Below are 70,899 nucleotides of genomic sequence, written 5' to 3'. Positions count from 1 at the left end.
ATCACCATCAACGATTTTAGATTTTCTTGCAGATTGTTGATGCAGATATTGAATAGCACTGGTCTGAGAACCAATCCCTGGATGGGATCCTCTCCCCAGAAACACCCCTGCTGGGTGATATTTGCCTTTTTGAGATCTATCCATTAGCCAGTTCTTAGTTTATTTAATGTGGGCTACACTGATTGTGTAAAGTGCAGATTTTAATCAACAGTCCAGAGGCACTAAGACAATGTCTTACAGAGTCTAAACATATCATGTCAGCACAGTTACCTTGCCTATGACCAAAATCAGGCTAATTGGCCTCTAGTTACCCAGGTCATCCCATCTACTCTTTTTAAATACTGACACAACATTCGCTTTTTTCCAGTCATGAAACTTCCCTGGTGTTCCAAGATTTCTTGGAATCAACATTATTTCTTCAGACAGGTCACTTCTTGTAATACTCTTGGTGCAAGTTACCCAGTCCTGCTGAATTAAAAAATGTTTTTTTTTTTTCATTAGTTGCTGTTTAAATCCTCTCCAGCTAGCAGTGGAATAGCAGGTATGTCATTATCACTGTAAAAGATGAGTACATCTTCCTGCTTCTCTCCAAATTCAGAACAGCAACAGTTGTTGAAGATTTCTGCCTTTTCTGAATCCAGACTGACAGCTTGATGGCCCTCTGCAGCGTTAGGCCTGTCCCCTAGGGGTGAGAGCTGGGTTTGGCTGATATATTCAAAGAGCGTCCCAGGTTGTGGTGGTGTTCAGCTCTGAGTTGAGCTGAGTGTACGTGGCCGCAGGCAGGCACTGGAAACACACATTAGTCAGCGTCACTTGTCGTGGACCGAGAAAGTCTAGTGCCCAGAGAACCCCCAAAGAGAATGGGGAAGGGGAAGAAGAGGGGGCTGGTGTTTTACTTTGGGTCAGTTTGTGTTAGTTACTTTCCCGTCCCTCAAGGCACCATCCATGGCCTGGGTACTGGCCTTCACCGGCGCTGCTGAGAGCTGGAGAGAGGGGCTCTATGCCAGCAAGAGCTCACCTCCAGCCTTCCTGGATACGGGGTGACACCTCCTGCTCCTGGCTCTGGGCTGAGCTGAGAGCAGTTCCAGTCACCCAGCACCACCCTGAGTGGACAGGGCAGTGCCAGCGGTTTCAGCTCTCCACTCCTGCATGTCTCTCTGTTGCTCTGGGGCTTGGCGGGGGCTGACCAGGTGGTGGCTCTGGCAGGAAGCCGGCTGCTGTTTCCCTTTCCAGGAGAAGGGTCGGCAGCAAGACTGGTTTGTGCTGGCCCCACGTCAGTGACTGGAATGAGGAGGTGCCCCACGTGGTCACTGTGTGGCTCGGCTGCAGCACAGGGAAGGGCCCAATGGCTCTAATGCCAGCTGGGGGGTGCTGAATAACATCCAGTGAATCCACAAACCGCAACACCCCACCCAGCCAGGGTGCAGGGGCTGGCGGTCTGAGGCCTGAATCAGTAACTGCAGGACCGCTGGGCTCTGATTGGCTGAGACAATTTCACCCAGCAAGTGACTCATGACATCCATCCTGTCCCTAGAGCTAACAAACGGGACCTGGGGAAGTTCCTGCCCCAGGGGTCAGGTGCTGTAACATCCTGCTGTCCCGAGGCTTTACCTGAAAACCTTCAGCTCCCCAAAGCATTTCCTCAGGGCTCTGGCTCTGAACGCAGCTGCTCTATGTTCTTTGGTCAAGACTTTCAACAGGGCCTCAGTTTTGGGGTCCTCAGCTGGAGCCCCCATACAGGGGCAACAGTGCTGAGCGGTAAGCCCCTGAGAATCAGGCTGTGTTGACATGACTCAGGACACCTCAACTGCTAGCAGAGCACCTCACCCTCCCTGATTGAACTAACCTCGTTATCTCCATACTGATTTATACCTGCCTCTGGAGATTTCCATTACTTGCATCTGAAGAAGTGAGGTTCTTACCCACGAAAGCTTATGCTCCCAATAACTTCTGTTAGTCTTAAAGGTCCCACAGGACCCTCTGTTGATTTTTACAGATTCAGACTAACACGGTGTCAAGGCTGTATCCCCACTTTGAACTTTAGGGTACAAGTGTGGGGGCCTGCATGAAGACTTCTAAGCTTAACTACCAGCTTAGATCTGGTCCGCTGCCACCATTCCCACAAGCTAATTCCCTTCCCTGGGAAGCTTTGAGAAACCTTTCACCAATTCCCTGGTGAATACAGATCCAAACCCCTTGGATCTTAAAACAAGGAGAAATTGACCCTTCCCCCCTCCTTCCTTTCACCAACTCCTGGTGAATACAGATCCAACTCCCTTGGATCTAAAAACAAGGAGAAATTGACCCTTCCCTCCTCCTTCCTTTCACCAACTCCTGGTGAATACAGATCCAACTCCCTTGGATCTAAAAACAAGGAAAAATCAATCAGGTTCTTAAAAAGAAGGCTTTTAATTAAAGAAAAAGGTAAAAATCCTCTCTGTAAAATCAGTATGGAAAATAACTTTACAGGGTAATCAAACTTAAAGAGCTTAGAGGACCGCCCTCTAGTCTCAGGTTCAAAGTACAGCAAACAAAGATAAACACTCTAGTAAAAGGTACATTTACAAGTTGAGAAAACAAAGTAAAACTAAGACGCCTTGCCTGGCTTTTTACTTACAAGTTTGAAATATGAGAGACTTGTTTAGAAAGATGGGGAGAACCTGGATTGATGTCTGGTCCCTCTCAGTCCCAAGAGCGAACAACCCCCAAACAAAGAGCACAAACAAAAGCCTTCCCCCCCCCCCCCAGATTTGAAAGTATCTTGTCCCCTTATTGGTCCTTTAGGTCAGGTGTCAGCCAGGTTACCTGAGCTTCTTAACCCTTTACAGGTAAAAGGATTTTGGAGTCTCTGGCCAGGAGGGATTTTATAGTACTGTACACAGGAGAGCTGTTACCCTTCCCTTTATAGTTATGACACACGGCTACCCCTCTGATACATGACTCAGGTTGAACACCCAAGTCCCATCACTTTGCCATCCTCACCCTTCTGTCCTTCCACACATGCTTTGCGTTTCCTGTGTTCAGATGCACATTGTTTGGGTGCTCCCCAGCTACCAAGTGGCTCAGATCCCCCTATACCCTTCCCTGCCCTGTCCTCTTCTTGTTTGTTTGTCTTTGGATTTATACACCTAGTAGAAAAAGTGCTTTTCCTAAGTCCTTGTGCTTTAATGGTTATTTAAAACCACAACTAAACATAAAGGCAGAAGCCAGCAACAGCCTTGCCCTGCAGAGCAGTAAAAGGCCGAGCCATACTGGGCTCTGTCGGGCTGCAGGGAGAGTCAGAGGAGCCTGGTTACCCCAGAGAGCAGTGAGCTCCACCGCCCCCTGCCCAGAGGCAATGAGCCGGCACTTTGTTATCTCAGCTTATTGTAGGCTGGGTCAGTTGCTCACTCAGGGCTGGGTCCTGAGGCACCAGAACTGCTAGATTACAAGGGAAATTGCAAGTCTGGCAGCAACTGTCACCTCTTAATGGGGCAATAAAATGGTGACACCCAAACGGTTTGTGCAGGAGAGCTCAGTGCCTGGCCCTTCGGTCCGTATTCCTAGCAGTGTGGGGTGGGTGCTGAGCAGGACGGGGAGAGGCTGGCCCCCTGTGGGATGCTCTAGAGGAGATGTGGGGCACTGGGGGGGCAGGAGCTGGTGCCCGTCACAGGTCTGTGGGTGCTGCCTGAGAGGGATGGCTGAAGACATCTCAGTGCAATGCCCCTGCCCCCTGCCCCATCTTGGTGGTGGGACAGCAGGACCTACTGGTCAGTCGTACCTGGTGCTGGGCAGCAGCATACCTGACCCCGGAGCCTGGCCAGAAAGAGATCAACCTTCAGAGCTCCCAGTGCCATGTGGCAGGGTCCTGGCCTATCTGGATAATTCAATCAGCTCCCGACCTCTGGGTCTCTTTGGCTGTTCCCATCACTAACCAGGGCACCTCGGTCTCTTTAGTGGCTCCCAGAGGTGCTATATAGTGAATCAATCCCTTGGGGTTACGAGCGATGAGGGTGGGTGACATTTGCCCTGTTACACAACATGGGGGGCCAGGGAAATCTGAGTGCCGAACAGCCGGCAAATGAACCACAGCTCCACGCAGAGCCAGAGCCTGAGCAAGTGTTTGGGGAGGAAAAGGTTTTCGGTAGAATCCCTGGGGCACCAGGATGTTACAGCACCTGATCCCTGGGACGGGAACTTTCCTATGTCCTGTTTGTTACTGGTAGGCACCGCATTGATGCCATGAACCACCCTGCTAGGTGCAATCGTCTCAGCCAGTCAGAGCCCAGATATACTTATCTCTTCCAGACACTTAGTCTACATGCCGCTTCGCCAGCACGGTCTGTAACAGGCAGCCCAGGCTCATCACTCTGTTCGCACCACAAGGGCTGACTGGTGCCATCACTGTATGGTTTGGGTTATCCCCCCACCCCCATTCCCCACCTCCCGTCATTTTCAGCAAATACAGGTTTTTAAGGTCAGGCTTGACAAAGCCCTGGCTGGGATGATTTAGTTGGGGTTGGTCCTGCTTTGAGCAGGGGGTGGGACTAGATGGCCTCCTGAGGTCCCTTCCAACCCTGATATTCTGTGATTCTACAAGTGAATTGGAGTGCGGAAGAGACTCCAATTTACAGGTCAGGGCTTGAGACTGATTCCTCCTGGAGGAGCTTTTTCTGCACTCAGGGCTGGGGGCTCAGGGTACGTGTGGGAGATGGGATGAGATTTTCACCAAGGCCTTTCTTTCTAGAACCAGCCCCTCTCCTGAAAACCCCAAATGTGACACAGTGTGAATTTTTCATAACATTTTGTATGAATACTGTGTGTGCCTCAGTTTCTCCTACATGCAGAATGGTTACATGTTGGGGGCGAGTTTGTTTACTCTTTGCAGAGCTCCACATGTGACCAATGACTGGCTGTCTGGGGCTTGGGCCCCACGCCCATGGCAAGCCTGAGAAAACAACAGTCACTCTAATTGCCTGGACTTTTGGTACCTAGCAACTAACAACCATGGACGGCCGCCCCCTCTGCAGGAAGCCAGCCTGGTGTGACCAGCTGGAGAACAAAGGACTAAGGAGGGGCCAAGTGGCATTGCAGTGTGTACACCTCCACTGTTTTGCCATCAAAAGCTGCCTATTGCCCCCAAACTCTGCAGTGTAGACAAGGCCCTAGTGCTTGAGTGGTGGGCCTAGCTCATATGCTCAGGGTAGGGAACAAATTTTTCCCCAGATCAGATAGGCTTGGACCTTGGGGCTTTTTTGCCTTCCTCTGCAGTGTGGGGTGCAGGTCACTTGCTAGGATCATCTGGGCATATGTCACTTAACCAGTTCCCTGCCATTGCAGGGCCTTGAGTATTTGGGCACGTGGGTTCCTCCTGTTCTCTCCCTGTGACACACAATATGTTAATTTCCCAAGGGCTGTTCTCTTTTGGGCTAGTTCTGCGAGGGAGTACATGATCCTTCTGGCCTAAAACTCTATGACTCTATAACCTGCGTTGGGCCCAGCTCCTCCACTCCAAGACCCCCCACCCATCCATAGCATCCCACAGGGATCCAGCCTCTCCCGGTCCTGCTCAGCACCCACCCCCCACTGCTAGGAATACGGACCGAAGGGCCAGGCACTGAGCTCTCCTGCACAAACCGTTTGGGTGTCACCATTTTATTGCCCCATTAAGAGGTGACAGTTGCTGCCACAATTGCAATTTCCTTTGTAATCTAGCAGTTCTGGTGCATCAGGACCCAGCCCTCAGTGAGCAACTTACCCAGGCTACAATGAGCTGAGATAACAAAGTGCCGGCTCATTGCCTCTGGGCAGGGGGCGGAGGAGCTCGCTGCTCTCTGGGGTAACCAGGTTCCTCTGACTCTCCCTGCATCCCGACAGAGCTCAGTATGGATTGGCCTTTGCATTAGTTTGGCCAGCTGCTGCTGTGCAGGGCAAGGCCACTACTGGCTTCTGCCTTAATGTTTAGTTGTGGTTTTAAATAACCATTAAAGCACAAGGATTTAGGAAAAGCACCTTTTCTACTAGGCGTATAAATCCAAAGACAAACAGACAAGAAAAGGACACTGCAGGGCAGGGGTACAGAGTGATCTGAGCCACTTGGTACTTGGGGCATAATCAAGCAACGTGCATCTTAACACAGGAAACGCAAAGCGTGTGTGGAGGGACAGAAGGTCGAGGATGGAAAAGTGACGGGACTTGCGGTGTCCGACCTGAGTCATGTCCACATAGCCTGATTCTTGGGGGCTGACTGCTGAGCACTCCTGCTCTTTTATGGAGTCTCCAGCTGAGGCCCCCAAAACTGAGGCCCTGTTGAAAGTCTTGACCAAAGAACATAGAGCAGCTGCGTTCAGAGCCAGAGCCCTGAGGAAATGCTTTGGGGAGCTGAAGGCTTTCAGCTACAACCTTGGGGCAGCAGGATGTTACACACCTGACCCCTGTGGCAGGAACTTCCCCACGTCCTGTTTGTTAGCTCTAGGGACAGGATGGATGTCATGAGTCACCTGCTGGGTGAAATTGTCTCAGCCAATCAGAGCCCAGTGGTCCTGCAGTTACTGATTCAGGCCTCAGTCCACCAGCCCCTGGTGGGGTGTTGCGGTTTGTGGATTCACTGGACATCATTCAGCGCCCCCCCCCCCCCGGCTGGCATTAGAGCCATCAGGCCCTTCCCTGTGCTGCAGCTGAGACCCTCAGTGACCACGTGGGGCACCTCCTAATTCCAGTCACTGACATGGAGCCAGGTACAAACGAGTCTTGCTGCCGACCCTTCTCCTGGAAAGGGAAACAGCAGCCGGCTTCCTGCCAGAGCCGCCACCTGGGTCAGCTCCCGCCAAGCCCCAGACAGACAGAGAGACGTGCAGGAGTTGGGAGCTGAAACCGCTGGCACTGCCCCGCCCACTCAGGGTGGTGCTGGGTGACTGGAACTGCTCTCAGCTCAGCCCAGAGCCAGGAGCAGGAGGTGTCACCCCTGTGTCCAGGAAGGCTGGAGGTGAGCTCTTGCTGGCATAGAGCCCCTCTCTCCAGCTCTCAGCAGCAACGGTGAAGGCCGGTACCTAGGCCATGGATGGTGCCTTGAGGGAGAGGAAAGTAACTAACACAAACTGACCCAAAGTAAAACGCCACTGAGGCCTTTAGATATAATTATATTGTAATTAGTTACTACCCAGTACTGTCCATTCATGTTATAGGTTACCCTTACTGCTGGTTGTCACCCTCTGGTTAGCTTCACTGGGCAGGAAAGAGAAGTGGCCAGCTTCTCTGTTCCATTGGTTGCATGGCTCTGCGACACACCAGTAGTTGACATAGATCCAGTTGTTTCTTATGGATGCTGTCTTCCAGATAACCTACTGAATGGACAGTAACCAATTTATCCAATAGTGCTGTGTCAGGATGTAGTATTGGTACCCAGACACTGAACAAGATCGTTTTGAATAACATGTGCCTTAGTTAGGATGCAGTGTCAGTGACCCAAATTATGACTGGTACTAACAGGCAATTTGTTTACCCAATTTGTAGTTACTATGTAACTTTTTGTTTGTTTACCACTTTGTTTTTAACTTGTCTTCACGTTGTTTGCTGCCATTTGTTTGTTAATTTTTACCTGTGTGTTGGTTAAAGAGTTTAGCAAGGTTATGCACATTGTAAATGTTGTACAGCAATAATACAATACAGCAATAAGACAACAGTACAACAATAATACAGTAGCACAGCAATAATACAGTTGTTTTTACACAGTAACCAAGTTGAAATTAAATGACGGCTTATCCTGGTCCAGCTAGTGGTTTTTAGCTGATTGTTAACTTATTTGTCCATATATGGTAGATAGAGGTGTATTTGACCAGGGTTGCCTCTTCTACTTCCCCTGTTTTTTCCATTACCTGTCCGGCCAGTATGGTGGCGTGCTGTTTAGGCCATCTCAGTGCCATAGACAGTAGTTGCACAATTATTGCTTTTTTACTTTTATTATTATTTTTTAGAGCCTTGGTTTCTACCATCGCTCTACATATGCCAGTCCATGTTTCCCCACTTTTTAAAAATTCATATGGACCCCCCATATTGGCAATCCAGCGGGTCCGTGAGTTATCAAACTCTGTGGGGATATAAAGGGAGGGGATCAGGGGGTTCCCTAGCTCGAGGTTTTCTGCCATGTTAGATCACGGTTCCTACAGCGGACAGCTCGCTTACTCACCAGATCAGAGGTCAGGGTCACCAGTGTTGTCAAACGCTCCCGGTGTGGTGCTCTGCTGTGTTCAATGTTTATATCAATCAGCTGCGTGCGTGTGTGTGTGTGCTCCCTCTGTGTGCTGCCCCAGCTCTGCGCAGAGCGCTGGCACAGCAGATCCCAAGAGAACCCCCAATAACCACAGACTCTAGCAAGGTACGAAGGAACCCGAGCCAGGTTTATTGTCAAACGAAGCACAGTAATAGTTCCCTCTAGACTTTACTCTACAGGACGTACTATGAATATGTGCCCCCTGGGAATGGACCGTGCTCAGTCAGTGGCGGGACTTTCCACTGCCCCCTCAGCTGGACAAAGACATCCACTCATGGATGCATTCTTATACACAGGTACAAACAAGTTACACATCACTCCTGACGTATTGAGGTGCAACCCCTCTGCGTAGCAAGGTACAACCCCTCTACATAGTAAGGTGCCGCCTCTCACCTTGTACATGTTGGTTCGAACAAAACAACTCTATCCATCATATTCCCCTGTTGGCCCTGTCTTTAGGATGGCGCAGTTTGTTCCTTGTTGTGTATGGCATGTACAAGTATGTGAATGTTCTGATATCTGGTGTCCAGTACCTTTTAGGTATGTCTCTTTTTGCAGCATCAGCCCTTTCCTTGCCAGCTTCTGTGAGCAGGGCCTGCCTCTGGCTCACAGCTTAACTTTGCTTTATGTTAGCAAAGTCTTGACCATTACTTTAGTTCAGGCCTCAGGCCTCATACTGGGCCTCTGATAAGGTTTATGTTTCAGGGCCTCATCTTACTACACCACTGAGCCCTCTGACATATCAATCTGGGCTCTGTCACAGACTGTGAGGCTGTGACAAGCTGGAATCCTCTCCAGGTCCTACATTTACACAGCCATCCACAGACAGGGACACACCCAGCTGATTTACATGAATGCTTTTGCCAGCCACTCATGAACCAACTATAGGGAGGATCCAGCCAATCACCCCAGCTCTCCAGCCTGGGACCCTAGAGCTGTACCATCTTTCCCTGGTCAGAAGCCTTACCAGTTAAGTTTATTACCCAGTCCACTCCTCCCTGAATGTGGAGAAGACAAAGCACCAGCCCCTGTTCCTGAGCTACAGGCTGGGGACCAACTGGCTAAGCGGCAGTTCTGCAGAAAAGGACCTAGGGGTCACAGTGGATGAGAAGCTGGATATGAGTCAGCAGTGTGCCCTTGTTGCCAAGAAGGCCAACGGCATATTGGGCTGTATTAGTAGGAGCGTTGCCAGCAGATTCAGGGAAGTGATTATTCCCCTCTATTCGGCACTGGTGCGGCCCCACCTGGAGTGTTGTGTCCAGTTTTGGTCCCCCCACTACAGAAAGGATGTGGACAAATAGGGGAGAGTCCAGCGGAGGACAACGAAAATGATTAGGAGGATGGGGCACATGACTTATGAGGAGAGACTGAGGGAACTGGGATTATTTAGTCTGCAGAAGAGAAGAGTGAGGGGGGATTTGATTGCAGCCTTCAACTACCTGAAGGGGGGTTCCAAAGAGGATAGAGCTCGGCTCTTCTCAATGATGGCAAATGACAGAACAAGAAGCAAGGGTCTCAAGTTGCAGTGGGGGCGGTCTAGGTTGGATATTAGGAAACATTATTTCACTAGGAGGGTGGTGAAGCACTGGAATGGGTTACCTAGGGAGGTGGTGAAATCTCCATCCTTAGAAGTTTTTAAGGCTCGCTTGGCCTTGAAAGCCCTGGCTGGGGTGATTTAATTGATGTTGGTCCTGCTTTGAGCAGGGGATTGGACTAGATGACCTCCTGAGGTCTCTTCCAATCCTAATATTCTATGATTCTATGATATTTCCCTTTGAATTTCAAACACATTGTTTTAGGTGAAAACAGATTTATTAACTACAGAACGATATATTTTAAGTGATTATAAGAAATAAGTGTACAGATCAAAGTAAATTACCTATGGCTTTGTCAACACTGGACTTTCGTCAGTAAAACTTTTGTCATTCAGGGGTGTGAAAATAACACACACACACAGACCCCCGAATGACAAAAGTTTTACCGACAAAAAGCGCCTGTGTGAACAGCGCTTTGTTGGAGGGAGAGCTCTCCTGCTAATAAACAATGGCTACACTGCACACCTTTTAACAGCAAGGCTGTAGCGGCACAGCCGTGTTACTAAAAGGTGCATAGTGTAGACATAGCCTAAGAAACAAAACAAAAACCCAATCTAAGTTCTATAAACTAGACAGGATGTGAATCAAGCAGTGTCTCACCCTGATGGTACTAACAGTTCACTAATCTTGCATACATGGGCTGGGGTTCCCTCTTTCCCATGTGGGACCATCTCTCCAGTCCAAGTCCTTTGTTTTCCACATGTCTTTTCAGATGTTGAGTTGTGGAGGAAATGAGGCCAGGTCTTGATGCCACTTCTACCTTTTTATAGCTTCTTCCATGTGGAGGGAACTTCATTGTCCCAAACGAAGCCCATAGCACAGTTAGTGGAAAAGTACAGGCACAAGATGGAGTCCGGTATCACATGATACCATGATGCCAGCAAGTTAAAGAAGTATGGATTCGATGAATGGACTATAAGGTGGATAGAAAGCTGGCTAGATCGTCGGGCTCAACGGGTAGTGATCAACGGCTCCATGTCTAGTTGGCAGCCGGTTTCAAGTGGATTGCCCCAGGGGTCGGTCCTGGGGCCGGTTTTGTTCAATATCTTCATTAATGATCTGGAGGATGGCGTGGACTGCACTCTTAGCAAGTTTGAAGATGACACTAAACTGGGAGGAGTGGTAAATACACTGGAGGGTAGGGACAGGATACAGAGGGACCTAGACAAATTAGAGGATTGGGCCAAAAGAAACCTGATGAGGTTCAACAAGGACAAATGCAGAGTCCTGCACTTAGGACGGAAGAATCCCATGCACTGTTACAGACTAGGGACCGAATGGCTAGGAAGCAGTTCTGCAGAAAAGGACCTAGGGGTTATAGTGGACGAGAAGCTGGATATGAGTCAACAGTGTGCCTTTGTTGCCAAGAAGGCTAACTACATTCTGGGCTGTATAAGTAGGGGCATTGCCAGCAGATCGAGGGACGTGATCGTTCCCCTCTATTCGACATTGGTGAGGCCTCATCTGGAGTACTGTGTCCAGTTTTGGGCCCCACACTACAAGAAGGATGTGGAGAAATTGGAAAGAGTCCAGCGGAGAGCAACAAAAATGATTAGGGGGCTGGAGCACATGACTTATGAGGAGAGGCTGAGGGAACTGGGATTGTTTAGTCTGCAGAAGAGAAGAATGAGGGGGGATTTGATAGCTGCTTTCAACTACCTGAAAGGGGGTTCCAAAGAGGATGGATCTAGACTTTTCTCAGTGGTACCAGATGATAGAACAAGGAGTAATGGTCTCAAGTTGCAGTTGGGGAGGTTTAGGTTGGATATTAGGAAACACTTTTTCACTAGGAGGGTGGTGAAGCACTAGAATGGGTTACCTAGGGAGGTGGTAGAATCTCCTTCCTTAGAGGTTTTTAAGGTCAGGCTTGACAAAGCCCTGGCTGGGATGATTTAGTTGGGAATTGGTCCTGCTTTGAGCAGGGGGTTGGACTAGATGACCTCCTGAGGTCCCTTCCAACCCTGATATTCTATGATTCTATGATGTAGTCACGTGCTCTTGCATGCTTCAGCAAGCAATAGCAACCATTATCCATTGTGACAAAGTTCCTCCTCTATCTTGGTGGGTCCTGCGCTTATTGGTGGATTTTCTTGCCTCAGAGATTCACCATGTGGGTTGGGGAACAGTCCAGAGACCTTCCCCTCTGGAAGAACCCACAGTCCAGGTCAATTGGGACATTTGGGGAGAACCTGGGCCCGCCCTCTACTCCGGGCTCCAGCCCAGGGACCTGTGGACTGCAGCTGTCTATAGTGCCTCCTGTAACAACTGCATGACACCTACAACTCCCTGGGCTACTTCCCCATGGCCTCCTCCAAACACCTTCCTTATTCTCACCACAGGACCTTCCTCCTGGTGTCTGATAACGCTTGTGCTCCTCAGTCCTCCAGCAGCACACCCTCTCACTCTCAGCTCCTTGCACCTCTTGCTCCCAGCTCCTCACACTCGCACCACAAACTGAAGTGAGCTCCTTTTTAAAACCCAGGTGCCCTGATTAGCCTGCCTTAATTGATTCTAGCAGCTTCTTCTTAATTGGCTTCAGGTGTCCTAATTAGCCTGCCTGCCTTAACTGGTTCTAGCAGGTTCCTGATTACTCTAGTGCAGCCCCTGCTCTGGTCACTCAGGGAACAGAAACCCTGTCTGACCTGGGACTAATAGATCACTCTCCTGTAGCCCTCTGGCCTGGAGGGAGGGAGGGAGGAAGGGGGCTGCTCCTCCTCTTTCTCTGCTACCTGCTTCCTGGCTGGCTGGCTACTAGACCCACCCACACCCTTGGTTGCTGCTGCTCCAGCTAAAGCCCCTTGGGGGGGGCCTGCTGGCCCACTCCCCAGAGGAGGGAAGGGAGAGACCCCAGCCATTGCTCCTGCTGCTGGGGATGCCACCACCACCTCCACCTGAGAAGGGTCCTTCCTGCTGGCCACCAGACTGCCGCCTGGAGCTGCTGCGTTTGCTGCTGGGGAGCTGCTGGAGCCCTGAGGAGAAGAAGAGGACCATCTGCCAGTGGGGGAGCGCGTAGGAATTCTACAGACCACCGTGGAGGGGGCCCTCCCGGACTGAGTAACTTTTGAACTGTGCTCTTGTGGTAGGGATCTAGACTGTGTTTGTGGGGACACAGGGGGTGTGGCGTGGAGCCTGCCCCCTGGTCCATCTGTGTCCCCCCCCCCGATCCCCACCACCACCATCATCGTTGCCCCCTCCACCACCCCCACCGGCTACTCATCATCTGCCTCGAGCTCCTGCCTCTGGGACTCAGCTGCTCACCTAGGCTTGCCACGCCCTGTTGCCACCATTGGGCCTGATACAGCAGCCAGCCTAAACTGCCTTTCCTTTTTGTTACAAGCGCACGTGGGTGCACGTGCCTCCCCTCCTTTGGACTGACCCTCTCCCCCCTGTAGCAAGCCCCCAGCTTTACCCCTGCTGCCTACCCATTTGCCCCTTGCAGACTTTTGCCCCTCCCCCTTGCCCCAGCCCCTCGCTAGCTCCAGTTTGTTTGCCTGCCCCGCCCTTTCCCTCTGCAGCCTTTGTTTGACCCGCCCCAGCCTCTGAAGCTAGCTCCGTGGTTCCTCTGCCCCATTTCCCGCCTGGTTGCTCCCTTCCCCCTGCGGTCCCCTTGCCCTGATTAGCCCCTCCCCTCGTGCACCCATGTCCCCTCCTATGCGCTTGTACCCCTCCCCGTTTTAGTTTGATTCTTTCTCACTGCACCCCCCAATGCTGTTATATCCTCCCTTCCTTGGTGCAACAAGAGGAGCCGGAAACCTTCCCTGAGTCGGTGACTGACCCCTAGCCCTTGATAGCCCCCCCATCCACCCCCTCCTTTTTTTTTTTTTTTTTGGCGCCCTCCTCCCCTGCCTACAGCCTAGCGGGGAGGAGTGGTCAACCTGCTTCCCCCTTCCCTACCCCCCCTCCAGTGTTTGCTCTCCCCCCGTCCTCATTATGGCAGGGGACGAGGAGAGTGAGACCCCTCGGGCAGACCCTGCTGCCCCTCCTCCACCCGCCCCACCATCGTCCCCCCTGGCCTCTACCTCAACCGCCGCTGCCGAGCCACCTACTACCACCCCTGCTGGAGCACCGGCAGCGGTGGGTAACGAGGTGACCTCCGCTGCTGCCACGTCCCTCGCCTCCTCTGACTCTGGGGGAGTCCCTCCAACCGGCAGGAAGGGCCAGGGCACAAAGAAGGGTAAAGGCCCCGCTAAAAAAGCCAGGCCCTCCATGGAAGGGGGTGCCCCCACTGCCACGGCCCTACAACCGGCCACGGTGTCCCTCCCTGCTGTTCCCTCCACCAGCTCTGTGGGTGTCCCTCCCCCGGCCCCCAGGGCATACGCCCAGGTGGCGGCGGCCCCCCCGCCTGCCGCTACGTCATCTCCCCCATCCACCGCCTCTGCTACCATCTATAGCGGCCGAGGCCCCTTCCCCACCTTGACCAGGAAGCACGGCGTCCGTTGCCTCCTGGTACCCGCCTCGCCCCACGTGGAGACCTACGTGCGGGCGTTGGCGAGGGTGGTGGGGCCCACGGCCATTGTGGTGGCCTCCAAGATGTACGGAAAGGTCGTCTTCTTCCTAGCATCGGAGGCCGCCACCCAGGAGGCAGTGGAGAAGGGCCTGGCGGTGGGGGGCGTGTACGTCCCCCTGGAGCCGCTAGAAGACCTGCGCGCCCGACTGGTCCTGACTTCTGTCCCTCCCTTCCTTCCAAATGCCGCCCTGTTACCCGCCCTCTCTACCCTGGGGAGGCCGATCTCTGTGTTCAGCCCTCTCCCATTGGGCTGCAAAGACCCCGCCCTCCGTCACGTCCTCTCGTTCCGCCGGCAGGTACAGTTACAACTGCCGCCGGCGGCACGTGACGGTGAGGCGCTCGAGGGGTCCTTTTTGGTCCCCTACCAGGGGTCCCGCTACCGGGTACATTATTCAACGGGGGAGGCCCGGTGCTACCTCTGCCGGGCGATGGGACACGTCCGGAGGGACTGCCCCATGGCCCGGCACGGAGGGACATCCGAGACCCCCGAGCCCTGGCAGGGCGCCGGCCCCGTCATCGCCGGCGCCCCTAGCTGCCCGGCGCCCGAAGCCGCCCCTCCTCCTTTCCGGCCCACCAAAGTTCCCGCTCGGGCCCAAGGGGTATCTCCCCCAGTGCGCCTAGACAAGCGGGAGGGCCCCGCCTCTGCCTCCTGCGATCTGGCAGGGCCTGTAGAGGAGGGTGAGGTAGGGATACCGCCGGGCATAGAAGAGGGCATGCCCCAGGGAGAATCCTCCCTCCTACATGTTACCCCACCATTACCTCCCCGAGTCCCTAAGCTTTTGTCCTTGCTCCCTGACCCAACACCTGTTAGCCAGCCCCCAGATGATGCCATGGAGGGCTGGTCCTTAGTACAGCGGAAGCGGGGCAAGCGGAAGGCTCGAGCTCCGCTCCTCCCATCTGATGCGGTAGCCCCCTGGAAGACCAGGAAGGGGGGCACCGATGCTGAGCCTTCCGCTTTGCCCCCGGGTGGGTTTTGTCCACCATTACCGGCTAGGGAAGACGTGGCAGCATCGGAGGAAAGCACTACCCCTCCTCCGGTGTCCCTTCCTATGGAAGCCCCTGATGGAGCCCCTCTCGCCCCCTTACAATCTGAAGCCCCTGTATGCACCAAGGCGAGCGTCTCTTCGGGTGCAGACGGGGAGAGCCCTGGGGTGGTGGAAGGTGATCTCCCCTCCATTTATGAGGAGATCGAGGCCCTGGGTCTGACCCCGGTTACCCAGGGGGAGGACGACCCTCTGCCAGCGGGCCTCGATCTGAGCGACCTCGCCTCAGCCCCCCTTTCCCCATGTTCCGTCCCCTTACCCACTGCTTCCGCTCCCGCCTCCGAGGAGCCCCTGGACTCTTCCACCAACCCGGCTGCAGATGGCACCCCGCTAGCGGTCGCCGAGCCTCTTGAGGCGACGGCCAGTGCCATGCAACCGGGACCTGAGTCACAAGGGGACTCCCTCATGGCTGAGGGGCAGCCGACCTCCTTCCCGGGTGGGGGCCCCATTGTTGTTTCTCCACCTACAGATGCCGTGGCCTTACCATCTGCCTTGGAGCACGAGCCTGGCATCGCGGAGGGCCCACCTCCCTCCCCGCAAATCCCTGAGCCCATTTGCGGGGTGTTACCCCCCCCCCCACCCAGTGGCCTGGCTGCTGGGACCCCCGATCCCAATATCACCCCTTCCCCTGTCCCTATTCCTGATTCCAGCCCTACCCTTGACACCGCCCCTGTCCCTGTCCCCTCCACTTCCCGTGATGCTTTTTCCGCCCCTGGGGCTGTCTCCTTCCTTATCCCAGAGGATGACCCCCAAGGAGCGGCCTTTGTTTTTCCCTGTCCCGACCCACCAGGGGCTGCTAGTTTCCCTCCGCCGCCCCCCAGTGAGCCAGGATCTGAGGCAGGCCACGTGGCGTCGGCCCATCGGACGCCACGTCGAGGGTCTGCCCCCTGTTTGCCCGTCTCGGTGGGCCACGGGGCTGTGACAGGGGCCCCACTGGGGAAAAGCCTTAGATCAGTAACCCCACCCCCCCATACGCTGAGAGAGGAGCTACGGGAGTTCCTTGAGGACGTCCGTGGCTCCCGCAACAAGGTACAGCTTGCACTCCAGCGATGGGGGGATTTTCATCAGATCCTCCGGGCCGTGAGGGCCCTCATGGGGGAGGGTAAGAGGACCGGGAGGCAGGCCGCTGCGGCCTACCAACGGGTCCGCCTCTTCCGTGACTGCTTAATCGCCCACGGGGTAGGTCACGGATTGTTGCGCGGCCCAATGGAGGCAGTGAGCATCTCTGCCGGCGAGGATCCCCCCCAGCCCTCCTCATGGCACCGATCATCTTTGCAACATTAAACACCCGGGGCTGTAGGATGGGTCTCCGCAGGAGCCAGGTGCTCTCCTTTCTTCGGGAGGGGGGGTACTCTGTGATTTTCCTGCAGGAGACCCATACGGATCCGGCCGCTGAAGCTAGCTGGCGGCTGGAGTGGGGGGACAGGGTCTATTTTAGCCACCTCACAGTTCGTACGGCTGGAGTGGCGACCCTGTTCTCCCCCGACCTACGGCCCGAGGTGCTGGGGGTCGCCGAGGCTGTGCCAGGCCGCCTGCTACACCTCGGGGTCCGCATAGAGGGGCTTGTGGTTAATCTCGTCAACGTTTACGCCCCGACATTGGCCCGGAGAGGTTGTGTTTTTATCAGCAGGCGTCCGCCTTCCTCGGCACCTTGGATCCTCGCGAGTGCCTGGTCCTGGGCGGGGACTTTAACGCCACCCTTGAGGAACGGGACCGCTCGGGTACCGAGCAGCACCCGGCCGCCGCGAATGTCCTCCGGGAGATCGTCGAACATCACTCCCTGGTGGACATCTGGTGCGACCACCACCCGGATGACGTTTCTACATTCACTTTTGTCCGGGTGGAGGTCCATCGGTCGTACCACTCCCGGTTGGACCGCATCTATATGTCACGCTTCCATCTTTCCCGGGCCCACTCCTCCAGCGTCCGGCCGGCCCCTTTTTCAGATCACCATCTAGCCACCGTGACAGCCTCTCTTTGCGCGGAGAGGCCGGGGCCGGCCTATTGGCATTTTAATAATAGCTTGTTGGAGGATGTGGGCTTTGTGGCGTCCTTCCGGGAGTTCTGGCTGGCCTGGCGAGGGCAGCGGTGTGCCTTTCCCTCGGCGCGGCGGTGGTGGGACCTGGGGAAGGTGCGCGCCCGGCTCTTCTGCCGTGACTACACCCGGGGCGCCAGCCGACGGAGGGATGCGACGATAGGGCAGTTGGAACGGGAGGTCTGAGAGCTGGAGAGGTGTCTGGCTGCCAGCCCCGGTGATCCATCCCTCTGCGGAGCGTGCCGGGAGAAGCGGGAAGAGCTCCGGACCCTCGAGGACCATCGGGCCCGAGGTGCCTTTGTTCGATCCCGCATCCGCCTCCTTCGGGAGATGGATCGCGGCTCCCGCTTCTTCTACGCCCTGGAGAAAAAGAGGGGGGCCAAGAAGCACGTCACCTGCCTTTTAGCAGAGGACGGCACCCCCCTCACGGATCCGGCGGAAATGTGCGGGAGGGCCAGGGCCTTCTACGCAGGCCTTTTCTCCCCGGATCCGACCGATCCTAACGCTTGCAAAATGCTCTGGGATGAACTCCCGACGGTCAGCGCGGGCGACCGAGACCGGCTGGAGCTACCTCTCACTCTGGCCGAGTTCTCGGAAGCCCTCCGTCGCATGCCCACCAATAAATCTCCAGGCATGGACGGGCTGACCGTGGAGTTCTACCGTGTGTTTTGGGATGTCCTCGGCCCAGACCTTGTCACCGTCTGGGCCGAGTCCTTGCAGGGCGGGGTCCTCCCTCTTTCGTGCAGGCGAGCCGTGCTCACCTTATTGCCGAAGAAGGGGGACCTCCGCGATTTACGGAATTGGCGTCCCATCTCGCTCCTCAGCACGGACTATAAAATCGTAGCGAAGGCCATCTCGCTGCGGCTAGGGTCCGTGCTGGCAGACGTGATCCACCCAGACCAGACCTACACCGTCCCGGGCCGCACCATCTTCGACAACTTGTATCTGGTCCGGGACCTCTTGGAACTCGGGTGTAGGGATGGTCTGTCGTTCGCCCTCCTGTCCCTGGATCAGGAGAAGGCGTTTGACAGGGTGGACCACGGGTATCTCCTGGGCACTCTGCGAGCGTTTGGCTTCGGGCCCCAGTTTGTGGGTTTTCTCCAGGTGCTGTACGCCTCCGCAGAGTGTTTGGTCAGGCTCAACTGGACCCTGACCGAACCGGTCAGCTTCGGGCGAGGAGTACGTCAAGGGTGCCCCCTCTCGGGCCAGCTGTATGCTCTGGCGATCGAGCCCTTCCTCTGTCTCCTCCGTAGGAGGTTGGCAGGGTTGGTGCTGCGGGAGCTGGAGCTGCGGCTGGTCCTGTCGGCGTACGCCGACGACTTGCTCCTCGTGGTCCAGGACCCGGGCGACTTGGTGCGGGTGGAGGCTTGCCAGACCATCTATTCGGCGGCCTCCTCCGCCCGGGTCAACTGGGTCAAGAGCTCTGGCCTGGTGGTTGGGGACGGGTGGCAGGCGAGCTCCCTCCCACCCGCGCTTCAGGCCATCCGGTGGAGCGCGGGTCCGCTGCTCTATCTCGGCGTTTACCTTTCTGCCACGCATCCGTCTCCGCCGGAGAACTGGCTAGGTTTAGAGGGCAGGGTGTCGGAGCGGCTCCGGAAATGGACAGAACTGCTCCGGTGTCTCTCCCTTCGAGGGAGAGCACTGGTGCTCAATCAACTAGTCCTGTCCATGCTCTAGTACCGGCTCAACACCCTGGTCCCGGCCCCGGGCTTCCTGACTAACCTCCGGACGTTGATTCTGGTGTTCTTTTGGTCAGGACTGCACTGGGTCTCTGTGGGGGTTCTCCATCTACCCCTGGAGGAGGGAGGGCAGGGCCTGAAGTGTCTGCACGCTCAGGTCCACGTCTTCCGCCTCCAGGCCCTGCAGAGGCTCCTTTATGGTGCAGGTAGTCCGGCATGGAGCGTATTGGCGCACGCCTTCCTGCGCCGCTTCCGAGGGCTCCGATATGACCGGCAGCTCCTTTGTCTCCATCCGAGAGGTCTTCCGCGAGGCCTCTCCGAGCTGCCGGTCTTCTACCAGGACCTCCACCGGACCTGGAAACTGTTTTCAGTGACCAGGTCCGTGGCGGCCACCGTGGGGGCAGATCTCCTCGCGGAGCCCCTGCTACACAACCCCCAGCTTCGTGTGCAGGTGGTGGAGTCCCCCATGGTGCGCCAGAGGTTGGTCCTAGCAGAAGTCACCAAAGTCGGAGACCTCCTGGACTACGACCGAGGAGACTGGCTGGATCCCCTGACGCTCGCTCAGCGCATGGGGCTCTCCAGACCTCGTACTCCCCGGCGCGTACTTCAGGAGGTGAGGGCCGCTTTGCCGCCCGCTGCTCGGGACTATCTCGACCGGGTCCTGCGAGAGGGCACGCCCCTCCCACCCTCCACTCCGAGCCCTCCAGACTTTTTCATCGGGCCCTTGCCCCGTGGACCCAACCAGCCCCCTCCCCGTCCATTCGCCATGAGCCGGCTGCACCATTTGCAGCCGGTTCTGTTCCGGACCGCGCCAAGGAAACATCTATACACGCTCGTGCTACATGTTCTTCATGTCCTCACCCTCGCGTCCCGCCCCGATACAAAGTGGCGAGACCTTCTGCCACCTCTGGAGGGTGAGGAGCCCCGGTGGGCCAGCCTTTATTCTGCTCTGATCCCGAAGCCCACCGGGGACATCAGTTGGCGGCTCCTTCACGGAGCCGTGAGCACGGGCGTGTACTTGGCGCGGTTTACCCCTATCCCAGACACCTGCCCCTTTTGCGGCGTGAGGGAGACCCTGGCGCATGTTTACCTAGAGTGCGCCAGGCTGCAGCCCCTATTCCGGCTCCTCACAGATATTTTGTTAAGATTTTGGTTGCACTTTTCTCCACACCTTTTTATTTATGCACTCCCTATCCGTCGCCCCACAAAGTTGCGGGACCTCCTGGTCAACCTCCTTCTGGCCTTAGCAAAACTGGCCATCTATAAAACCAGAGTGAGGAGGTTGGCCGATGGAGTTTCCTGTGACTGTGGGGCGTATTTCAGGTCCTCCGTTCTTTCACGTATCCGGGCAGAGTTCCTCTGGGCGACGTCCACTGGCTCCCTTGACGCCTTCGAGGAGCAGTGGGCGCTGTCCGGGGTTCTCTGCTCGGTGTCCCCGTCTGGTTCGCTTCGTTTGACCCTTTGACCTCACTCCTGTCCCTGTTCTTTTATTAGTTGTCCCCCGTAATTTTTTGGTCTCCAGGTCCTGTGGACCCCCCCTTAAGCTGGGGGGGATCCTTTAGCAGTGGGCGGGCTTCGCCCGCCCACTTCCTGGATCCCAATAGGTCTGGTCACTCAGGGAACAGAAACCCTGTCTGACCTGGGACTAATAGATCACTCTCCTGTAGCCCTCTGGTCTGGAGGGAAGGAGGAAGGTAGGGGGCTGCTCCTCCTCTTTCTCTACTACCTGCTTGCTGGCTGACTGCTAGACCCACCCACACCCTTGGTTGCTGCTGCTCCAGCTACACCCCTTGGGGGGGGCCTGCTGGCCCACTCCCCAGAGGAGGGGAGGGAGAGACCCCAGCCATTGCTCCTGCTGCTGGGGATGCCACCACCACCTCCACCTGAGAAGGGTCCTTCCTGCTGGCCACCAGACTGCCGCCTGGAGCTGCTGCGTTTGCTGCTGGGAGCTGCTGGAGCCCTGAGGAAAAGAAGAGGACCATCTGCCAGTGGGGGAGCGCGTAGGAATTCTACAGACCACCGTGGAGGGGGCCCTCCCGGACTGAGTAACTTTTGAACTGTGCTTTTGTGGTGGGGATCTAGACTGTGTTTGTGGGGACACAGGGGGTGTGGCGTGCAGCCTGCCCCCTGGTCCATCTGTGTGTCCCCCCGATCCCCACCACCACCATCATCGTTGCCCCCTCCACCACCCCCACTGGCTACTCACCATCTGCCTCGAGCTCCTGCCTCTGGGACTCAGCTGCTCACCTAGGCTTGCCACGCCCTGTTGCCACCATTGGGCCTGATACAGCAGCCAGCGTACAAGGACTTTCTTTTTGTTACAAGCGCACGTGGGTGCACGTACCCCCCCCTTTTGGACTGACCCCCTCCCCCCTGCAGCAAGCCCCCAGCTTTGCCCCTGCTGCCTACCCATTTGCCCCTTGCTGCCTTTTGCCCCTCTCCCTTGCCCCAGCCCCTCACTAGCTCCAGTTTGTTTGCCTGCCCCGCCCTTTCCCTCTGCAGCCTTTGTTTGTTTGACCTGCCCCAGCCTCTGACGCTAGCCCCGTGGTTCCTCTGCCCCATTCCCAGCCTGGTTGTTCCCTTCTCCCTGCGTCCCCTTGCCCTGATTAGCCCCTCCCCTCGTGTGCCCATGTCCCCTCCCATGCGCTTGTACCCCTCCCCGTTTTAGTTTGATTCTGTCTCACTGCACCCCCCAATGCTGTTATATCCTCCCTTCCTCGGTGACTGACCCCTAGCCCTTGATAGCCCCCCCATCCACCACCCCCCCTTTTTTTTTTTTGGCGCCCTCCTCCCCTGCCTACAGCCTAGCAGGGAGGAGTGGTCGACCTGCTTCCCCCTTCCCTACCCCCCCTCCAGTGTTTGCTCTCCCCCCATCCTCATTATGGCAGGGGACGAGGAGAGTGAGACCCCTCGGGCAGACCCTGCTGCCCCTCCTCCACCCGCCCCACCATCGTCCCCCCTAGCCTCTACCTCAACCGCTGCTGCCGAGCCACCTACTACCACCCCTGCTGGAGCACCGGCAGCGGTGGGTAACGAGGTGACCTCTGCTGCTGCCACGTCCCTCGCCCCCTCTGACTCTGGGGGAGTCCCTCCAACCGGCAGGAAGGGCCAGGGCACAAAGAAGGGTAAAGGCCCCGCTAAAAAAGCCAGGCCCTCCATGGCAGGGGGTGCCCCCACTGCCGCGACCCTGCAACCGGCCACGGCATCCCTCCCTGTTGTTCCCTCCACCAGCTCTGTGGGTGTCCCTCCCCCGGCCCCCAGGGCATACGCCCAGGTGGCGGCGGCCCCCCCGCCTGCCGCTACGTCATCTCCCCCATCCACCGCCTCTGCTACCATCTATAGCGGCTGGGGCCCCTTCCCCACCTTGACCAGGAAGCATGGCGTCCGTTGCCTCCTGGTACCCGCTTCGCCCCACGTGGAGACCTACGTGCGGGCGTTGGCGAGGGTGGTGGGGCCCACGGCCATTGTGGCGGCCTCCAAGATGTACGGAAAGGTCGTCTTCTTCCTAGCATCGGAGGCCGCCGCCCAGGAGGCAGTGGAGAAGGGCCTGGCGGTGGGGGGCTTGTACGTCCCCCTGGAGCCGCTAGAAGACCTGGGCGCCCGACTGGTCCTGACTTCTGTCCCTCCCTTCCTTCCAAATGCCGCCCTGTTACCTGCCCTCTCTACCCTGGGGAGGCCGATCTCTGTGGTCAGCCCTCTCCCACTGGGCTGCAAAGACCCCGCCCTCCGTCACGTCCTCTCGTTCCGCCGGCAGGTACAGTTACAACTGCAGCCGGCGGCACGTGATGGTGAGGTGCTCGAGGGGTCCTTCTTGGTCCCCTACCAGGGGGCCCGCTACCGGGTGCATTATTCAATGGGGGAGGCCCGGTGCTACCTCTGCCGGGCGATGGGGCATGTCCGGAGGGACTGCCCCTTGGCCCGGCACGGAGGGGCATCCGGGACCCCCGAGCCCCGGCAGGGCGCCGGCCCCGTCATCGCCGGCGCCCCTGGCTGCCCAGCGCCCGAAGCCGCCCCTCCTCCTTTCCGGCCGAACAACGCTCCCGCTCGGGCCCAAGGGGTATCTCCCCTAGTGTGCCCAGACGAGCAGGAGGGCCCCGCCTCTGCCGCCTGCGATGTGGCGGGGCCTGTGGAGGAGGGTGAGGTAGGGATATCGCCGGGCATAGAAGAGGGCATGCCCCAGGGAGAATCCTCCCTCCTACATGCTACCCCACCATTGCCTCCCCGAGTCCCTAAGCCTTCGCCCTTGCTCCCTGACCCGACTTCTGTTAGCCAGCCCCCGGATGATGCCATGGAGGGCTGGTCCTTAGTACAGGGGGAGCGGGGCAAGCGGAAGGCTCGAGCTCCGCTCCTTCCATCTGATGCGGTAGCCCCCCGGAAGACCAGGAAGGGGGGCACCGATGCTGAGCCTTCCGCTTTGCCCCCGGGTGGGCAATCGTGTTTCTCCCAAGCTGGAAATATCAGGCCCTGACACTGGGGCCCGAGCATTTGCCCATGACTACCAGGTAGTTTATTGCATTTATTTCATTTTCTGCTGTTTTAATTTTAACAATTACATGGGTTACATTTATATTTTCATCTGGGACCACTTTTGTTTTTTCTATTACCTCCAGCTCTGAACTTAACTCCTCTTCTGACTCCGAGGGATTAGTTGTCACGTCACTATCTGTTTCTACTTCGGATTCCCATTTCCCATGAATATTTACGCTCTCCTCCTCCAGGAACCAAAAATAGGCATCCATCTCATCTAAGACTGACCGGGATGGTTTCCCTTCCATCGTTTTAGCTGTGAGGAGTGAAACCATTTCAGTATCAGAGGGGTAGCCATGTTAGTCTGAATCTGTAAAAAGCAACAGAGGGTCCTGTGGCACCTTTAAGACGAACAGAAGTATTGGGAGCATAAGCTTTCGTGGGTAAGAACCTCACTTCTTCAGATGCAAGTAATGGAAATCTCCAGAGGCAGGTATAAATCAGTATGGAGATAACGAGGTTAGTTCAATCAGGGAGGGTGAGGTGCTCTGCTAGCAGTTGAGGTGTGAACACCAAGGGAGGAGAAACTGCTTCTGTAGTTGGATAGCCATTCACAGTCTTTGTTTAATCCTGATCTGATGGTGTCAAATTTGCAAATGAACTGGAGCTCAGCAGTTTCTCTTTTGGAGTCTGGTCCTGAAGTTTTTTTGCTGTAAGATGGCTACCTTTACATCTGCTATTGTGTGTCCAGGGGGGTGGAAGTGTTCTCCTACAGGTTTTTGTATATTGCCATGCTTGTATTCCATCTGTGTGTGGGATGTTTGTGTAGAGAGCCTCTACATCCATGGTGGCTAGGATGGTGTTTTCTGGGAGGTCACGAATGCATTGTAGTTTTCTCAGGAAATCTGTGGTGTCATGGAGATAGCTGGGAGTGCTGGTGGCGTAGGGTCTGAGTAGGGAGTCCACATATCCACACAGTCCTTCAGTGAGAGTGCCAATGTCCGAGATGATGGGGCGTCCAGGATTTCCAGGTTTGTGGATCTTGGGTAGTAGATAGATTAACCCCGGTTGGGGCTCTAAGGGTATGTTGATTTGTTCCTGTGTTAGTGTAGGGAGTGTCCTGAGTAGATGGGGCAGTTTCTTAGTGTATTCCTCAGTGGGATCTGAGGAAAGTGGCCTGTAGAATTTGGTATTGGAGAGTTGTCTGGTAGCCTCCTTCTGGTAGTCAGACCTGTTCATGATGACGACAGCACTCCTTTATCAGCCTCTTTGATGATAATGTCAGGGTGGTTTCTGAGGCTGTGGATGGCATTGCGTTCTGCACGACTTAGGTTATGAGGCAAGCGATGTTGTTTTTCCACAATTTCTGCCTGTGCACGTCTGCAGAAGCATTCTATGTATAGGTCCAGACTGTCATTTCGACCCTCAGGAGGAGTCCATGTGGAGTTTTTCTTCCTGTGTTGTTGGTGGGAGGGTATCTGTGTATCAGTGCGCTGTTCAGTGTTATCTTGAAAGTATTCTTTGAGTCGGAGGCGGCAAAAGTAGGCTTCCAGATCACCGCAGAACTGTATCATGTTCGTGGGGGTGCTGGGGCAAAAAGAGAGTCCCCGAGATAGGACAGACTCTTCTGCTGGGTTGAGTGTGTAGCTGGATAAATTGACAATATTGCTGGGTGGGTTAGGGGTACCCCTGTTGTGGCCCCATGTGGCAGGTAGGATTTTAGACAGCTTACGGTCCTTTTTCCTTTGTAGAGAGGTGAAGTGTGTAATGTAGATCTCCTGTCTTATTTTAGTAAAGTCCATTTGTGTGGAGGGTTGGTTATTTATGAAAGTCTCCAGGTTGGAGAGCTCTTTCTTGATGTTTTTCTGTTTGCTGTATAGGATGCTGATCAGGTGGTTCCTCAGTTTCTTTGATAGTGTATGGCATAATCTCTCACTGTGGTCTGTGCAGTATGTAGATAGCAATGGATTTTTCACCTTCAGTCCATTTGGTATGATGTCCATCCGTTTGCATTTGGAAAGGAAGATGATATCTGTCTGTATTAGTGCAAGAGCTAACTTTGATTCTATTAGGAGTCTAATTACAGGCTGCTGAGCTGAATTCACTTTGGGCCAATAGTGCACCAGCACTGGGGCTCCTTTACTACTAGCTGAAATTACTAAGAGCTGAAATCACAAAACAGCTAAAGTTACTAAGAGCTGAGATCACTGAGGCTGTGTTAACTAGTGGGGGAGCCTGAAGCTATATTGCTAAGTGGCTGGTGGAGCAGTTTGCGGGGACGGCTGGAGGAGCAGCTAGCAGAGCGGAGCCTTGCGGGGATGGTTGGAGTGGAGCAGAGCGGAGCAGCTGGTAGATCACAGCAGTTCGTTGGACGGCAGGAGCGGCTCACAGGACAGCTGGCGGAGTGGAGTGGAGCGGCTCGTGGTGAAGGCTGCGGCGGAACCCCACAGAGAGGCGGCCGGTCGGCCTCGGATCACATAAGGTGCCCCTTAACACTCTGTGCACTCCCCCCCTTTGAACTCTGGGGCTGCACTGACCAGGGACAGAGACTTTGGAGGTTGTTGGACTTTTAGGACTTTGGGTGATTTTCGGTTGCTGGTTTCAAGAACCAACGGGAAAGGACACGGCCCAATTTGCTGGGGTGGGTCTTCACTCATGGTTTGGTCTATGAACTCTAGTTGTGGTGTTTTCCCAATTTAATGCTATGTCATTTACCTCATGTTATTAAACATTTTCAGCTACACCGAGACTCTGTGCTTGCGAGAGGGGAAGTATTGCCTCTTCGAGGTGCCCAGGGGTGTGTGTAAGATTTTCCCAGGTCACTGGGTGGGGGCTCGAGCTGGTTTTGTGTTATGCTGTTGGGAGGGGACCCCTATGTACTGAACCCAGCCCTTGCTGCTATCAACTCGGCCTGGCAGAAGGGTTACATTAGTTTAAAAAAAAGCCTCATCCACCTCTTCGTCATGGTTAGGTGGCCTGTAGTAGACTCCTAGCATGACATCACCCTTGTTTTACCCCTTTTAGCCTAACCCAGAGACTCTCAACACTTCTGTCTCCTATGTCCATCTCCACCTCAGTCCAAGTGTGTACATTTTTTATATATAAGGCAACACCTCCTCCCTTTTTCCCCTGTCTATCCTTCCTGAGCAAGCTGTACCCATCCACACCAATATTCCAATCATGTGTATTATCCTACCAAGTTTCGGTGATGCCAACAATGTCATAGTTGTATTTATTTATTAGGACTTCCAGTTCTTCCTGCTTATTACCCATACTTCTCGCATTTGCATATAGGCATCTAAGATACTGGTTTGATCTTGCCTCCCAGTTTTGTCCTGACCCTCCTTTCTCTCTGCCATTATTGCCCACGCTCCCTCCTATTTACGACCCATCTCCCAGGTCTCCATGTTCCCCACTTACCTGTGGGCTTTGCTCACCTGTCCCCATTGAACCTAGTTTAAAGCCCTCCTCACTAGGTTAGCCAGTCTGTGTCCAAATAGTCGAAAGGTGAACGCCATCTCTGCCTAGCAGTCCTACCTGGAATAGCATCCCATGGTCGAGGAAGCCAAAGCCCTCCTGGTGACACCATCTTCGCAGCCAGGCATTCACCTCCATGATGCACCTGTCTCTGCCTGGGCCCCTACCTTTGACAGGAAGGATCAAAGAGAATACCACCTGCGCTCCAAACTCCTTCACCCGTACTCCCAGAGCCCTGTAGTCACTCTTGATCTGCTCAGTGTCACACCTCGCAGTATCATTTGTGCCCACATGGATGAGTAGCATGGGGTGGTAGTCAGAGGCCTGGATAATCCTCGACAATGCCTCCGTAACATTTCGGATACGGGCTCCCGGCAGGCAGCATACCTCCTGAGATGAAATGTCAGGGCAACAGATGGGCACCTCCGTCCCCCTCAGAAGAGAGTCTCCGACCACCACTACCCTACGTTTCCTATTCGCAGTGGTGGCAGCAGACCTCCCAGCCTTAGGGGTACGAGGCTTCTCCTCCTTTACTGTAGGGGGTGATGCCTTCTCTCCTGTATCAAGAAGAGCATAACGGTTACCTATTACCATGGCAGGAGGGTTCGGAGCAGGGGTGGAGCACTGCCTGCTGCCAGAAGTAACCTGCTGCCAGTGTCCACCCTGAGCCATCTCCTCCTCCACCAGTGGTGTATCAGCAGTCCTGTGTACTGGGACAGCTACCTCTGCTGTCTCCACATGGATACTGTCCAGGAACTGCTCGTGGATTCGGATGCTCCTCAACCTAGCCACCTCCTCCTGTAGCTCTCCCACCTGCTGCCTGAGAGATTCCACCAGCAGGCACCTTTCACATTGGATGGTCCCCCCAGCCTGGATATCAGTATGTGGAAATTGCAAGTTACAGTCCCTGCAAAACCATACCAGGATCTGGGTAGAAGCATCCATGCTCAGGCGCTCTGTCTGGCTACAGGCGCAGGTGGAGGAGACAGAAGCAGTGCTGGCACAGGTGTTGCGGGTCTTCCTAAGCATCGTAAGCCTCTCTTTGTCAAACTCTCTCTCAAACTCCCCTGTCTGCAGCCCCCTGTCTGCTTCGGAGACAGAGGTGGTGAGCTGGAGGCAGAGCCGGGCAGTTTGAGCTGGCCAGCCCAGAGCCGGGAGCTGGGGCAGCGCAGACCAGCCACGCCAGCAGGGAGCCAAGGCCAACTTACAGCGGGGAGCTATGGGGCCAGAGCCGGAATAGCGGACACTGGCCGTGCCACAAGTAACACTGGAGCTGAGCGTGGTGAGTGGCTGGGGACAGTGAAGGGGGCCCTGGGCAGCGAGGGCCCAGCGTGGGGAGACGTCACCACATAAGAGGCCCTTGCAGGCTGGACTCAGAGGGGGTGTCTTGACCCCAACAGACGGGCTGATGCTGGTGAAAAGGCTCCTGCCCCCTGGAACCTGAGGGCATGTGGCCACCGCCAGACCAGGTGTCTGACCCCTGCTATCACCGCAGCGCAGCCAGGGCTGGGAGGGAGAACTGGGATGGGTGAGGAACAGACTGTGAACTTTTCTTATGTCCTGCAGATGGCTGTGTGCATAGGCACTGGAATTAGGGGTGCGGGGGGTGCTGCCGCACCCCCGGCTTGAAGTGGCTCCCATTATATACAGGGTTTACAGTTTGGTTCCATGGCTCTCAGCACCCTCACTGTAAAAATTGTTCCAGCTCCCCTGGCTGTGTGTGGAGTCCCCCTGCCCACACCGTGGGGTCCTGGTTCCTTTAACCTTTTCCATTGTCCCCTTATTTTTCTTACAGTTTCTATTCAATAAATTGTGTTTGGATGGAAATTAATACAGTGACTGGGGGGTCAGAGAAGCAGCTGGTGAGGAGAGAGCCCCCGGAAATGGGGACAACTTTGCCACTGTCCTGAGTGACTACAACAAGATTTGGGGGTTAACTTCCCAGGAATCTTGGGCCCAGCCTTGTTGGGGTTGCGAGAACTCGGCTGCATGGGAGAGTGGAAGGGGAGTCTGCTCTTAAAAATCTTCCATGATGGAGATTCCACAACCTCACTGGACAATGTATTCCAGTGCTTAACCACCCTGGCAGTTAGGAAGTTTTTCTTAATGTTCAACCTAAACCTCCTGTGACACTCTGTGCCTGGGGGGAACAACCTGAACTCCCATGTTCATCTTTATGATATGATTGTGTCGTATCCAATGCAAAGTTTGTCATGTCGGGTGTCTTCGGAAGGCTCATGGTGCACTGAGCATTGTTGTTATAGTGATGTTATAGGTTGTAATTTCATGTATATAGTTAAGAGGCTGAAAATGTGTCCTCATGGCTTAAAACAAGCCCAGGCAAAACTCTCCAGGAGAAGAGGGACAGTTCACACCTCATCAGGGCATGTATGGGACAAACCCAGCCCAGCCTCACAGGAACAAAGGACACTGGCCTAGGCAGCAACAAAGGATCTGTTGGACTCTCTCTTGAGTGAGTCACCCCCCTTCCCTTGGTCAGTTTGGGACGGCAATGAGGCAATGCTCACCTGACTCTGAAGGGAGGGTGGGGGCAAAACCAAGAGGGAAGAAAGAACATGATAAAAGGGAGAGATGTTTGTCATGTTCTTCCTCTCTCTTCCACCTCCATCTACAGACATCATCACCGAGTGACTGAAGCGCTGATCAAAGGGGAGAGCCTGGCTGAAGGGCAACCAGGCAGCCTGTGGTGAGAAGCATCTACGTTTGTAAGGGCACTGAAAGTGTTAAGATCAGCTTAGAATGCGTTTTGCTTTTATTTCATTTGGCCAAATCTGACTTGTTGCGCTTTGACTTATAATCACTTAAAATCTATCTTTGTAGTTAATAAATCTGTTGGTTTGTTCTACCTGAAGCAGCATGTTTGGTTTGAAGCATGTCAGAGACTCCCCTTGGGATAACAAGCCTGGTACATATCAATTTCTTTGTTAAATTGACGAACTCATACAAGCTTGCAGCATCCAGCGGGCATAACTGGACACTGCAAGACGGAGGTTCCTAGGGTTGTGTCTGGGACCAGAGATATTGGCTAGTGTCATTTGGTTGCACAATCAAAGGAGCAGCTTACATGGCAGAGGCTGTGCGTGAACAGCCCAGGAGTGGGGTTTCTCACAGCAGAGCAGGGTCAGGCTGGCTCCCAGAGTCAAGGATTGGAGTGACCTAGCAGATCACTGGTCCAGACAACACCAGTGGAGCATCACACCCTCCCTGGGCGCTCATCCCTCCTGTCCTCATCTCAGCGCTTCCAGAGCAGGATCTGTCTAGCCTGCCTGCAATGCACCGGCTCATCTTGCAGAGCAGGATACAAAACAATAAAGACTGAGCCAGGACTCCTGGGTTCCAGTCCCAGCTCTGCTGGAGGGATCCTGTGTGACCCAGTGAACATCCCTTCTCCTCTTCCCTGTTACATTTATCTCTGTCCCTGACTGATGGGGTGTTCTCTGCCCCCAGCCTTCATACAGCCTTTCTCAGAGCGTCCCCTTATTGTGCTGGCCTCAGGCCTCTCCTCCAGAAAAAGGGGCTCTCCTGATTCAATAAGAACATAAGATAAGTTCTGTTCAATAAGTTCGGTTCTGATCAATATCTTAATTAATGATTTAGATCATGGCATAAAGAGGGGATGTGCCTCAGTTTCCCCTTCCATAAAACAGATCATTTTTACTATGGCCTCTCTGTTGTGATAGGCTTTCAGCCTGTTCACATGCACAAGCTGTGGGACAGCATCATCAAGGGGCTTTTTAACTTGATACGTGTCCTCATTTGCCACTTCTATTTCCTCGAAGGGACCCTCACAAGAGTTTTGGATTTTATACTTTTTCGCAGGGCTTAATACCATTACCAAATCCCCTATTTCAAAAGTGCTCTTACAATTATTTTCATCATACCAGGCCTTTTGCCTGGATTGACTGTCTTGGAGATTGGTTTGAACGAGTTCCATCATGTCTTTTAACTCTTTTCTAAATCTCTGAACATATTCAGTTACCGGTTCTTCTTTTACCTCAGTATTTCCCTCCCAGGAATCTTTAATGAGATCGAGGGGGCTCCTCACTTTTCTTCCATACAAAAGATTAAATGGGGAAAAACCTGTGGATTCTTGGGGTACTTCCCTGTAAGTACACAACAGAAATGGTAATAACTCATCCCAATTTTTGCCCCTCTTCTTAGTATACATCCCTAGCATGGATTTTAGAGTCACATTAAACCTTTCCACTAAACCATTGGCCTGTGGGTGATATGGGCAGTTTTAAGTTGTTTTGTCCCACACAACTTCCACAGTTCATTGAAAATTTGTGACATGAAATTTGACCCTCAATCAGATAAAATTTCTTTAGGGAAACCCACTCTGCTGACTGTAGTGAGAAGGGCCCTCGCCACAGTCTCAACTTCAATATTAGACAGAGCAGCTGCCTCAGGATACCTGGTGGCAGAATCTACCACCACTAAGATATACCTGTTCCCTGTCCGGGTAGGACGCTGCATAGGGCCCACGATGTCCATCGCTACCCTTAGGAATGCCTCCTGTATCACAGGCAAGGGACGGAGAGGAACTTTTGGGGGCCCTACAGGCCTTTTCCTCGCCTGGCAAAATACACAACACCTGCAATAATCTTTTATGTCATTTTGTATTCCTGGCCAGTAGAAATTCTTCTTCAGCCTGCCATAGGTTCTTTGTACCCCCAAGTGATCAGCAAAGGGACTATCATGCACTAGCTGCATTAAGTCCCCACGACATTGGCTAGGTACAACCAACTGTTTAAAGGGCTGCCCAGGGCTTTTGGTTTTTTCCCACAGGAGCCTCCCTATATAACTTCCCACCCTCTTCACAAAACTTCTCCCCATTCTCCCTCCCTGGGGTTCCCTCTAGGACATACTTCCTTATGCTTTCTAGAGTGGGGTCAGTCTTTAGCTCAGCTGCAAAATTCTGGCAGCTAGCAACTGGGACAGCGACCTCAGTCCCAGACAACATTTCCCCTGCCCTTGGCCCTGAGGGCATGCTGTCCTCCTTGGGCATAGGGAGCACGTCCCAGCCCCTCCCCTATCTGAGAGCGGAATGCTGCTTTCTGACCCAAGGAAATTGATATGCACCAGGGCTTCAACCCCTCCCTTGGTAGTCCAACAGACCCTTTGTTCTTGCCTAGGCCAGTGTCCTTTGTTCCTGTGAGGCTGGGCTGGGTTTGAGTCATAGAATATCAGGGTTGGAAGGGACCTCAGGAGGTCATCTAGTCCAACCCCCTGCTCAAAGCAGGACCAATCCCCAGACAGATTTTTGCCCCAGATCCCTAAATGGCCCCCTCGAGGATTGAACTCACAACCCTGGGTTTAGCAGGCCAATGCTCAAACCACTGAGCTATCCCTCCCCATTTGTCCCATACATGCCCTGATGAGGTGTGAACTGCCCCTCTGCTCTTGGAGAGTTTTTGACTAGGCTTGCTTTAAGCCATGAGGACACATTTTCAGCCTCATAAATATATACATGAAATTACAACCCATAACATCACTGTAACAACAATGCTCAGGGCATCATGAGCCTTCCGAAGACACCCGACATGACAAACTTTGCATTGGACACCACACAATCATTTTATAAGGATGGACATGGGGGTGTAGGGTGTTCTCATGAGGTACAGAATGTCACAGAGGGGCAGAGGGGAGCGGGATGAACAGGCCGTGTCTCAGGGGTACTGATCCCCCATGTCTTTACCAGAAGGCCAGGGCCCTCCTTATTCCTCATTTGTTCCCTTTCCTCCCCTGTGAAGCGCTGGCTCTGGGGTGCTGAGGCTGGGGCCTGGTGACACATGGAACTGTCCATGCCAGAGTCAGGAACACGAGAAAGGAGACATGCACTGAGCTGAATGCTGGAGGGAAAGTTTATTATCACGTCACTGTGCTGAGATTGCTGAGAATAGCAGAACGTGGGTGTGACAGGGAGAGAAGGGGGCAGAGCAGAGCGGGAGTGACACAGCGTAACACAGCGATGCTTTACAGAAGGGACTTTGCAGCCGGGGACACAGGATCTGGTCTCCCAGGAGAGCGGGACGGACCCGATTCACTCACAGCCCAGGTGTTGGGAGACCCCAGGTGCAGGCGACCTGCCTCCCTTAGGCTTTGCGCTTACAAATGAAAGAGAATTTGGTGTCACAGGGATAATCGTGCCATTTCGGAAAACCTAGAAAGAAAAACAGAAATGACCCCTGTGGTTGGGCAGGCTGGGCCATACAGGACCCCTGCCCCACCCCATTCTCTGCCCTCAGAGAAGATCCCAGCTCCTGTGCAAGGGACCCAAGGAAGAGGAGGGTGGGATAGAGACCTAAGCGCCCCAGCTTAGGCGTAGTTTGGCTTCTAAGTTTGTGGAGGGAGGGAGCTCCTGTCAGGCCAATGTCCCTGTGCATGGGGGAGCGGGGAAGGATTTCTTGCCTGCCCACAGTGGCACCATTTCAGATTTTCGGGGGACGGGCAACTTTAACTGAAAATGCTAGGGTTTTTTGTTTTGTTTTTTTGGCAGATAACTTAGAAATTGTCTGACAGGAGCATTGTATCTAAATCCTATATCAAGAAAGAAAATGTAATAAACATTAGACCCACTCAGCTCTAATACTAACACATTCTGACCTCTTGTGGCAAGTTAGGTTTAAGATTGTAATGTCTATTCTTACTCAGATACTCTTCCTACTGTCCAAAGGGACCATTGTGATCATCTAGTCTGACCTCCTGCACACCGCAGGCCACAGATCTTCACCCACCCACTCCTGTAATAGACCTCTAACCTCTGGGTGAGTTACTGAAGTGCTCAAATCATGGTTTAATGACTTCAAGTTACAGAGAATTCACCATTTACACTAGTTTAAACCTGCCGGTGACCCGTGCCCCATGCTGCAGAAGAACGTGAAAACCCCCACAGTCTCTACCAATCTGACCCAGGGGAAAATTCCTTCCTGACCCCAAATATGGTGATCAGTTAGACCCTGAGCATGTGGGCAGGACCTACCAGGCAAACACCTGGGAAAGAATTCTCTGTAGTAATGCAGAGCCCTTCGCTTCTAGTGTCCTGTCTCTGGCCGTTGGGGATTTTTGCTACAGGCAGCCACTGTTCGGCCACACACCATTGCAGGCAGTCCTGTCACACCATCCCCTCCATAAACTTATCAAGCTCAGTCTAGAAGCCAGTTAGGTTTTTTCCCCCCACTGCTCCTCTTGGAGGCTGCTCCAAAACTTCACTCCTCTGATGGTTAGAAACCTTCACTTAATTTCAAGCCTAAACTTGTTGATGACCAGTTTATATCCATTTGTTCTTGGGTCCACACTGGTGCTTAACTTAAATAACTCCTCTCCCTCCCTGGTATTTATCCCTGTGATGTGTTTATAGAGAGCGCTCGTCTCTCCCCTCAGCCTTCTTTTGGTTAGGCTAAACAAGCCGAGCTCTTTGAATCTCCTCCCATAAGGAAGGTTTTCCATTCCTCAGATCATAGGCGCTGACTTGTTTTTGCCGGTGGGTGCTTTTCAAGAGGTTTGTATGTTTGGGGGGGGGGGAATCACTCTGCCAGTTTTGGGAGGCTATTTTCAGCATACTTATACATTTCTTTCATATTCTAGTTATTGAATCTGCCTATCATTGGTATCTTTACTATTTTAATAATGATAAAATTGTTATGAATGACATAATTACATTATCATGAATTTCAGTATACTAAAATCAGTGCAATCACCTACAAGCTGTGTTCACTAACGACCCAGTTTAAAGACATTAGTCTTTAATGTCCAGTTTACAAGATCATCCAGATCTTCTTATATGATATTCCAGTCCTCCTCCGTATTGGCAATACCCCCAACATTGTGTTATCGACAAATGTTATTAGCACACTCCCATTTTTTGTGCCAAAGTCAGTAATAAAAACATTAAAATACATTTTAAAAATGTTAAATAAGATTGGTACCAGGACCAATCCCTAAGGAACTTCTCTAATAACCTCCCTCCAGCCTGACAGTTCACCTTTCAGAATGACCCACTGTAGGCTCCCCTTTCACCAGTTCCTTATCCACCTTTCCGTTCTCAGATTAATCCCCATCTTCTCCAATTTAACTGATAATTTCTCGTGTGGAACTGTATCCACTAACTGCCTAACTGACATCGAGGTAGATTAGATCTATTATATTTCCTTTGCCTAAAAAATCAGTTATCTTCTCAAAGAAAGATATTAGTAACATTGTTACCACCCCTTGAATACAGCAATTGAAACCATTGTAGAAAAACCTACAGTTATTCTCTATCATTTAGGCTACTGACTTTCTCAGTTCACCAAGCTTGGAACAGATCATTTAACTTTAGGAAACATCCTAACAGCCCTTTCTTATCTTAATCCCCTGTGAATCCCCCTGTTTAGGACCAAAATTCTGACTCCCTGCCTCAGGGGCACAAGCTGGGAGCAGCAGAACTGTCTCCTCCACACACTCACTCTGCCTGCTCCTCCCAAAACTCCACCCATGAACCCCAGATTGGGGCAGCCCCATCCTGCAAAGAGAGGCCGAGGCTCAGTGTGAAAAGGGAGACGCCTGGTCCATGTGCTACTGCTCCTACCTCCCCCACCCCACGTGCCCCCCACCCCAGCCAGAGGGCCGAGGAGAGAGCGAGAGCCCTGCCCCAGGACTGGGGGCACCCGCTCAGGAACTGGGCTGCTGCCTTCCTCCCTGCTGAGTGAGCTGCCCACAGCCAGGCCCCCTCCATGCCCTGCCCACCTGGGTCTGGCTACACCCATGGGAACATCTGTCCCAGGCAGGGCTCAGCCGCCATGCAGAGGGGATGTATCCCTGCCCCAGGAGTCAGTGTCACCGGCCTGCTGTGCTTGGAGCAGCACGTTCCTCCCTCAGACCCCGTTACCCCTCTGCTCTGGGGGTGTCTGTGCCCGTGCCCGGGGGCTGCCCGGCAGTAGTATTCCTGCTTAGTCAGCCCAGAGAGCACCCAGGGAAGGACAGTCCTGGGGCTGGGCTGGGTGGGCTCTGCCCCTCAGCAGCACCCCAGGGCCAGCAGGGAGCTCCGCGGGGCGTATAGGCCAGTCTCAGTGCCCCGTTCCCTTGGGTGAGGGTTTCTGCTGCTGTTTGACTCTATCCCCGTCCAGTGACTGCAGCCCTGGCTGTGCCCATCTGCCGGCATCAGGCCTGACGGACACTGAGCCTGTAACTCAAGACTGTATCATGATGCACATGTACCAGGGGCTCCGTTAAGGTTACATGGGCAGAATAACCTGGCACTTCCTCAACGTGGGGACCTTCATTTCCCTTTAACATAGTTGTTGGGTGAAATTTGCAAATAGTTTATAAAATTAACAAATAATTAATGTTTTAGTTAAAGGTTAATTGACTACTACGAGCCCAGTGGGTAATTGGTGGCTTGTTACTGTTGCGTGTCACTGTCTAACACACCTGGCTAGGGCTGGATCAGGCTGGTCCCAGTGATAAATGTAGGGTTGCCAACTTTCTAATCGCACAAAACTGAACACCCCTTCCCCACCCCATCCCCAAGGTCCAACCCTGCCCCTGCCCCACCCCTTCTCTTAGTCCCTACCCTGTCGCCTGCTCTCCCCCACCCTCATTCAATTTCATGGGGCTGGGGCAGGGGGTTGGGGTGCAGGAGGGGGTGAGGTCTCCATCTGGGGGTGCGGGCTCTGGGGTAGGGCCAGAAATGTGGGGTTCAGTGTACAGCAGGGGGCTCTGGGCAGGGGAGTGGAGTGAGGGAGGGGGTGAAAGCTCTGGCTGGGTGTGTGAGCTCTGGGGTGGGGCCGAGGATGAGGGGTTTGGGGTGCAGGAGGGGGCTCTGGGCTGGGGCCACGGGATTCAGAGTGTGGGAGGGCTCAGGGCTGGGGCAGGGGGTTGGGTGCAGGAGGGGATGCAGGGTGTGGGCTCTGAGAGGGAGTTTGGGTGCAGGACGGGGTTCTGATCTGGGGCAGGGGGTTGGGGTGCGGGAGCAGGTCCAGGGTGCGGGCTCCGGGTGGGTGGCACTTACCTCAGGCGGCTCCAGGTTGGCAGTGCAGCGGGGCTAAGTCAGGCTCCCTCCTGCCCTGCCCTGGCTCCACACGGCTCCCGGAAGCAGCCGGCATGCCCGGCCCCTAGGTGGAGGTGTGGCCAGGTGGCTCTGCGTGGTGTGCGATGCCCACGCCCACAGGCACTGCACCTGCAGCTCCCATTGGCTGGGGTTCCCAGCAATGGGAGCTGCAGAGCTGGCTCTGGGGGTGGGGGAAGCATGTGGAGCTTCCCTAATCGCAGCTGTGCCTAGGAGCTGGACATGCCGGCCGGTTCTGGGAGCCGCGCAGAGCCAGGGAGCCTGCCTTAGCCCCGCTGCACTGCCAACCAGACTTATAATGGCCCAGGGTCACCAGGGTCACTTTCGACCTGCTGTTCCAGTCGAAAACCGGATGCCTGGCAACCCAAGATAAATGGAATTGGTCTGAGAGCCCCGGCCCTGCCCCTTGCTCCCCACAGCCACTGGCACTGCAGGCCCCACACAGATACAGCCCCCAATGATCAGGGCCAGGCAGGGGATTTGTTGTGAATTTCGCCCCTCTCCTGTTCACAGCCTGTCTGCAAAGCGACCCCTCGTTATCCACCAACACTGGCTAGTCGCTGTTGCTGGCTGGGCCGTTCAGAACTTCTTTCCCTCCCTGCTGGTACCGTGAATGCCGAATCACTTACACCGCCTCCTGCGGGTTCTGCTCCCTGGCTGGAACTTTTCCTAACGATCCCCTCCCAGGGCCAGTTTCAACGGGATCAGTCATTCCTGTTCATTGTGTGAACGTTCCGTGACTGGGCAACACTTTCACAAGCAGCCGGCGTGTGTGTGAATGTTCTGAGCTACACGACCCCGCGCGTGGCCAAATGCAGCTCCCGCCCCCACATCATTGGGTGGATCAGTGTTTGCACAGTTCAGATGCTCGACACAATGGTGCAGTGGAGTAGGGGTGCAACTGTAAGCAGAGTCAGGATGAGCTCTACCCTGACATCTGGTGGTGAATTATGGCAAGTGTGGAAAAGAACTCCAGGGGCTGATCTTGTTTGCATAGGCACACCCACTCACCTGGCATGAGACAACAGCAACTGAAAGGGGTTACTTTGGCTGGTGTGGGAGCCCCAGTTTCTCTGTTATTGGGGCAGGAAGAATGAAGTTTTGTTACCCTGATTCTGTGACTTAAGGCCAGTGGAACTGTTGTATGACAGAAGGATTCACCATTACCTAGGTAGCATTTGCTTGACAAGGGGCATGGGTTACAAAACCTAGTGAATGGAGAGAGGATGGGGACAGGGATTTGCTCCTGATGGTATGGGCCCGTTTGAGGGCTCAAAACACCAATAGTATCTCTGTCCCTCTCTACTGTTGAATGTCAGAGCTAACTTTGATTGCATTAGGAATCTAATTACAGGCTACTGAGCTGAATTCACTTTGGGCCCATGGTGTATAAGCATTGGGGCTCTCCTACTATGAGCTGAAATCATTAAGGGCTGACATCACAAAAGAGCTAAAGTTATTAAGAGCTGAGATCACTGAGTGCTGTGTTAACTAGTGGGGGAGCCTGATGCTATATTGCTAAGCGGCTGGTGGAGCAGTTTGCGGGGACGGCTGGAGGAGCAGCGAGCGGCGTGGAGCCTTGCGGGGATGGCTGGAGTGGCTCACAGGTTGGTGAGCGGAGTGGAGCAGCTCGTAGAGCAGAGCAGTTTGTGGGACGGCAGGAAGTGGACTGGCTCATGGTGAAGGCTGCGGCGGAACCTCACGGACAGACGGCCGGTCAGCCTCGGATCACGTAAGGTGCCCCTTAACACCCTGTGTGCCCCCCTCTTACTCTGGGGCTGCACTGACCCGGGACAGAGACTTTGGGGTTTGTTGGACTTTGGGGACTTTGGGTGGTTGCTGGACCCAAGACACTTTGGGGTGTTGGACTTTGGGGACTCTGGGTGATTTTTGGGTTGCTGGATTCAAGAACCAAAGGGAAAGGACACAGCCCAATTTGCTGGGGTGGGTCTTTTGCTCATGGTTTGTGGTATGAATCCTGTTTGTGGTGTTTTTCCCAATTTAATGCTGATGTCGTTTACCTCATGTTATTAAACCTTTTCTGCTACACTCAGACTCCGTGCTTGCGATAGGGGAAGTATTGCCTCTTAGAGGCACCCAGGGGCTGGTATGTAATTGTCCCAGGTCACTGGGTGGGGGCTCAAGCCGGTTTTGCATTGCATTATTCAAACGGAACCCCTAGATACAGAACCCGGCCCTTGTTGCTGCCAACTTAGATGGGCAGAAGGGTTACATTTTTGGGGGCTTGTCCGGGATTCCCTGGGTCAGTACCCCTCGCAAGCACCTGTTGACTGTTTCACTGCATTGGGAAACAATTGTGTTTATATTTTGAGGAAATTACTGTTTGTATAATGGCTAATATGTTGGGTTTGGTTGGGACCCGGCCCTGCAGCCTCTAGCTCAGGGGCCGCAGTCTCAGCCAATGATTGGGCAAAAGCACTGGGGCAAATATTGGAAAAGGTTGTATTGTCCCATGCTACGTCAAACTATTGTCGTGAGTTAAGGTTATTTGCTGGGGAAGAGGAGTTTGAACCCTGGTTGGAGCATACCACTGAAATGCTGTGGGAGTGGGCCGTACCCGATGCAGAAAAGTGAAGATGTCTAATAGAGAGCCTTAGTGGTCCAGCATTAGATGTGATTCGCACCCTGAAGCTCATTGACCCTGGGGTCCGTGTGAAGGACTGCCTAGAGGCCCTTGATCATACCTTTGGGAGCGTAGAGGGCCCTGAAGACAGTTACTGTAAGTTCCTTAATTCCCGACAGCAAAATGGCGAGAAGATTTCAGCCTGTATACAGAGGCTGGAGAGACTGCTTCAGAGAGCTGTCATGAGGGGAGCAGTGACTGCTGAACAGATGGATCGGACCAGACTGGCTCAAATTGTAAGAGGAACTCAGTATCAGAACCCGATTCTACTCCATCTCCGGCTAAGAGAACACCGGGAACATCCCGCCAGTTATTCCCAGCTGATAAAGGAGGTCAGAGAAGAGGAAGAAAGGCAGGCTGACAGCGAGTTTTGGGAAGCCCAAACATTGGAGCCAGCCGGCACAACACCACTGCAAACGGCCAGTGTACTGATGGTGAGCACCACAGAGGAACTTGCCCAACAAATGCAGGTCCTGACAGAACGGATAGCTGAACTGCAAAGCACCAATGACCGAGCTAAGACTTCCAGGAATAAGGAGCCTCAGACTGTGGCAATGGAGAAGTCAGCATTTAGAGCCACCGTCCCACCCAGGCGAAGGGGGAAAGGACAATTCTTCTGCTACCGATGTGGTCAGGATGGACACAGTGCTGCCAAGTGCCATAATGAAGAAAAACCCTCCTTAGTGTATGGAAAGCTGAGGATCAGTTGGGAGAGATCCGGTAGCTGCCAGAGGGTCCGGGGACGGGGACCACCCAGGCCTGCAGGATTTGAAGATTCCCCCAGAAAAGACCGTCCAGCTGGGCTCCCCGCAGGACTGATAGGGCCTCGAGCAGAGGTCACAGTGAGGATTGAAGGGGCGGAGTGTAAAGCCATGCTTGACACTGGAACTCAAGTGACTATTATATTTCAGTCATTCTACCAACAGATGCTTAGGCACCTGCCTATACAGCCACTGACTGGCGTTGGTCTGTGTGGCCTCAGCATGGATGAATACCCCTACCAAGGGTATGTCATAGTGCATCTGGAATTCCCAGAGGAGGTTGCTGAGGTGAGAGAAGAGGTGGACACAGCTGCATTAATATGCCCTGACCTAAAGGGACCTCTGATGTGTCTGTGCTGATAAGGACCAACTCCAGTCTCTTCAAGGTGCTCGCGGATTACTGCAGACGACGGGCTGGGGACCAGTACCTGAATACCCTGATGATCCATATGCTTTGTCCTGAAGCCTATAGGAAGATTGAGAGTGCTAAAAAGGAGACATCTGAGCTACCGATTGGAGCGCTGAAGTACATGGGCACAACCCCCTTAGTAGTGCCTGCAAGGATGGAGCAAGAAGTGCTTGTCATGAGTACCCGGCTGAAAGGCAGTAAAAGGGCATTAGCAATGGTAGAGCAGCCGGTTGAAGGAGAGCTCCCGGAAGGAGTGCTGGTCCCCAGTGGAGTCATAACCCTACCTGCTGAAGCCCAGGAAAAGATGACTATACTGATTGCTAATGAAACAAGTCGAGATGTTGTTGTGAAGCAAGGACAAAAGATAGCAGACCTCTTCGAGCCTGAATCAATTGTAAAACCCCAGTGTGAGACTCAAGTTCCGACAATAGACCCAGCAAAGTTTGACTTTGGAGATTCACCGTTGTCCGAGGAGTGGAAAGATCACCTGAGGAGGAAACTTTGTGAAAGATCCAAGGTGTTCTCATTGCATGAGTGGGATGTGGGATGTGCAAAAGGAGTAGAGCACAACTCTCCATGACTCTCGACCTTCCAGGGAGAGATCTAGGAGGATTGCCCACTCCAAGATGGAAGATGTGCGACAACATCTTCAGGAGCTGGCTGCGAATGGCATCATTACGGAGTCCCGCAGCCCATACGCCTCACCCATTGTGGTGGTCCGTAAAAAGAATGGGAAAATCCGGATGTGTATTGACTACCGCACCCTAAACCGCCATACTGTGGTTGACCAGTTCACAATGCCCCGAGTCCAAGATGTCTTAGACTGTTTGCTGGGAAGCCAGTGGTTCTCTGTGTTGGATCTTCGGAGTGGATACTACCAGATCCCTCTGGGTGAAGAAGATAAGGAGAAGACAGCCTTCATCTGCCCATTAGGTTTTATCAGTTCGAACGCATGCCCCAAGGGATTTCTGGAGCACCTGCCACATTTCAATGTCTTATGGAGAAAGTTGTGGGAGACATGAATTTACTGCAAGTGTTAGTTTATTTGGATGACCTGATTGTGTTTGGAAGAACCTTGGAGGAGCATGAAGAAAGACTTCTTAAAGTGCTTGATAGGTTGGAGGATTATGGGTTGAAGCTTTCAATTGACAAATGCCAGTTCTGCAGGAGCTCAGTGAAGTATGTGGGTCACATCGTGTCCCAAGAGGGTGTGAGTACTGATCCCGATAAAATAGAAGCACTCACTACATGGCCATGTCCAAGTAACTACAGAGAACTCAAGACCTTTCTTGGGTTTAGTGGCTACTACCGCAGATTTGTGAAAAACTATGCTACGATCATAAAACCTCTGAATGATCTTACCAGGGGATACCAGTCCAGCAAGAACAAATCTAAAACCAAGAATAAGGGGAGGTCCCCAAAGCCTCCTGTGGAGAGACACTATGGCCCCTTCGAACCATTTGGGCCACGGTGGGATGAGAGATGTGAAAGGGCTTTTTGAGAAATCATTACTTGCCTAACTCACACTCCGGTCCTAGTCTTTGCTGACCCAAGCAAGCCATTTATCCTGCATACTGATGCCAGTTTGGAGGGTCTGGGAGCAGTACTGTACCAGGAGGTGGAAGGCAAACGTAAACCTGTAGCCTTTGCCAGCCGAGGACTGTCTGATAGTGAAACTCGCTATCCCACCCACAAGCTGGAGTTCTTGGCCTTGAAATGGGCCATCACTGAGAAATTTCGAGACTACTTGTATGATGCTCGGTTCCAGGTGTGGACGGACAACAATCCACTGACTTACGTGTTAACAAGTGCTAAGCTGGATGCTAAAGGGCAAAGATGGGTGGCTGCTTTGGCTAGCTATGACTTCAGCATTCAATACCGATTAGGGAGAAGCAATGTAGATGCAGATGCATTGTCCCGGTGTCCACAGGCACCAGGAGTTGCTGTGATACCCACAGATGGAGTGAGGGCTATTTGCAGTGTGAGTCGCCAAGAGCCAGAGGCCCATGAAAGTCTTCATGGATGTGCTGCAGAAGCTTTGGGCCTGCCCCCTGAATGCGTGCCTTCGGCTTCAGTGAACTATATTGCATTGGACCAATCTCCTTTGCCCATGCTCAATGCGGCTGACTGGCAGGAAGCCCAGCTGCAAGATATTGACATTCGTGATACACTACTTGCCAAAAGGGAGGGGCGAAGCCCAGCTGTGGTTGTCCCACCTAACCCGGAGGGTAAACTACTATTGAGAGAATGGACCAAACTAAAACTGATTCAGGGAGTGCTACACCGAGTGACCACAGACCCTTTACAAAAGCACCGAGCACAGCTAGTGCTGCCAAAAGAGTACAGAGCCCTGGCCATGGGAGCCCTGCATGATGACTTTGGACATTTAGGGATGGAGAGGACCCTGGAACTTATTTGTAGTAGGTTCTATTGGCCTCGGATGGCTGAAGATGTTCGCAGGAAATGTGAGACCTGCGCTCGATGTGTGCAAAGGAAAACTCTGCCCACGAGGGCTGCATATCTGAAGAACATCACTAGCAACAAACCTCTGGAGCTGGTATGCATTGATTTCTTGTCTTTAGAAGTAGACAAGAGGAATATTGGGAACATTCTAGTAGTGACTGACCATTATACGCGATATGCGCAGACATATCCCACACGTGATCAGAGGGCCACCACTCTTGCTCGAGTACTGTGGGAGAAATATTTCTCAGTTTATGGATTTCCAGCCCAGATACACTCGGATCAGGGGCGGGACTTTGAGAGTCACCTTCTGAAGGAGGTGCTGAGGATAGCGGGAATTAAAAAGTCTAGAACAACGCCTTATCACCCGCAAGGTGATCCTCAGCCAGAGAGGTTCAACCGAACCCTATTAGATATGTTGGGGACTTTGCAGCCAGAGCAGAAGGCAACCTGGAGCCAACATGTCGCATTTCTGGTGCACGCCTACAATGCCACAAGGAACGATGCTACAGGAGTCACCCCATATCTCTTAATGTTTGGGCGAGAACCAAGATTACCCATATACCTGTGCTTTGGTGTATCAGAGGATGGAGATAGCTATGAAACTCATCAGCAATATGTATCCCGACTAAGAGAAAAGCTGCGGGATGCTTATCACTTAGCTACATCTGCGGCTCGGAAGAACGCAGACCGCAACAAACATCGATATGATGCTAGGGTACGTCTGCAAGAGCTCCAGCCGGGGGACAGAGTCCTGCTGCGAAATTTGGGTATTGCTGGCAAACACAAGATAGCTGACAGATGGAAGGCAATACCTTACATGGTGATGGAAAAGCTAGGAAACCTGCCGGTCTACAAGATCAAACCTGAAGAGGGTCCAGGGCAGATAAAGACACTGCATAGAAACCTTTTGCTCCTTGTGGGGGAATTGGTAGGCACCCCTTATGAGATGGGCCACAACAGGGCAACCAGGCAGAACGAAGGTGCTGGACCACAGCCGCCCTCCAACGTGGACAGCCAGCCCCCTGCAGCTAACCTACCCCTATGCAGCACATGCGAGAGTGAGTCTGAGGAGGAAGACACAAGCATGGGGTATCCTGGGATGGAGACAAGATTTCAGTCTCGATCAGCTAAATCAAAAGAGAGCTCCCCCTCTTCCGCCCTAAACCCCATGGCAGAAGTATTTAGGCCCATTCCTGACACCCCTGAGCCACTGGTGGGACCCCCATGTGATGACACACACAGGTTATTGGACAGTGGAGACATACAGATGGAGGATGTCCTGGGCACCTTGGACCCTCCACTGTTAGAACTAGAAATGCAGGGGCCTATGCCAGTAGCCGAGGGGCCCTCAAAGGAAACCTCTCCATCCGTCGTTCAAGAGGCTGTCCCCCCTACCACAGCAACAGAGATTCTCAATAGACGAGACAGGGTAATAAGACCAGTAAAACGGTTGATTTATGATGCACCTGGGGTGACTAGTGAGGAACCAATATGTTTAGCACTCAGGTTTGTGGAAGCTAAAGTGGGCTATCTGAGGCCCTTTGGAGGGAACTAGTGAGTTGGTATAATAAGGAGGTGATTTGTTGGGACGACAAATTCTCGGCTGGGGGGAGGATGTAAGCAGAGTCAGGATGAGCTCTACCCTGACATCTGGTGGTGAATTATGGCAAGTGTGGAAAAGAACTCCAGGGGCTGATCTAGTTTGCATAGGCACACCCACCCGCCTGGCATGAGACAACAGCAACTGAAAGTGGTTACTTTGGCTGGTGTGGGAGCCCCAGTTCCTCTGTTATTGTGGCAGGAAGAATAAAAGTTTTGTTACCCTGATTCTGTGAATCAAGGCCAGTGGAACTGTTGTATGACAGAAGGATTCACCATTACCTACGTAGCTTGACAAGGGGCATGGGTTACAAAACCTAGTGAATTGAGAGAGGATGGGGATAGGCATTTGTACCTGATGGCATGGGCTAACCTGGAGGGCTCAAAACACCAATTGTATCACTTTCTCTCTCCACTGTTGAATGTCAGAGCTAACTTTGATTCTATTAGGAGTCTAGTTACAGGCTGCTGAGCTGAATTCACTTTGTGCCAGTGGTGCACTGGCACTGGGGCTCCCCTACTATGAGCTGAAATCACAAAAGAGCTAAAGTTATTAAGAGCTGAAATCACTGAGTGCTGTGTTAACTAGTGGGGGAGCCTGAAGCTATATTGCTAAGCGGCTGGCGGAGCAGTTTGCGGGGACGACTGGAGGAGCAGCGAGCGGCGTGGAGCCTTGTGGGGACAGTTGGAGCAGCCCAAGGAACGGGGAGCGGAGCCGTTTGCGGGGACGGCTGGAGCGGCTCACAGGTCGGTGAGCAGAGCGGAGCAGCTTGTAGAGCAGAGCCATTGGTGGGACGGCAGGAAGTGGACTGGCTTGCGGTGAAGGCTGCGGCGGAACCTCACGGAGAGACGGCCGGTCGGCCTCGGATCACGTAAGATGCCCCTTAATACCCTGCGTGCCCCCCTCTTACTCTGGGGCTGCACTGACCCGGGACAGAGACTTTGGGGGTTGTTGGACTTTGTGGACTTTGGGTGGTTGCTGGACCCAAGACACTTTGGGGTGTTGGACTTTGGGGACTTTGGGTGGTTGCTGGACCCAAGAGACTTTGGGGTGTTGGACTTTGGGGACTCTGGGTGATTTTTGGGTTGCTGGATTCAAGAACCAAAGGGAAAGGACACAGCCCAATTTGCTGGGGTGGGTCTTTTGCTCATGGTTTGTGGTATGAATCCTGTTTGTAGTGTTTTTCCCAATTTAATGCTGATGTCGTTTACCTCATGTTATTAAACCTTTTCTGCTACACTCAGACTCCGTGCTTGCGAGAGGGGAAGTATTGCCTCTTAGAGGCGCCCAGGGGGTGGTATGTAATTGTCCCAGGTCACTGGGTGGGGGCTCGAGACGGTTTTGCATTGCGTTACTCAAACAGAACCCCTAGATACAGAACCCGGCCCTTGTTGCTGCCAACTTAGATGGGCAGAAGGGTTACACAACAGTGACTCAGAGCCATCAACCTTTAACAGCTCAGCAGAGTCCCCGTCTGGGGCCAGGGGTGTGTGTGTGTGTGTGGGTGGGTGGGTGGGTGGGTGTGTCTCCTGCCTGTCACTGGAGCAGACATGTAAACTGACACTGGGGATCTGGTAAGTAGGAGTTTTACCAGGTCAGACAAGGGGTTCTCTCCTAACTGCCCTCCCAGCATGGGGCAGGGAAGAGAGAGGAGCAAGGATTTGCACTCCAGAGCGCGCTGGGGCCAGCCTGGATCAGTAACTCAGGACCTGTGTGGTCAGAGCGCTGCCAGGGTGGTAGGTCCATGGGGGTGTGAGCCACCTGCTTACCTGTATCGTAAAATAACACTGTGCAGTGCTCGTCTGCTGTCGGAGTATTGGGTTGCCCCTTATCCCAAGCTCTGAAGTTGAATGAAGAATCATCTGTCCATTTCCAGCTTAGAGTCTGCAGAGACAAAGGAGAGCAGAGCCCCTGTAAACCCAAAGTTACACACCTAGAGACGTGCCCCAGAGCCGAGGGGCAACGGGCAGGGCACGGGCAGAGGCTGCCCAGTGACTCTGGAGACACTGATCATTGCTATGAAATGTCAGCGCTGACAACCAGGGCTACATTTACTGGCAGCTGAAGTTACACCAGGACCAGCCCAATGATGACGCTCCCAAAGCCCATCCACAGGGGAGTTACTCTGCTCCCCGCTGCAGAGATCACGGCGGTAGGTCTGGGGGACGGGGGCGCTGGATGAAGCTGGGGTTCGCACTGTCGGGGATCAGGGGCTGCAGCAGAATTAGTCACCTGGAACCCAGCCAGCGCAGCCAGCCGGCCGCAGGCCACGCGACTGACTGCACCCCCTGCCTGGGCAGGGAGGGCAGCTGGCCGGCTCTTAGCCCAGCAGCTCTCTGGCTGCTCAGTGTGTTCATGCCATGGCCGCGATCCTCCCTGTGCTGCTGCTCCTCGCCGGGCTCCTGTCCTGCTCCAGCCCTGCTCCTCCTCCTGCTCCTGCTTGTTTCCCAGCCTTGCTCCTGCTCAATCCTGGCCACCTCAGCTTGCTCCTGGTCCCGGCTTCCTTACCCTGCCCCTGGGCTCCGGCTCTGACCCTTGATGTGCCGCCTGGGTCCCCTCCTGGCTCTGACCCTCGGCTTGGCTATTAATTCCTGACTCCGGCTCTGACCCTTGTATTGGATCCACTTTCTGCTTCTGCTCTGACCATTAGCCTGACCACCCACGGCCCCGCCTCTATCGTGTGTTCCCTTGGGCTGTTTGCTGGGGAGGAAGCAGAAGCCGTATGCGCCTGGAGTGGGCTGCCAGCACCTCAGCCGATGGGAAGGAGATGGGAATGTTGGAGACAATCCCCTTGTTCTGGCCGTGCATTCAGGGATTCGGGTGGGTCCTGATCCCCCTTCCCTATCCCTGAAGGGAGTTCTGGGTTATTAATTCCCCAGGGTTTTGTACGGGGACGTGTCCCTCGGTGGGCAGCTCCTCAGTGGGCAGGTGCAGGGGGAGCTGCCGAGGGAGCAGAGGCAGACGCTGCCCCAGGCTCAGTTGACCCCCCGAGGGGTGAAAGGCTGCGACGTGGCCCAGGAGGTCTCTGTCTCTGGCATTTTATCACAGTGAGAAGTGAGGAGGCCAAGAGCAGTCAGGCGTGTTTAGCAAGTGACGACAGCCTGTCGGCTGGAGGGAGCCTCGTGCAGGAGTCTGCGCCGTCACTGCCCCCCGAAACACCAGCCTCTCCCGCGCTCTGGGGCCAGACAGGAGCGGCTGCAGCAGGGTGCGTCTGTGCTGCCCAGCAGTGCTGCCCACGGAGCTCCCCCGTCTCCCATCGGTCCCACCGGCGGCATTGCTCTCCGGCTGCCGGCCGGCCAGCAGGGCCAGCAGCACCCACCACGTGCGCCCAGCCCCGAGCTCTCAGAAACGTCCCGTTCAGCCTCGGCAGCTGAGCCCACCCTGAGGACGAATACACACAGAGCGACAGCACTCCCAGGGCTCTGCTGCCCTCGCATTGGTCGCTCTGCCCATGGGGCTGCCCCTTTCCCCGAGCCCTCGTCGAGACGTCTCGTCTGTGTGGGGCGGGGCTGACTCTCGTGCCGGGCGTGTACGGTGTGAGCACAACGGGCCGGTGTGGTGGGTCCCTGGGCGCTAGTGTAACGAATGTGAATATTAATACCAGCAGTTTATACTCTGCACCGGGCACTGGGGATCGATCCTGTGACTGAAAACACAGGCGGTCACAGCCCCTTTTCACCCCGTTCCCATGGAAATCCTGCTCTAGTGGCACCCCCGCCCCAAACAACAACCTCACTGAGCAGAGACACAGAGCCCAGGGGCCTGGGGAGGGGCTGCCAGAGGCAGAGCGGGCACCGGGTACTCACATGCTCAAAATCGAACAGTCCGATCCAGGCAAAAAAGTAACTTTTCCGGTACTGCTTGATGTAATGGGCCATCATATTTATTTCTCCAGCACTGTGAATGGAGGCGAGATGGGTCCTGTGCCCGAGGTCCTGGCACTTAGCCTGGGCCAAGAAGAAACAAAGCCAGTTAAACAGGGATCAGGGGTCTGTTCTCAGCCCAGGGCTATTCAGTCTCTGTCTCAGTGATCAGAGACAATACAAAACCAGTGCGGGTGAAGGCTGCCAGTGACAGTGAGATTGCTGGAGCGGTAAATAGAGACGGACACGTCAGGGCTATGCAGGGATCGGGATCGCACGGTGAGCTGGGCTGACTTGATCCCCGTGTGCGTTAATACAGCTAAATGCAGGGTCTCACGGCCAGGAACCAAGGCAGCCGGCTGCACTGACAGCCGGGGGATGTAGCCTGGGAGCCGGGACTGAAAAGCACTGAGAGGTCATGGCCACAACCAGCTGAATGTGAGCTCTCAGTGCCGTGCTGCACAAGAGGGCAAGTGTGAGCTTTGAAGGTGTAAGCACAGGGCGATCGCCTTGGAGCAGGGAGGGGGTGTTACACGTATACGGCACTAGTGAGACCAGCAAGGGCACAGTGTCCATGTCTGGGGTCCCTCCTCAGACAGGCCGTTACCTAATTGGAGAGGTGTCACATTATTGACTTAAACTGGGACCATATAGAACATGGTTGCAACCAGGGTCCTGTGAAAGTTACTTGTGATCCCCCCTTTTCTGCTAGCAGCCATTATGTCAGCCAGCGGCCGTTAGGGGGAAGCAGAAACCTCAAGTACACAGTAGCCTGAAGTTTTCAACTGTCTTCCCTTTCAAGGCCTTAAGGTAGTTGAAGCTGGTCCCAAGCCAGTTTTCACTGACCAGATAGCAGAAGCATGGGTCTGGTAACCACCACTCAAGTGTTAACACGGCAAGGGCCTTTGTCTGAATGTGTATAAAGGATCTGTAAAATGTGTGTAAGACAGAGTTTTGGTACCAAGGTGCAAAGCTCTCCTTTCTTCTGCAGAATAAAGCAACTCCTCCTTATCCCTGTCTGGCTGTTATTGGCTCTCAGCCTCCTTATGACACCCTTTTAGATACCTGAAAACTGCTATCATGTCCCCTCTCAGTCTTCGCTTTTCCAAACTAAACAAACCCAATTCTTTCAGCCTTCCTTCATACGTCATGTTCTCAAGACCTTTAATCATTCTTGTTACTCTTCTCTGGACCCTCTCCAATTTCTCCACATCTTTCTTGAAATGCGGTGCCCAGAACTGGACACAATACTCCAGTTGAGGCCTAACCAGAGCCAAGTAGAGCGGAAGAATGACTTCTCGTGTCTTGCTCACAACACACCTGTTAATGCATCTGTCACGGAGCATGGAGGGAGACAAGGCCCTGCACCTCCGGCTTCCTGTGATTCACCGTGACTCTCAGCCAGCCAGTAAAACAGAGGTTTATTAGATGACAGGAACATAATCTAAAACAGAGCTTGTAGGTACAGAGAATGGGACCCCCTCAGCCAGGTCCATTTTGGGAGGCAGCGAGTAAGATGGACACCCACGTCTGCACCCACTCCATGTCCCCAGCCAGATCCAAACTGACTTCCCCTCCAGCCCCTCCTCCTCTCCTTTGTCCATTTCCGGGCAAGGAGGTCACCTGATTCCTGCTGGCTATTCCCTGTCACCTTACCACCTTCCAAGTGTTTGCAGATGACTTCCTTAATTACTTGCTCCATTATCTTCCCTGGCACAGAAGTTAAACTAACTGGTCTGTAGTTTCCTGGGTTGTTTTTATTTCCCTTTTTATAGATGGGCACTATATTTGCCCTTTTCCAGTCTTCTGGAATCTCTCCCGTCTCCCATGATTTTCCAAAGATAATAGCTAGAGGCTCAGATACCTCCTCTATTAGCTCCTTGAGTATTCTAGGATACATTTCATCAGGCCCTGGTGACTTGCAGGCATCTAACTTTTCTAAGTGATTTTTAACTTGTTCTTTTTTTATTTTATCTGCTAAACCTACCCCCTTCCCATTAGCATTCACTGTGTTAGGCATTCCTTCAGACTTCTCGGTGAAGACCGAAACAAAGAAGTCATTAAGCATCTCTGCCATTTCCAAGTTTCCCGTTACTGTTTCTCCCTCTTCACTGAGCAGTGGGCCTACCCTGTCTTTGGTCTTCCTCTTCCTTCTAATGTATTGATAAAAAGTCTTCTTGTTTCCCTTTATTCCCGTAGCTAGTTTGAGCTCATTTTGTGCCTTTGCCTTTCTAATCTTGCCCCTGCATTCCTGTGTTGTTTGCCTATATTCATCCTTTGTAATCTGTCCTAGTTTCCATTTTTTATATGTGTTCCGATAAGGTGAGTCCTAATAGGATAAGGAGACACTATCTGGTTCTGGTTCTGGTCTGGTTAATGAATTTCTGTCTTATACATTTGGGCGTTAGGTGTGTGGACGGAACTGAGCCGCTCATTCGTAATTCCTCAGAGTCGAAGCCATCGCGTGCGATGAAGCTCTGAGGTCGAATTGGGATCCTTCTGTCCCGTCCCCTGTAGTGGTCAGTATTAGTAAAAATTAGTAAAAATTGCTGTAATAGAATCCTATTAGGCCATAATTCCCTCTGTTCTCTGTGTAATTCTCTGTTAGAGTGTCAGCAGGCAGATGGGTGGGTCTCTGGTAAAACCCTCTGAGGATAGCCCTTTGAATTATATGTTAAGTAAATGGCCTTTACCCGGTGTTCAAAAAAGAAATAGTTACACCTTGTGTAAAAATTAATGTGGCTAGTGTTGTTAAAATTGAATTGTGGAGAGGATGTGCATTTTCCCCAGAACATGTGCAGTGTATATTGTAGTTAAAGTAAAAAAAATGCAAACCTACCAATATAGGTTGTGTTGTCTTTTTCAAATCACTGTGTGTTTGAAAACAGAAGTTAGAAGTAAAAGGCAATCAAAAGTCTGGAAAAGTTAATTGTGTCCCTTTTTAAGTAAAAATCTTTAAGCTGTAAATAGCTTTAAATCTGGAAGCAAGCCAGAAAGCTTCTGTATTAATGCAATTTTCTAACCAATAAGGTAAAAGCCACTGAAACCTGGGCTGCCTATAAAACAAAAAAACAAGTTAACTGGAAAAACAATAGCTAGCAAGCTCAGTCCAAAGATAAGATGCTGGCCCCATCCAAAAACACTGCCCACAGCTAAGACTTGGCTGACAGCCAAGAAAAGGGGGGCCAGAATGTGCCCAAGCAACTATGAAATCTGCAAAACACTGCCAGACATTAATGAAATGTGTTAGGTTTCTTTTCTCACAAACAAAAGACGTGCTACCCAAAGACCCTAGCAGCCCTGCCATTCATTAAAACAAAAAAACTAAGTCTATGTAAAAATCCACCAACGAAAGACTGCTTTGGCTCCACACTGGAAAGGCCCTTTCCAAGTCCCGTTAACCACCAACACCGCTGTAAAGTGCCAAGGACTGCCTACCTGGACCCATGCTTCTCACTGTAAAACGATCCCTCCACCTCGGGAGGACTCTCCGACTAATAAGCCTATTTCTCCTTCTAGCTCTGCTGTGCCTTCTGGACAGCAGGAAAAAGGGAAAAAAACAAGGTAAAGTGCTAGTAACCTCTCCCTTGTCCACTGACAGACCTCCTTTGCCTTTAAATTTTTCTAGAAGAAGCAAAACCATTACAGGGAGATGTGCTAGTAACCTTTCCCCTGTATGATGCTGAACCATGACTGTTTCAGGAAAAGAGAAGAAGGAACACTTGCTTCATTGGAACCACCAAAGTCCAGGGATTCCTGCCTACAGGAGACATTAAAAACTGACCCTGGTGAAAAAACAAAAAATTATACACTGGCAAAAGAAAACTTGTAAAACCCATGCTTAAAAATGTGGTATTAATTAAATTTTGGGGTTTATTCTACAGGCTGCACCCTGTGTTTTGAGTAAGTCCTTCAGCATGTATTGCCCTCCCTAATTCGATTTTAAATGACAAGTACCAAAGGCACCTTGTTGCCACTGCCCCTGTCATCTCCTCCATTACACTATTACCCCTGTAACACATCCAAATACAGACAATGCCATATATTTAATAAAACCAATGGCCAAGGCCTTTACATTTTAGTAATTTATTTAAATATTGTTTAAAAAAAAATTTTTAAGGTTCAGAATATCCCATATAAGTAAACAATTAAATAAATCAATAAAAATAAAAGTATATGATATCACTACCAGTGAACCCCAAGGATCTGTAATTGCAATTGATGGGTTCTATAGCAAAATAAATATAATGGCTGTTCCTAAAATTTGCACTATGTTAAATAAGAAAGGCCCTTATTGTTATTTGGTCACCTAATTAGTGAACAATACCCCCAAAAGTTTGTTCTGCCACGGAAAATTTTACTTGCATAAAAATTATTCCAGTGACTAATAATGTTATTTCTGCCCTTAGTTCTATGACACAGAAGTTGCTGACAGAAATGGTATTGAATATCACTGAGGCTGGGAAGGCATTGCAGTGGGATCCAGCATGTTCAGGCTTGGCCCACTGCCCTTACAAACACATCAGGAGTACCATCTGATCTGTGGCCATAAAAACATACTTGAAAACTTTCTGGGTGGAAGTGCGAACGTTCTCAATGCTCCTTCCAAGCATATGGACCGATTAGGGGAGTGTGGGCTCCCACATACCGAATCCCGCCAGGTCCATGGAGAGGATGCATGTGGAATTGGGTAATTCACTGAGACATCTGGAAAATTAAATTACTGCCGATGCCCTGGTGAACTTGGCAACCGCACAGAAAAAACTAAGGCAGATGGTTCTCCAGAACCGCTTGGCTCTAAATATCTTTCCCTCCAGCTTAATCGCAAATTGCGTAACGGGCCTGACAATTTTTGAGCTTGTCAGGCCCGAAGGGGGGACTGTAAAAGTTACTAGTGACCCCCCCCCTTTTCTGCTAGCAGCCATTATGTCAGCCAGCGGCCACTAGGGGGAAGCAAACACCTCAAGTACACAGTAGCCTGAAGTTTTCAACTGTCTTCCCTTTCAAGGCCTTAAGATAGTTGGAGCTAGTCCCAAGCCGGTTTTCACTGACCAGATAGCAAAAGCACGGGTCTGACAACCACCAATCAAGTGTTAACACGGCAAGGGCCTTTGTCTGAATGTGTATAAAAAAATCTGTAAAATGTGTGTAAGACAGAGTTTTTGTACCAAGGTGCAAAGCTCTCCTTTCTTCTGCAGAATAAAGCAACTCCTCCTTATCCCTGTCTGGCTGTTATTGGCTCTCAGCTAGGCGGACCCGATATTTCGGTGACAGTCCTGTAGTGGCACCAAATCTTGTATAAAGGGGGTCAAATAAGGTGTCCACGACAAGGTTATGATTTGCTGGTTATGTGTGTATCATTTTCATAGTTGAAGTTATGAATATTGACTTTATACAGTCTGTATTTCAAACTTGTGCTATGCTTCTGGGTGACACCCCAGACAAGTTGGTGTTAGCTCTGCCTAGCCTGCTTGATGGCCCATTAAGGACCATCAGCTATACAGTTGACCCATTGAGAGAAGGCAGATACGCCTTGTAACTCAGCAAAGTATGCAGGGACTGGCCCATGTGACTCCAGACTCCATTTTGCTGTTATTTTCCACAGTAAGGACAAAGAGGTGTTCTTACACCTGGAAAAGACTATAAAAGGCTGATACCTCATCTCCATCTTGTCTTCAATCCTGTTTCTTACCTCTGGAGGGACTTTGCTACAAACTGAAGCTCTACACAAAGGACTGATGACCCATCCCAGCTGTGGATGTTCCAGAGACTTGATTTGAACCTGCAGTTTATTCTATCGCTGCTACAAGCCTGAACCAAGAACTTTGCCATTACTGTATGGAATTGATTCCATTTAACCAATTCTAACTCTCATTTCTATCATTTTCCTTTTATGAATAAACCTTTAGATTTTAGATTCTAAAGGATTGGCAACAGTGTGATTTGTGGGTAAGATCTGATTTGTATATTGACCGGGGTCTGGGGCTTGGTCCTTTGGGATCAGGAGAACCTTTTTTCTTTTACTGGGGTATTGGTTTTCATAACCATCTGTCCCCATAACGAGTGGCACTGGTGGTGTTACGGGGAAACTGGAGTGTCTAAGGGAATTGCTTGTCTGACTTGTGGTTAGCCAGTGGGGTGAGACCAGAGTCCTGTTAGTCTGGCTGGTTTGGTTTGCCTTAGAGGTGGAAAAACCCCAGCCTTGGGCTGTAACTGCCCTGTTTTAAGCAATTTGTCCTGAATTGACACTCTCAGTTGGGTCCCGCCAGAACCAGCATCGTTACAAGAGCGTTCAGAAGAGAGTTCCAAGAACTCCGTGAGATCTGGAAAACCTGCCTCACAGAGGGAGACTTGCAGGAAAGTCAGAAGATTTCTGACTGTCCCTCCTTCCAGGCCCAGCTTCCCATAGAGACGCAGACAGGGTTTAGCATAATAGGTGCCCTGGGGAGGCGCCTGCCAGGCCGGGCACTCCTGCTAATGGGCTTTCCCCTCCCCCAGCTCCATGAGGAGAGGAAGCCTTCCCTGGCTCCTAGCTGAGGTCCCCACAGACTGCCTTGCCCTGTCCCCATGCCCCAGACAGCCCTGCTGGGTTCTGGGTCTGTGACCTGCCCCTGTTCTATGTCGACCTGGAGCAACTGCTCCCACAATAGCTACAGATCAAAGTACTAAACAGCATTGCAGGGGAACGACAGAGCAGAGATGACAGAAACCACAAACCCCCCTGAGCACAAGCACAGGGAATTCCCAGCCCCTTGGTCACATTCATGTGCACCCTGCGCCCCACACAGCATTACACGGGGCTCCAGCCCCCCATCAGGTCCTGTGCAGAGAGTCCTTGGCCACATGCCAGCCAGCCACAGTCCTTAGCACAGCCCTGCCACTGGAGCTGCTCTGGTAACGCCGAGTAAGGAGCAGGTCCTCCCTGAGCCGGCCTAGAGGGAGACATGACCCCATCTGGGCCCAGGCCATCTCTGGCAGACACAGCTCATGCCAAGCACGTTGGGTCCAGAGGAGATCGTGCCCCACCGGGGGCTATGTTTACATTGTATTCTGCTCCCCAGCCTGGCCAGGGCAGGTTGTTCCCTCACAGCCTGTTCCCAGCACTCTGTCTCGGGCAGTGTGAAATGTGCCAGCCCTGGGCTCCCACCCCTCCCACCAGAGTTCATTCCCCAGCCCAGCCCAGCCCACTGACTCTGATACCGAACCTAAACCTCCCCATCCCCCCAGCCTCTGGCTCCAGCCCAGCACCCCTGAGCCCCACTGCTTCCAACCCCCCCCGCCTCTCACCTCAGCCTCTATCCAGGTTTTCCCTTCGGGGAAGTATCCATAGCAGTTGCCTTGGAAGAGTAGCCAGCCCCTGGGACAGGGCTGTGCCCCTGCAGAGAGAGGGTGCCGGGGGGTAATGGTGGGGACAGGACACCGTGGTTAGAGGCTGTTTCAGAGGCACAGCCGTGGCTTTCCCATTAGGACGAATAAGATTGGGATCCCGTTTGGGGCTGTGTCTGGTGGGCAGGAGCCTCCAGGCCCTGGCACTGCAGGAAGAACCTGGGTTTGCCCAGACCGCACATCGGCAGAAGGGGGCCCTGGAACCCAGCCCTGAGCAGGGATCCCAGCCGGGCAGGGATTCTGGGTTTGCATGGGACAGGGGCTCCTTTCCCCAGGGCTCCCTGTGGGCAGGGAAGGAGCCAGTGCACTGTGGGGGGGGGGAGAACCCCCCTGCCCCTGCCCCAGGGAGCCCCATGGGCTCCAAGCTCTGGGAAAGGGGGGAAATATGGAGCTGCCAGCCACAGTGGCCCCCATTCAGCTGCAGCCCTCGGGCAGAGGGAATTCCTGCCACCCTGAGCTCCTCCCCGTCTCCCCCTGGGCCATGCGGGACAGTGGGGCCAGGGCGTGGGAAGGGGAAGGGAACAGCCAGGACCAAGGGGTGAAGCTGGGGGAGCATTACGGTTGGCACACATGGGAGCAGAGAGGAAATCGGTAGCATGGTGCCCAGTTCTGGATGGAAGGATCTGGGGGGTTGAAGGAGGAGGGAAGGGGAGAGAGGTGCCCAGGGAGATGGGACATAGAGGGGGGATAGTAGGGATCTGTGGGGTTGGGGCAGAGGGGAGGGGAACACTGTGCAGGCACTGCCCTTCTCAGGGCTGGGGACACAGAGGGATGGGGCAGAGCCGTATCCCAACGGGGATGGGAACAGGACAGTCTGGAGGAGAAAGGCACATTGTGCAGGGAATGGGGCAGCCCAGCAGGTATCAGAGGCCGGATGGGGGAGAAGTTGGGGCTGGAGCGGAGCCATGACCAGCCCTTGGAGAGGGACCCCATGGGGACACGGCCGGCCATTGGGAGGGGAACACGGGAGAGTGGGATGGGAGCTGTAGCTGATGGGGGCTGAGCGCTCATTGCCCAGGGACTGGCCCCACCCAATCCTCATGGGAAGAGCCGACCCTGGGGGCCATTTCATCCACCTTCTCTCACCCGCTCCCTGGGGAGGGGCTGCAGGGCCTGGGCTCTCCCCAAGGCAGTGACCCCCAGCAGCAAGAGACGGGCAATGGCTCTGGGAGCGACGAAGGAAATTAATTCACTTCCCAGTTCCCACCATGGCAACCGGCCCACGGGGCTCCAGCTCCGAGGTGCTGGGCAGAGACTCACCTGCCGGCGAGGGGTTAAAGATCAGGCAGCCGAGGAGGCAGAGGCTGAAGTAGGCGACTGGCCCCATCTTCTCGCTTCCCCTGGGGAGAAAACACACCAGGGAGATGGGGCCATGAGAGCCTGAGACAACCCCAGAGCGACACCCCTCCCCTGTGTGGCATTACACAGGGGGAGGTGGTTCAGAGCTGGGGCTGTTTGTTAAAGGGCTTGGCTGGGCTGGAAGGGCCCCGAGAGGGATACCAGACCCGGGGGACTCAACTCAGAGGGGCAGGGGAGCTGTGTGGGGCCCGTGTCCCTGGGCTGGTTCCCAAGGGCCAGTCAGCCTGCGGCTCTCCCTGCCCCTCCTCTCCAGCCACACAGGGCAGGGCAGGCCAGGGGCGCGGGGAGCAGAGCCCCAGGGAGAGGATGCTCAGCACCGACACAAGGGGACGGGGTGCTGGGGCTGCGCTGTGGGGGAAGGGATGGGACAGAGACGGCCCCAGGGACTCACACAGGGCAAGTCCGGCCATGACGCCCCGTTGCAGGGCTCAGATGCCACCGAGTGCCCAGCACCCTGCACAGAGGGAGAAGGGCCGGGAGGGGGCAGGGACTCACCTGTCCGTCTGTCTGTCTGTCTGGGCGGCTGGTCTGGAGTGATGAGGATTGGAGCTCAGCCTGTACAGGGCGCTGGGTCTCCGGGGTATTTATAGACCTACTGGGGACACGAGGGGGGGGTGAAGGGAGGGGGCAGGATGCTGAACATGCAAATCAGCCCAGCTGGCAAATACAAGGATCCCAGCCCAGAGCAAACAGAGACTCTGTGACCCGCCCGTCAGCTGAGCTGGGGCCATCAGGAAGCCTTAGTTAGGGTGAGATCAAAGGCAGAGGCATTGGGTAACGGGCCCATCCTGGGCCTCTGCACAAACCTGAGTCCCCCCCCGCCCCCCACTGCCGTCTCCCTCGGCCGGGCTGCAGCTGGCTCCTTGCCATCCCGGCGCTCAGGGAGCATCAGCCCGGGGCTCTGTAGCCCAGTCTCCTGTCTCCGGCAGTGGCCAGGACCAGCTGCCTCATGGGACGAGACAAGAATCCCAGCAGTGGCAGCGAGGGGCTAACCTGCTTTGGTGAAGACGCTGCCTGACCCCCAGTGCTAAGCGCCCAGCTCACGCCCTGAAGCAGGAGGGTTTATAGCCCAGCCTGCGCTCTGGGGTAGTTTTATCCTCACTGTTAGAACTCTGCATGTTCTTGTTCTCCACGTAAATGTCGAGTCATTTTCTGAATCCTGCTAAGCTACTGACCTCAATAATATATTGTGGCAGTGAGTTCCACAGTCAAATCACATGATGTTTGAGAAAAGTATTTTCTATAAGGTAACCATCCCAACCTGTTATTCTCTCTCCATATGAGCATCATTCCACCCCTGGGGCCAACCCAGACTGCACACAGCATCCAGACGAGGCGACACCATTGATTTATGTAACAGCGCTATAATGAGGAGGTTAGTTAAACAGAAATTAAAAGGTACAGCGCAAAAAGTGAAATCCCTGCAAACTGCATGGAATTTTTTTAAAGACACCATAATAGAGGCTCGACTTAAATGTTTACCCCAAATTAAAAAACATAGTAAGAGAACCTAAAAAGAGCCACCATGGCTAAACAAAGTAAAAGAAGCAGTGAGAGGCAAAAAGGCATCCTTTAAAAAGTGGAAGTTAAATCCTAGTGAAGAAAATAGAAAGGAGCATAAACATTGGCAAGTGAAGTGTAAAAATATAATTAGGAAGGCCAAAAAAGAATTTGAAGAACAGCTAGCCAAAGACTCAAAAAGTAACAACAATTTTTTAAGTACATCAGAAGCAGGAAGCCTGCTAAAGAACCAGTGGAGCCACTGGACGATCGAGATGCTAAAGGAGCACAAAAGGACGAGGCCATTGTGGAGAAACTAAATGAATTCTTTGCATCGGTCTTCACAGCTGAGGATTTCGGGGAGATTCCCAAAAATGAGCCATTCTTTTTAGGAAACAAATCTGAGGAACTGTCCCAGATTGAGATGTCATTAGAGGAGGTTTTGGAACAAATTGATAACCTAAACAGTAATAAGTCACCAGGACCAGATGGTATTCACCCAAGAGTTCTGAAGGAACTCAAATGTAAAATTGCAGGACTACTAACTGTAGTGTGTAACCTAACATTTAAATGAGCTTCTGTGCCAGATGATTGGAGGATAGCTAATGATAGCTAATGTGACACTGTAACGATGCTGGTTCTGGCGGGACCCAACGGAGAGTGCCAATTCAGGACAAATTGCTTAAAGCAGGGCAGTTACAGCCCAAGGCTGGGGTTTCTATGCACACCAAGGCAAACCAAACCAGCCAGACAGAGAGGACTTTGGTCTCACCCCACTGGCTAACCACAAGTCACACAAGCAATTCCCTAGGACACTCCAGTTTCCCAGTATCACCCAGTGCCACTCGATATGGGGACGAATGGTTATGAAAACCAATACCCCAGTAAAAAAAAAGAGGTTCTGTCGATCCCAAAGGACCAAGCCCCAGATGCAGGTCAATATACAACTTAGATCTTACCCACAAATCACGCTGTTGCCAATCCTCTAGAATCTAAAATCTAAAGGTTTACTCATAAAAGGAAAAAGATAGAGATGAGAGCTAGAATTGGTTAAATGGAATCAATTCCATACAGTAATGGCAAAGTTCTTGGTTCAGGCTTGTAGCAACGATAGAATAAACTGTAGGTTCAAATCAAGTCTCTGGAACATCCCCAGCTGGGATGGGTCATCAGTCCTTTGTTCAGAGCTTCAGTTTGTAGCAAAGTCCCTCCAGAGGTCAGAAGCAGGATTGAAGACAAGTTGGAGAAGCTGCAGCAGCTTTTTATAGTCTCTTGCCATGTGGTCTCTGCTTTCTTTGTTCCAAAGACAAGCCGCCCATCACATGGCCTGGAAAACCTCAGAGTTCTGTCCATAGGCAAGTCCCGGTAGACTTTGCTGAGTCACAAGGCGTATCTGCCTTCTCTCAATGGGTCAATTGTATAGCTGATGGTTTTATGTTTTTTTTTTTAATGGAGATATACCTGTCTCATAGGACTGGAAGGGACCCTGAAAGGTCATCAAGTCCAGCCCCCTGCCTTCACAGCAGGAGACATTTTCCTTAATGAGCCATCAAGCAGGCTAGGCAGAGCTGACACCAACTTGTCTGGGTGTTCCCTAGAAGCATAGCACAAGTTTGAAATACAGACAGTCTAGAGCCAATATTCATAACTTCAACTACAAAAATGATACACATATAGCATAGTAATAAATAGCCAATCATAACCTTCCCATAGACACCTCATGTGATGAAGTGGGAATGTTCTTAATGTTTTCTCTGAATACTGTGTGGGTGCCTCAGTTTCCCCTATGCATTTCTTAGGTATCTAGGTGGGGGGGAAAGGGGGTGTAATTGTTGCAGAGCCCAAGAAGGCCCCTGTGATGCTGTCTGGACAGAGAATGGCCGGCACTCTGTTTCCTGGCAACTAATGGCCGGGGCCCCTCCTCTGCAAAAATGTCAACTGAAGGTTTTGCAGAACAAAGAGATCAGGTGACTGCCTGGCCCGGTAAAGAGACAAAGCCCAGAGGAGGAGGGGCTGGAGAGGGAGTCAGTTTGGAGCCGGCTGGGGACGAGGGGTGAGTGCAGACATGGGTGTCTGGCTCACTGCCCCCCAAAATGGACCCGGCCGAGGGGTCCTGTTCTCTGTACCTACAAGCTCTGTTTTAGACCGTGTTCCTGTCATCTAATAAACCTCTGTTTTACTGGCTGGCTGAGAGTCACGTCTGACTGCGAAGTGGGGGTGCAGGACCCTCTGGCTTCCCCAGGACCCCACCTGGGCAGACTCGCTGTGGGAAGTGCATGGAGGGGCAGAGGATGCTGAATGCTCCAAGGTTAGACCCAGGAAGGTGGAAGCCGTGTGAGCTGCATGCCCTGGAGACAGTCTCTCACAGAGAGGAGACTTCACCAGAGTCCTGACAGGCTTTGTAGGGAGCAGTTACAGAGCCTCACATGACAACCTTTGTACAATATTTGCTGCAAATATATAACAGGGGTTACAACAATGATCTATACGGTTAGATATTCTGTCAATAATGTCACAGACGCCAATTTTTAAAAAGGGCTCCAAAGGTGACCGGGGCAATTACAGGCCAGTAAGCCTGACTTCAGTTCCGGGCAAACTGGTTGAAACTATAGTAAAGAACAAAATTGTCAGACACATGGATGAACATAATTTGTTGGGCAAGAGTCAACATGGTTTTTAAGGGAAATCATGCCTCACCAATCTACTAGAACTCTCTGAGGGGGTCAACAAGCATGTGGACAAGGGGGATCCAGTGGATATAGTGTACTTTTAGATTTTCAGAAAGCCTTTGACAAGGTCCCTCACCAAAGGCTCTTAAGCAAAGTAAGCTGCCACGGGATAAGAGGGAAGGTCCTCTCCTGAATTGATAACTGGTTAAATGATAGGAAACAAAGGGTGGGAATAAATGGTCATTTTTCAGAATGGAGAGAGGTAAATAGTTGTGTCCCCCCAAGGGTCTGTACTGGGCCCAGTCCTATTCAACATATTCATAAATGATCTGGAAAAAGGAGTAAACAGTGAGTTGCTAAAATTTGCAGATGATACAAAACTATTCAAGATGGTTAAGTCCCCGGCAGACTGTGAAGAGCTACAAAAGGATCTCGCAAAACTGGGTGACTGGGCAACAAAATGGCAGATGAAATTCAGTGTTGATAAATGCAAAGTAATGCACATTGGAAGACATAATCCCAACTATACATGAAAAATAATAGGGTTTAAATTAGCTGTTATCATTCAAGAAAGAGATCTTGGAGTCATTGTGGAGAGTTCTCTGAAATCATCCACTCCCTGTGCAGTGGCAGTCAAAAAAGCGAACAGAATGTTGGGAATCATTAAGAAAGGGATAGATAATAAGACAGAAAATATTATATTGCCTCTATATAAATCCATGGTACATCCACAGCTTGAATACTGCGTGCAGATGTGGTCGCCTCATCTCAAAAAAAGATATATTGGAATTGGAAAAGGTTCAGAAAAGGGCAACAAAAAGGCTTCGGGGTATGGAATGGCTGCTGTATGAGGAGCAATTACTAACACTGGGACTTTTCATCTTGGAAAAGAGATGACTAAGGGGGGATATGATAGAGGTCTATAAAATCATGACTGGTGTCATGCCGACAAAGTGCTGTTCCCACCGGCACTTGTTGTTGGCAAAACTTTTGTCTTTCGGAGGAGTGTTTTTTTAACACCTCTGAATGACAAAAATTGTGTCTTTCACTTGCCAGCGTAGACAAAGCCTAAGAGATTCCGTGAGGCCCATTTCCTTTGCAGAGCCATACTGGGCTGTCCGTCTCATAGCGTGCCTTGCTAGGTGCTTATCATCTGATTTTAATGGTCAACTCAAGCAGTTCACTGGGTCCTGCAGTAAGACTCACTGCTCTGCAATTCCCTAGACCCCCGTAGAGCCTTTTAACAATAGAGGTCCCGCATCTGCTGCTCTCCAGTCCAGAACCTGCTCTCAATGGGAGATCAGATACTATCGCCGGTTGCTCAGTCACTTCATTCATAAATCCCCTTTCAGCACAGAATGTCTCAGCTGGGTGTCGGGACTTTAAATTGTCAGTTTGCTCCAGTATCTCCTCTTCTGGCACGCCCAGCCCCGACAGCTCCCAATCTTCATGAGCTGGAAAGAGCAGGTCCTGGACAGCAATCTGCTCAACAACTGCCATGGAGAAGACATTTCTCTTCTCTGCAATGTCCCTTTCCTCCTTAACTGCTCCCTGTGCACTCAGTTCTTTGCGAGGCAAATTCACCTGGTGTCTCAGGGTGCTTTAGAGACATGGCTTGGCCAGACAGGCCTCCTTGGATAGTCTGCATAGCCAAGCAGAGACAGCAGGCCCAGTTCTTCAGGGTGGCTAAGTGGCTGTGAAGGACCTAGGTGCTCGCCCTGACTCGGCCACTAATGACCTTGTGGTATCTGTTGAGTTCGGTTAATTACTCTCACTGTAAAAGGTGAAGAATACCTGCTTCCCATAGGTTCAAAGCTATAATTATGGGGCTAAGTCAGCATGACTCACTGGTTCGTTAGGTGTTCCCTGCTAGTCACTGATCCGCATAAGAGCCAACTACTACTGGGTGAAGGAGATACTCCTCTAGCTCCAAGAGCAGAGACCTGTGCTGTGGTTCTAGGCTCAGACCCTGTTCTGAGAAGCCAGTAAGTGGGCTTGTCCCCTCCGCGTTCCTGTTCAGGCTCCGAGGCGGCTGGTGTTGAAGCTCTTTCGGGAGTTGAGTTCTATGATTCTTATTCTAGATTTTAGAGACCATGCAAAATTCAGCTTTAAACTGAAATCGAATGGTAAGCTTAACTATGCAGAGGCTGCTGCCTCTCCATAATTCTGATACTAAAGATAACAAGAGCTAGAAAGCAACAGAAGGTCCTGTGGCACCTTTAAGACTAACAGAAGTATTGGAGCATAAGCTTTCGTGGGTGAATGCCCACTTCATCAGACGCAAGTGGGCATTCATCAGACGCAAGTGGGCATTCACCCACGAAAGCTTATGCTCCAATACTTCTGTTAGTCTTAAAGGTGCCACAGGACCCTCTGTTGCTTTTTACAGATTCAGACTAACACGGCTACCCCTCTGATAAGAGCTAGACAAGTTCCCATCCCAAATGTCAGCTCCATCTCACATCCTGGTGCCTAGATGATTCTGTCACATAAATATTTTCCTAAACAAACATTTCCTTACTGATTACTGCTATTTGTGGAATATTTAATACAACCTCTGACTGACACCCAGCTTTACAAGCTTATTAATCTTTTATCATTAGCCTGGAATTACAAAGTAAATATTACAGTCAACATAACAAACACAGATCAGTTTGTTTTCATGATACTCATGGACATTATTATCAGGTGGGGTTGTGCCTTATCAGCCACGTAGGGCTCTGCATTTATTTGAAAACTGCAGTTTAACCTCAAACGCTCCCTGGCCAGGCCTAGGTAATAAAACACATTTGGGGTCCGGAGTCCAAAATTTTGGAGTGCATAGAAACTAGGAAAAGCATTAAAAGAATTTTCCAAATTGGTATTCTGCTGATTTAATGTTGAGGGCTCCTCCTCATCCACTTTAGCACCTCAACAGGACATTTGCGTGATAGTAAATACTTGGCGATTAAAGGATGTTTAAAGGAGGCTTCCATGGAATGTTTGCAAAGTGGCTAATGTTTCCCTAACATCGTCCATCTGCCCTCAGCTCCCATTACACCAGGTACTTTGAAACAGGTGATTTCTGACATTGACTCAGGTAAGAGGAAGTTTTAAAGGGCAGAACCAGTAAAACATTTAAGAAACTGACATACAGGGCAGGTCTACACTACCCGCCTGAATCGGCGGGTAAAAATCGATCTCTCGGGGATCAAATTATGGCGTCCCGTCGGGACGTGACAATCGATCCCCGAATTGACATGCTTACTCCACCAGCAGAGGTGGGAGTAAGCGCAGTCGACGGGGAGCCGCGGAGGTGGATTTTGCCGCCGTCCTCACAGCGGGGTAAGTCGGCTCCGATACGTCGAATTCAGCTACGCTATTCGCGTAGCTGAATTTGCGTATCTTAAATCGACCCCCCCATGTAGTGAGGACGTAGCCACAATATCAGGGGTGGAAGGGACCTCAGAAGATCATCTAGTCCAACCCCGGGAGTGGGGCAGATTGACCTGGGAATGTCGTCTATTTTTACTGGGACTGTCTGCATGGGGGATGGGCGAGCAGGGGGTGACTTTAGGTGAGGGACGATACCTGAGCCTGTAACCTGAGCCAGGAATGGGGTGGGGTGAGGCAGCGACACCTTTGCCCGAGAAACTGGACAAAGGGAGAGGGGGAGAGAGCCGGCTGCAGGGGTTTTGGTTTCAGTTTGGGCTGGCTGGGAAGAGGCAGGGAACCCCAAGTCTGGGGTCTAAGATCCTTGCCCCCCAGAGGGACCTGGCCGAGGGATCCTGGTTGTACCTACAAGCCCTGCTTGGAACTGTGTTCCTGTCATCTAATAAAGCTTCTGTTTTACTGTCTGGCTGAGAGTCACGGTGAATCGCAGGAAGTGAGGGTGCAGGGCCCTGACTCCCCCACACTCCGTGAAACCAACCCCCTGCTCAAAGCAGGAAAAATTCCCACCTAAATCATCCCAGCCAGGGATTTGTCAAGCCTGACCTTAAAAACCTCTAAGGAAGGAGATTCCATCACCTCCCTAGGGAACCCATTCCAGTGCTTCACCACCATCCTAGTGAAACAGTTTTCCAAATATCCAACCTAAACCTCCCCAACTGCAACTTGAGACCATTACTCCTTGTTCTCTCATCTGGTACCACTGAGAACAGATCCATCCTCTTTGGAACCCCGCCCCCTTCAGGTAGTTGAAAGCAGCTATCAAATCCCCCCTCATTCTTCTCTTCTGCAGACTAAACAATCCCAGTTCCCTCAGCCTCTCCTCATAAGTCATGTGATCCAGCCCCCTAATCATTTTTGTTGCCCTCCGCTGGACTCTTTGGGGCCCAAAACTGACACAGTACTCCAGATGAGGCCTCACCAATACTGAATAGAGGGGAATGATCACGTTCCTCCATCTGCTGGCAATGCCCCTACTTATACAGCCCAAAATGTCGTTAGCCTTTTTGGCAACAAGGGCACACTGTTGACTCATATCCAGCTTCTCGTCCACTGTGACCCCTAGGTCCTTTCCTGCAGAACTGCTGCCTAGCCATTCGGTCCCTAGTCTGTAACAGTGCATGGGATTCTTCCGTCCTAAGTGCAGGATTCTGCACTTGTCCTTGCTAAACCTCATCAGATTTCTTTTGGCCCAATCCTCTAATTTGTCTAGGTCCCTCTGTATCCCATCCCTACCCTCCAGCATAGCTACCACTCTTCCAAATCTAGTGTCATCTGCAAACTTGCTGAGGGTGCAGTCCACGCCATCCTCCAGATCATTAAGGAAGATATTGAACAAAACCGGCCCCAGGACTGACCCTTGGGGCACTCCGCTTGATAGCAGCTGCCAACTAGACATGGAGCCATTGATCACTACCCGTTGAGCCTGACGACCTAGCCAGCTTTCTATCCACCGTATAGTCCATTCATCCAGCCCATACTTCTTTAACTTGGCGGCAAGAATACTGTGGGAGACCGTATCGAAAGCTTTGCTAAAGTCAAGGAATAACACATCCACTGCTTTCCCCTCATCCACAGAGCCAGTTATCTCGTCATAGAAGGCAATTAGGTTAGTCAGGCATGACTTGCCCTTGGTGAATCCATGCTGACTGTTCCTGATCACTTTCCTCTCCTCTAAGTGCTTCAGAATTGATTCCTTGAGGACCTGCTCCATGATTTTTCCAGGGACTGAGGTGAGGCTGACTGGCCTATAGTTCCCCGCATCCTCCTTCCTCCCTTTTTTAAAGATGGGCACTACATTAGCCTTTTTCCAGCCATCCGGGACCACCCCCGAACACCATGAATTTTCATAGATAATGGCCAATGGCTCTGCAATCACATCCGCCAACTCCTTTAGCACCCTCGGATGCAGTGCATCCAGCCCCATGGACTTGTGCTCGTCCAGCTTTTCTAAATAGTCCCGAACCACTTCTTTCTCCACAGAGGGCTGGTCACCTCCTCCCCATACTGTGCTGCCCAGTGCAGTAGTCTGGGAGCTGACCTTGTTCGTGAAGACAGAGGCAAAAAAAAGCATTGAGTACATTAGCTTTTTCCACATCCTCTGTCACTAGGTTGCCTCCCTCATTCAGTAAGGGGCCCACACTTTCCTTGACTTTCTTCTTGTTGCTAACATACCTGAAGAAACCCTTCTTGTTACCCTTAACATCTCTTGCTAGCTGCAACTCCAAGTGTGTTTTGGACTTCCTGATTTCACTCCTGCATGCCTGAGCGATATTTTTATACTCCTCCCTGGTCATCTTTCCAAGTTTCCACTTCTTGTAAGCTTCCTTTTTGAGTTTAAGCTCACTGAAGATTTCACTGTTAAGCCAAGCTGGTCACCTGCCATATTTGCTATTCTTTCTGCACATCGGGATGGTTTGTTCCTGCGCCCTCAATAAGGCTTCTTTAAAATACTGCCAGCTCTCCTGGACCCCTTTCCAGAGGGGACTTTTCTGAAGTCCAGGGTCCGTATTCTGCTGCTCTCCTTTCTTCCTTGTGTCAGGATCCTGAACTCGACCATCTCATGGTCACTGCCTCCCAGGTTCCCATCCACTTTTGCTTCCCCTACTAATTCTTCCCTGTTTGTAAGCAGCAGGTCGAGAAGAGCTCTGCCCCTAGTTGGTTCCTCCAGTACTTGCACCAGGAAATTGAGCAGAGCAGATTTGGAATTTACCCCCAAAACGAAGTGTCAGGACACTATCTGTACCTGATCTGACTGATCCGAATGCTGAAGTTCAGGACACTGTAGTTCCATTGATTCCTGGCACAGGGGAACCAGAACCTGAACTGTCACCCAAAGCACCTGTTCAAGTGTCTACTGCAGAACCTGAGCGATGCTACCCTGTGTGCCAACGGCACCCAGCCGAGCCGCTCAGTCGGCAGATGAAAGAGTTGCTAGCTGAGGCGGACGAGTGGCACAGAGGCAGAACAACCTCTCACTCAGCTCGTCTCTTCTGTCCTCTGCAGTTCTAGCTGCTGAAATGTCTAATGTTGGGTTAGGTATTTAGGGGGGGCGGTAACAACTCAATGCAGGGGAGGACTGTAATGCATGCGATGTAATTGTGCGGGCTCCATGTTTCCCCACTAGAGGGCATCTGTATCTATCAAGACTCCTGGTAGCAGAGCTGTGGAGCGTGGTGGAACAAGATGCAATGCAGCAGCTGAATAAAGAAGCAGGTTCCTTAGCTCTCTGCCCCTGTCTTAATTGGCCAGTTCCTGGGTCCAGACGTAACAGGTCTAACACTCTGGAAACTGGACAGGGATCTGTGACGGTACAGAGGAGCTGAGGGGCAGGAGGGACTGACTGCACGACAGACAGACTTACAGACCGTCCCTCTTCATTGTACATCTATTGGCGAAACCCAGCAGAGCCGTGTCACTTCCACAGGGCTGGCTCCAGGGACCAGAAAAGGAAGCAGGTGCCTGGGGCGGCCAATAGAAAGGGGCATCAGTCCGTCCGTTATTGGGGTGGCACATCTGGGTCTTCGGCAGCGGGTCCTTCACTCCTTCTCTTCCTCTTCTGTGGCAGCTCAATCTGGGTTTTGTTTCTCACACACACACACACACACACACACACACACACACACACACACACACACACACCGCTTGGGGCAGCAAAAAAGCTGGAGCTGGCCCTGCCCTTCCGCCCGTTGGCAGGGAAGGAGGTGATGGGGGTAGGACCACTCTGGGATGTAGGAATGACCTGGATGGGGGAAGGGATTCGCTGCAAAAACGTGAGAGCCCCAAAGAACAATTTCAGCGACTCGTGCGAGCTGAAACAATAGCTCCCAAACTGCCCTGAATAGTCACTAGAGGACAGAACTGGTTTCCTACTGGCTCCGTTCGCCCCCAGTTGGCATTCAGCCCGGGACACTTGGGCCAGTGAGGGCACTGGCGGGAATGCCTGCAGAAAGCCAACCACTCATAGAATATCAGGATTGGAAGGGACATCAGGAGGTATCTAGTCCAACCCCCTGCTCAAAGCAGGACCAACTCCCAACTAAATCATCCCAGCCAGGGCTTTGTCAAGCCTGACCTTAAAAACCTCTAAGGAAGGAACATAAGAACATAAGAAAGGCCGTACTGGGTCAGACCAAAGGTCCATCTAGCCCAGTATCTGTCTACCGACAGTGGCCAATGCCAGGTGCCCCAGAGGGAGTGAACCTAACAGGCAATGATAAAGTGATCTCTCTCCTGCCATCCATCTCCATCCTCTGATGAACAGAGGCTAGGGACACCATTCTTACCCATCCTGGCTAATAGCCATTTATGGACTTAGCCACCATGAATTTATCCAGTCCCCTTTAAACATTGTTATAGTCCTAGCCTTCACAACCTCCTCAGGTAAGGAGTTCCACAAGTTGACTGTGCGCTGCGTGAAGAACTTCCTTTTATTTGTTTTAAACCTGCTGCCTATTAATTTCATTTGGTGGCCCCTAGTTCTTGTATTATGGGAATAAGTAAATAACTTTTCCTTATCCACTTTCTCAACATCACTCATGATTTTATATACCTCTATCATGTCCCCCCTTAGTCTTCTCTTTTCCAAACTGAAGAGTCCTAGCCTCTTTAATCTTTCCTCATATGGGACCCTCTCTAAACCCTTAATCATTTTAGTTGCTCTTTTCTGAACCTTTTTTAGTGCTAGAATATCTTTTTTGAGGTGAGGAGACCACATCTGTACACAGTATTCGAGATGTGGGCGTACCATGGATTTATATAAGGGCAATAATATATTCTCAGTCTTATTCTCTATCCCCTTTTTAATGATTCCTAACATCCTGTTAGGAGATTCCACCACCTCCCTAGGTAACCCATTCCAGTGCTTCACCACCCTCCTAGTGAAATAGTGTTTCCTAATATCCAACCTAGACCTCCTGCACTGCAACTTGAGGCCATTGCTCCTTGTTCTGTCAAATGCTCACTCCCGTGAATGCTGGAGAATATTCGGGGAAAGCAAATGTAACTGTGACTTCACCTGGCAACCAGATTGTAAGTAAGGTTCATTCAGTGATGAGGACATACCATGGGACCTGGATGTCCAACGAGAGGTGACCAGCTCAGCAGGACTGTCACTGAGTGTGGAATACTTGCAAGGAGCGAAAGAGCAGGGGTTATTTGTGTGTGTGGGGGGGTGTTATGAACATAAGAACGGCCACACTGGGTCAGACCAATGGGCTGCCCCAGCTGCTTGCTCAAGGAGCTCCTCCCCCCCCGACTGTCAGTGGTCACTCAAACCCTGCCAGCCCCCCACTCGAGGCTGTCACTGGTTCCCTGCCTAGCCCCCTCCAGCCCTGCCTCCCCACTGCACAGGGCTGGCATCTCCACTCGCCCTCCCTCCACCCCCCGCCGCACATTCCTCTGCCTCGCACCGCACTTTTTAAATAAAAGTCGGCATTTGTCCCCTTTGTTCTTGTCAACTTGATCAGTGGCCAAAAGCAAATGGGACAAATGCCCATTTTTGCCAAAAAAGTCGGGATGGCTGGGACAGGGCTTAAAAAAGGGACTGTCCCAGCCAAAATATGCGACATATGGTCACCCTGCCATTGATGGACCTCTCCACCATGAAATTATCTAGTTCTTTTTTGGACCCCATTAAAGTTTTGGCCTTCACAACATCCCCTGGCAAAGAGTTCCACAGGTTGACTGTGCAT

The 70,899-nt window shown here is 52.4% G+C and overlaps 1 protein-coding gene across 1 annotated transcript; it reads right to left on the bottom strand.

The window, feature by feature from the left end:
* Window positions 1–33,167: 33,167 nt before the first annotated feature.
* Window positions 33,168–57,576, bottom strand: LOC135892960 (C-type lectin BpLec-like). Its single transcript, XM_065420743.1, has 5 exons — window positions 57,510–57,576; window positions 56,151–56,239; window positions 48,807–48,947; window positions 46,770–46,884; window positions 33,168–33,235 (listed from the first exon to the last, which is right to left on the bottom strand). Exons 1-5 carry the CDS (start codon window positions 57,574–57,576, stop codon window positions 33,168–33,170), a joined length of 480 nt encoding a protein of 159 aa, XP_065276815.1.
* Window positions 57,577–70,899: the final 13,323 nt, after the last annotated feature.

The sequence above is a fragment of the Emys orbicularis genome, chromosome 1 (genome assembly GCF_028017835.1).
Source record: "Emys orbicularis isolate rEmyOrb1 chromosome 1, rEmyOrb1.hap1, whole genome shotgun sequence".
Lineage (NCBI taxonomy): Eukaryota > Metazoa > Chordata > Testudines > Emydidae > Emys > Emys orbicularis.
This window is presented reverse-complemented; position numbering and strand designations above follow the sequence as displayed.

Bases quoted from the DNA above. Each gene is read 5' to 3' on its own strand.
- LOC135892960 (XM_065420743.1), bottom strand. From the start codon at position 57,576: ATGGGGCCAGTCGCCTACTTCAGCCTCTGCCTCCTCGGCTGCCTGATC. The intron at 56,240-57,509 runs GTGAGTCTCTGC...CTCTCTCTGCAG, and splicing joins CTTTAACCCCTCGCCGGCAG to GGGCACAGCCCTGTCCCAGG. The intron at 48,948-56,150 runs GTGAGAGGCGGG...TTCTTGGCCCAG, and splicing joins AAACCTGGATAGAGGCTGAG to GCTAAGTGCCAGGACCTCGG.